Source organism: Prosopis cineraria, unplaced genomic scaffold (assembly GCF_029017545.1).
Source record: "Prosopis cineraria cultivar Desert tree isolate PC_DT_omini unplaced genomic scaffold, ASM2901754v1 PC13, whole genome shotgun sequence".
Lineage (NCBI taxonomy): Eukaryota > Viridiplantae > Streptophyta > Magnoliopsida > Fabales > Fabaceae > Prosopis > Prosopis cineraria.
In genome coordinates, this window is record NW_026555344.1 from 39091970 (window position 1) to 39162993 (window position 71024).

Genomic DNA, 71024 nt, shown 5'->3' on the forward strand with positions numbered 1-71024 from the left:
CAATCTTTATAATTTTTTATCAGATTATAATTCAGTCCTTAAATTTTAACTCGTGCAACTCATTTTCTGTAGTTTAACTATTTAAAATATTAGTTTCTATATTTTAAAAAAAATAAAATTAGATACATTAAATCTTTATTAAATTATAAGTTTTGAGTAATTTGAAATTAATCCCTAAATGTCAACATAATTTTATTTTTCAGAATTTTATTTGCAAGATATAATGACCAAATTTTTATTTATTAAAATTATAAGGATTGAATTACAACGAGTTAAAGTTCAAGGATTAAGTTGCAACCAAGTTAAAATTTTAAAAATTGATTTATAATAAATTAAAGTTTATGAAATAGGTTATAATTGAATCAAAACTATAAAAACTGAATTATTAATTTTTTTTCAAAAAGAAGAAGAGAGATATGAGAAATCTAACATTGACTAATTCGTTCCAGTGAAATTGAGCTAGAAGAGCAAAGCATATGTTGCATGTCCTAGGGATCAATACTCTTTTTTTTTTTTTTGGTTCTGTGGCAAAATTGTAGAAATTTTTATCATGTATGAAAATCTTAATCCTCCCAAATTTAATCGTTCTGTGACATATTGATTGCCGGTACCTATCACTCATTGCAAGATGCTGCAAAAACATGCCAGCAAGAATTGGTTTGAAGAAGAGGCAGAGTATTTTTTTTGTATTATAAAATTTTTGCATCTCTTCTTCTCTAAAATAGAGTACTGCTATACAAAATATTAGGTTCCTTCTCTTGAATCTGGTGATTTTAATTGTCTAGTTACCTTTGCTAGTGTTGCATGTCACTCAGTCATAATGAAAACATGGAAGGGTGAGAGATGAGAGTGGGAATGAGCCTATTGACAAAAACATTGGTGGAAGATCAAGCCAGACACAGTTATCCTCATTCCTCAGCTTTAAACAATAAACACAGAATCCATGTGATCTGTCCTATACGCACTCTCCCATGTGATCTGTCCTAAAACTATTAAAAAAAAACAGAGAGAAAGAAAGAAAGAAAAAAGACAAGTCTCTAAAATAAAATTTCAGTCCCTCAAATTTCCGTGCAGTGTGGGGAGAGAGAGGGCAGTTCATTAAAGAAGCAAAGCCATGCCACATCCATTGGAATTATACACATCAATACTTTTGTTTCCTTTTAAGTTTTAACGTTGCCAGTGCTGGCGGCCAAAATAACAACAATATTATTAAGGATTGGATCAAATAATACTAATTAATCTCTTACAACATAATGAATAAAAGTTTTGAACCCCTATTAAAAACAGTACTTACATTTAATGTTTGACTACATCTTAAATATAATGGTTTCTTATGAAAAGATACTTGTAAACAATAAAAAAAAATTAAATAACATTTTTGTCCTTCAACTATTGATGTAGGGGCATCTAATATTCTAAATTTTTTTTAGTATAATATTACATTTTAACTTTTAAAAATAATATAATGTTGTCTCTTTTGTTTATAGATGTCAATTTTGATTGTTAATTGATAAGAAAAATATAGAAAAGGAAATAAAAATGACAGAAAAAACCTAAAAAATCACAAAAAAGACCCTATACGGAAACTAATACCAATTAAGTTTGTCAATTTACATACGTAATAATTTTAGTTGCTTATTGATGTTGTTAAGTTGGCAGCAAAGTGATTTGATAATCATTTGATGGTTGCTCAAAGTCTTTGATTAAAATTACATTTTAGTCATTCACATGAATAAAAAATAACATTTGTTATAGTTTAAGAAAACTTAATTGATATTAATTTTTATATAATGTCATTTTTTCTTATTTTCTAGTCCACTGAAAGCTAAAGTTAAAATTTATTAATGATAAAAACAATATTATATTATTTCTAAAAGTTAAAAAAATATTAAAATAAAAAAAATTAAAATATCAGTGTACAAATAATTTCGGGGTAAAAAAGGTCTTTGCACCCAAAAAGAAAAAATAATAACATTACCATATGCTAGGGCTCGGGCCCACTATTCATGGATCCTTCTTTTGGTTTTTCTAGTTCCCGCTCTCTCCGGTTCTCATTTAATTAAATCCTTTCTGTCATCTCAGATCAGGTTAGTGGATTATGCTGACATTTTGAGATTTTTCAGTTTGCATGATTTTGTATTAATCAATTAATTTAGTCAAAAAGAATTTTTGGTACCCAAAGTCATAAATAAAGATGAACTCGTAACTTAAACTGGTATTTTAAAAACGTAAAGAGTTTATATTTATTAACAAATTACTATGCAAATATATAAATATATTAACATATAATACAAAACTAATATATGTCTAATTAAAAAGCTTAATATTTGTTCATAAAATTTTTTATAATTAGTTTACTTTTTTTATATTTTGGAATGATTTTGTATAAAAAAAATATTCAATAACGCATTGTTTTGTTTAAAAATATAGCGTAGAATAGAAGGGTCTTTAGATAATTTTTTAACATGCATTTAGATATTTAGTATGTAATAAAAAATAATTTATAATGTAATTTAAATTATAATTTTTTAATGATGATTAATAGTATTTAATATAATAATTTAAAATTTATATACATAATATATATATATATATATATATGTATAATTTTATGTGTGTTAGATGATGTGGCTGGGGAAGCCTTGGAGATAGGAATTCGGGATGGCCAGGCTTCTAAAATTTGACTTGATTTTGAGACTTGACCCTTGTTTAAAAGACTTAGAGCTAGGTTTGTAAGCTCTCTTTTAGAAAAAAAATTTAACATTTTAATTTAAATAAAGTATTTTAAAATTTAATATAAAACAAATGAAAATCTTACATAAAATTTAATAAAGATATAAAAGTATAAATTTAAGATGAAGATTAAAATCTTCACAAATATAAATCCAAATCCTCATCATCATCATCTAAAAATAGAGTACTAAATCCCTCAGATGTAAGTCTACTTGTTGAAGATAAAAGTGGATATTCAATGTCAATCATCTTTACAACTTTTTCTTTACTTACAATAAATATTAATTAAATTACATCATTATTAATTAAATATCTGTATTAGATCCCTCATATGTAGGGCATGAATCGTGAGGTAGAGATGAGGAATGAGGGCATGAGGTTGAGTGGTTGACTAGCTAAGGGTGTGAGGGAGAGATGAGCGAGGAGAAGCAACAAGCGATTGCTTAATTTGAGTTCTTCAATCTTTAAAAAGTTGAGGGAGCTTAAGCCTTAGCAAGATCCCTTTTTCAAATGCAGCATTCCACTTAAAAATTTAAAAAATTGATAATAAGATAACAAAGCTAGAAAGGCTGCTTAGGCTTGGGCCTTTTTTTACAAAGCTTATTAAGGCTGGGCCTTCAAGCTCAGTTACTTTAAAAAAATTAATTTTTAAAACACAAACCTTTATTTAAATAAAATTTCTAAGCCTATTATTGGGGTTGTTTAGTCTCATTTAGGTAAGAATACTCAAATCCACCATTCCCCTGATATTGCAAAATTAATCATAGGATTGAAATTATCATTGACCAAAATGCCCAGATCTAACCCCTCTCATGCACCATAGAATTTTTTCTTAGACATGTTTACCGTGGATGATTCCGGCGACGACTTCCTCTCACCATCGACAACTTCCTCCTTTGCTGGCATCGCAAAGCAAATAACAAAAGCACGAACAAAAGCAACAACGATGGGTGAGCAAGATTCATTTTCTTGTTTCAGATTAGGCAATGTGTAAGATTGATATGTTTTCAGACATGATGATGGGTGAGCAAGAACAGAAGCAACGACAATGAAAGGTTGCAATGGGATTGTCTTCTTCCTCCCTTAATTGTGCAGATGTATATGTTTTCAGATTTGATTTGGTGTTAGACTTGCATTTGAGAATGTTTTCTTACTCCTTTGTCACTCATCGCCTTCTCCTATAGCTTCCCCTCATCCACCGCCGGGAAGCTCCAGATCTGAAGTGCAGAGCTCCAAATCTGCCGTTTCCTCCCCTGAGTTGTGCGCTATTCATCTTGATGATTGTATATATTTTTAATAATAAAGGGCATTATGGTATTTTGATCATTTATGATGAATTAGAAAAAAATTAATATAAATATTCCCTCCAAATATTACTTCATACCAAACATATTTTTAAAGTCTTAATCCCAATTTCAGTCTCAATCTCAATCTCTCAAAATTCATATCTTTGTACCGAACTTTGAGTTTGTGTTTACTTCGTTTTTACTAGTGAGGTGAATTGTTTTTTTTTTTGGGCTGTAATCGTTAACTTGATTGCGATTTTGGCAACAATGCTCATACTTGCATTAGATATGGATCATATGTAGTGAAAAATCGTGTAGTGGATGGAAAGTAGAAGATCCTAATCATGATTTTTTATCTAATGACTAGTAAGAAATAGGCGTGTAAAAATATTCCTAATTTGCAAATACACAATCATATTTTTATCCAAATTTTTAATAAGTCTGTTAATAACTAATTTGAACAAAATAGATTTTAATCGAAGGGTCCAATTTAATATTAGTTTTTTTTATAAATTGACTATTTAAATGTATTCTAACAGTTTATAGTTAATATTAAAATTTTTTATAGTACTTATAATTCTTTATTTTGATAAATACAAAATACAAAATAAAGATAATATATCTAGCACTTTTCAAAAAATATTTTTTTTGAAAAATTACAAGGTCAAAATTTTAAATATGAATTAAAATTAAATCTAAACTATATAAAGTACACTTGGTTAGTCAATTTATAAAAAATAAAAAATAAACATTAAACTGTGTCATTCAAATAAAATTTATATTATCTAAGTTAGTGATTAACAAACTTATTAAAAATATAATATTTTTTATAAATTTTTATTTTAAATAAAATGTGACTGTATGTTTGGTTCAAATAAAATTTATATTATCTAAGTTAGTGATTAACAAACTTATTAAAAATATAATATTTTTTATAAATTTTTATTTTAAATAAAATGTGACTGTATGTTTGCAAATGAAAAATCTTTTTATGCACATATTTTTTTATTAGTTAGTAGGTAAAAATTCATGGTCGCAATTTTTTACTTTTCAGCTATTACACGATTTTCCACTGTACATGATTGGCATCCTACTTGCATCTAATTTATGATCAGGGAAAATGAATTCCTGCGTTAATTTAGGGAGCAATTGACTATATAAATAAACGATTCTGATTTCACTGAATTCTGATGCCATATGAGACAACCCCGATATTTTAAGATTTTTTTTGCCTGATGTCTGCATCAATCCGTTAATTTACATTTATCAATGTTTCTTTGGATCCATGTGATTTATTTTCCTTTGTCCTTTTGCTATTTAATTTCACAAATTTTCAATATTAATTTATAGAGTACTGATGAGCATATCCACGATCCATAGTTCCACACAATCCACAGGATCCGTCTTACTTCTACAAACATTTCAAATTTTCAATGCCATCGAATCAAATCCATAATTTAATTTTAGATTCCCTTAATTCATTTAGCTGTATTTTTTTTTACAGTTGACAACTGTTTTATTAAAATACTTCCATTAATTACTTTATATCTTCAATCACCGTCGCATGAGTCAGGAGATCAGAATAAAAGATCTGTGAGCCAGCCTTTTTTTTTTTTGGATAAAATAATGCGAGCCTGCTTTTTATCATCACAAAATTTTCAGTGACTTTTGTGGATATATCCGATGTTATAAAATTAAAATAAATAAATAATTTAATATTTATTATATTTTTTATTATAATTTATTTATTATATTTGTTAATAATTCACTGCTATATATTAATAATAAATATTTGTAAATTTCAAAAATTTTAATAATAAACTTTAGTATATCAATATGAACTGATTATACTTTTAAATTTTTAAACATTTAATTTATATTTTTTGGATACAAATATTTTTATGTTAGTAGGCTAATTTATGCAAATTTTTATTTAAGAATTAAGCATGAAATATGAGGCTGACTCTTAAGTGGATGCACAAAACTTACAAAAGACGGATTTTAAGGAAAAAAAATGAAGAACGATGACCGCTAAGAGACAAAATCAAACAAAGATTTTAACCTCCATACGAAAGTCTAAAGATGAATATAGCTGTAATTATAATTTTTATTGTTTAAGAGAGCTTGACTTGTTCCCTTACAAATTGCAATAATAATTTGGCACATCACCATCGTAATCTAGAGGGTACAAATTTATTTAGATCAAACTTTAAATATCATATTCTCTTAAAGAAATGCATATAATTAATTCTGATTCTGACATTTTTTGAGAGGATTTGAGTTGGCTCGTCAGGTTTGATCAAAATTTTCAACTTTATATACATATAGAGTTGCAAATGTCAATAATTGGGTTCAATTTAGTCAAACTTATTCGAATCAAGTTTGAAATATCCTACATTCTTAAAAAAGCAGGCCCCAGCCTTGATTTTTTTTGAGAGGGTTTGGATTGGCTCATCAGACTTGACTTGAATTATTGGCTCTAGTCATGGGCAAAATAAAAAAAGTAATCAATAATAATATTAAAATCAATAAATTATAAACAGTGCTACTAATTTTTATTATAGATTTGATATTATATACATCAATAACCAATATCAATAATTATATTAATATCAACAAAAAATACCGCCATTACCGGGTGCGAATATACTAATTATTTAGGGGCGTATCATATTATGAAATTCTCTGACACCATGGGCATCTTACTTCCACTTGTCTCTGTAAAGGCTAAAATGACATTTACAACCATGGAAGTAACATAATGTAATAAAGAGTATTGCATTTTTTATTAAAAATTTAAGCCGTTTAAATTAAATTTAAATCATGAAATCTAATTTAACGACTGAAAAGAAGGAAAGCCAATTCTTAATAAAAAAAACGTTGAATAATAAATAAGATCTCTTAGAATGTTTTTCTTTTCAATAAAAAGGATAAGAACAAAGCCCCGTAAGATTTAAATATATTTTAAAGTAATTTTATATTCAAGTTTTAATGACGCTTTTGTCCTTTCAAATTGACTTTCTTATCCTTGGATCCTTACTAAGATTTTCGAAAATGAAGGGCCTTTATCAACATTAACTTACTTTACAGGGCCCATGAACGTCATTTCCCCTATAATCCTCGGCCGCTTGCCTTTTCACCAGTGTCCACACTCGCATCCTCACGCCAAAAGCATTTGCTGGATTCTATACCTTGCTTGTGACGATACACAAGCTCTAGCACTCACAGGCGCAGAGAAACAAAGAGAAGAAGACCATGGTAAAGGATCGGAAAATCGGTGTCGCCCTCGACTTCTCCAGAAGCAGCAAGAACGCTCTTAAATGGGCTCTGGACAATTTGGCCGATAAGGGCGACACCTTTTACATCATCCACATCAATCCCAATTCCCTCGATGAGTCCCGTAACCAGCTTTGGGCTCAATCCGGTTCTCGTGAGTCATTTTCTTACGCTTTTTCTTAGATTTCCTTTTACTTTCTTTTCATCCCACCGATACTTCGATAGTTCAATTATCGGAGCCAACTCGCGTTCCATACGTATCTCATACCTGTATTTTTTATGTATACATTTTCCGTAGTTGTGCTTCTCAGATCTAATCTATGAATAGACTAGTGTTTTGTCTGACAAGTGTTTGGCGTTGAACTGTGCACTGACGTAAGATATTTGGACATTTCACCTTGTGCTCATCGTCTTGGATTGGATCTGATTTAATTTAACCTTTTCTTTTCTTCCAGCTCTTATTCCTTTGACTGAGTTCAGAGAGCCAGAGATTATGAAGAAGTATGGTGTTCAGACTGATATTGAGGTTCTTGATTTGCTTGACACTGGTGCTAGACAGAAAGAGGTATATTTTCCTCCCGTGTTTTCTTTCTCTTTTAAAGTTGATGGTGTTAAATATTTGACCCTGGAATTCTCTGGCTTATCTAATTTTCGGTACTAGTGAATGTAATCACGGAGCATTCTTTAGTTTTTCAGGAGCAAAATTGAAATATGCTTTACAGCTTCTTGCTTAAATTAAAACTTCAGGGTTTAAGATCCTGCAGATTAAATTGTGGTGCTTATTACTAATTAGTAAAGTTGAGTTATAGGTGAACATTGTGACAAAAATATACTGGGGTGATGCGAGGGAGAAACTTCTGGATGCCATTGAAGATCTGAAGTTGGATTCGCTGGTCATGGGAAGCAGGGGCCTTAGCACTCTCAGAAGGTTCGTGCTTTTCCAATTCTTTGATAGTTGTGTCTCAAACAAGTTAGCGATATTATTTCAGTCTTTCACGTCGTGATGTGTGTGAGGAAAATCCACTTACGTATGGGGGACATTGATTTTTTCCTCTGGATATATCCTAGCTGTTCATCCGTGTCATTGTAGAACAGTCAGAATCATCAATTTGATTTTGAAAATTTATTGATTGGGCCAACATTAATTATTTTTAGAAAATTATTGTAGAATAGTCAAAATATTTGTAAGCTGATGCAAAGGACTAGAGAAGACCAAAAATATAGTTTGCTTTCACCAGAATACCCTTTACAACTCACTAACAATCCCTCTGGTATTGCTGACTTTAGTGCACTGCTTATTTTCAATGGTTTTAACATTATTGCAACAACTAAGATTATTTCTTTAATATTAACAATGAGATATTAGTATATAAAAAATTATAGATAACTTTCTCAATCTATAAGAATAAATAGTAACCATTTGAAGAAATAACTGTCCGAGTATATTTGAGAGCTTTCAGAATTTTACCAACATCTTATTATAGTTATTAGAAAAAAGTTGTCGTAGTGAAGATAAAATGGTTAGAATGAAGTTATTATTTGAAAGATTAGTTAGCGTCTCATTTATCAAAAAATATTTGGGAAATAGTGGATCACGCCATATGGGTCATTCAGCATTTCACATAGCTAAAGATGTGAATGTGTTCTTGGTTCCTATCGGGCTGGGTTGATTTGATGATAATGATTTTTTGCCTACTTTATCGATGAAAATATCAACCAACCAGACAAACCTCTCAACTATTCTGTGGGAATTAAGAGGGCCTTCCGTGTTAATGTATTGTGATGTGGGTCTAATGATAGAGTTTTTGGGTTGGTTGATTCGTTATTAAAACAGGATTATATTGGGAAGTGTCAGCAACTTTGTGATGACTCATGCTCCTTGCCCGGTGACCATCGTGAAGGATTCAAGCAGTAGCAACTAGTCCTGATGATGAGATTATCTGGAACAGTTTGAAACCTATTAAATCATATTCTATCATGTTGGTTATGTTGAGATTATCTGTCTACCCTAGACTCTTTTTTAAAGAATAATGTAATTCGAGTGCTTCTTTCTTCAAGGATAAAAATCTGTCCATGTAATGTTTGAAGTGTTTTATGTTTAGTCGGTGTCTTGGCAGAAATCCTAGAAAGAGGCGTAAAGTAACAAGTGAATATGATGTCTGGTGTGGCCCTATTTTGCCTTTCAAAAGAGGGAAGTTTCAGACTTTGGGAAGGGGTTGCCGTGGCTATAATCAAAGAGAAGAGGGATAGAAGCACAAATTGATGCCTTTTGCTTTTTCCTTGTCTTTTTACGAATGATTCTGCCCAACAAAACCTTGCTCAGCTGAATTCGAGTTCTCCTTAATACTATTTCTGTATGAGAAAAAAGTTATAGCAAAAAGGAAAAATTATAATAGCAAAAATAATGATAAGAAAGGAATAAAAAAGAATCCGAGTGACTGACCTACACCTTCTCTTATTTTTCTAAAAATTACAATCTACATCTCTTTACTAAAAAAAAGTGAAGATATGAAAATTTTAATTTATATATAATATATAAATTTTAGCAAGTCATGTTATATAAAATCTATGGATGGGATGCCATATTTCTTAATATTTACGCATCTTGCAAAAATTACACTGGTTTTTTTAATTTGCAAACATATTTAATTTTCCTAATTTCATTGATTTGTAAGTATATTTTATTACATAGTGGAGTTTTGAAAAGTCAAGAGATTTTATTTTTTTTTGAATGACCAAGGAATTTTTTTTTTGTAAAAATAATTAATTCCCTCGATTTTATTGTTATAAAAAAAATTTGCTCACTACAGTTTATGAAAAGTAAAAAGGAAGAAGGTAAATTCATAAATGTTTCTGACAAGAACAGTGATATTTCATGATTTGATGGCGTTTGTATTTTGTATTCATTAGCATGATAAGCAAGGAGTGGTCATCACCATTTTGGGTGATCTATACCATTCATTCAATTTTAGAATGTTCTATGCTATTTATTTTAAGTTAATTTTTAAATATCTTTAATATTGTATTATTAAAATAAATTTTTTTAGAAATCATAAAAAATTTAATATTAAATATATACTTTCATAGTATATATAGATAGTTAATTTATAAAAACTATAAAAATTTTAATATTAAATTTGGATTGTCTTTGGTGCTCAACAGAGGATAAGCACCATGACCCTTATTACCCTTGATGAAATCTGAATTGTTCAGACTTAAATCTTTTCACTTTTATTTTCACTTTATTTTATATTTATTAAAATAATTTTTTTAATAAATCTATTCACCATCAACTTGGTTAGTACATATTTAATTTGAACTCTCTAATTTAATATTAATTTTTATAATTTTATAAATTGACTATCTATATGTACTTTGAACAGTGCAAATAAAATTTAAGTGATGTAATTTAATATTTAAAAATATTACAATTTTTATAAATTAATTGTGTAAATATATTTTGAACAGTATAGATTTAATATTAATTTTTTTATTTTAATAATATAACATTAAAAATTAATTTGAAATGAATGGCACATGATGAGGACAAATGCAACTTGATGGAAGGAATACAAAATGCATTATTTACATTAGCAAGAATCACTGTTGGGAATGGAATAATTTCTGATGCCATCCCACCAAATACACCACCTTAAGGATCCTATTCCCATCCATGTTGAGCAATGAGCATGAGCAATCACAATTCATGAACCCAGCAGGTGTTACTTTTAATAGGTGCCGTCCAAAATTATATCAAAGGAATCCAATAATTTAATGGTAGGCCAAGAAATATTTAACTAAACAAATTACAAAGTTAATAAAACTTCAATAACTTAGCAGTATGAGTTTTATAAAATCTTCTGCTGCAGCTGATGCTGATGATATCATTTTGATGTCTATAAATAATTGTAATATAATATTTACATTATCTAAATATTAAAATTTTAAAATTTACGGCTGTAAATGTAATTTTCCCAGTATTTAAATCTATTTTTCCAATACCGAGGGGAAAAAATTGATTCTCCTCAACATTTCATTTGCTTCAAGTTCTGATTAAATTCGGCATAGATTTTTTTTTTTTTGGGTATGTAAGTCAGCTTAGATTTTTTTTACCCTTGAGAGCCAACTGTTTTTTTTTTTTAATTAAAAGAGTAGGCACTAATGACCTAAAGTTACAGACAGGATAAAACCCTCAACTTCCTACTTATAGAAAAACTTGTATGTCATTAGGTTATGAGACCAACCCACGTTGTTGTAGGGCTTAAAGACGGAGTTCAACTCTCTGTCATTGGTTAAAAATTTTTTTAAAAAAATAACTTTTTCAGAAGTCAAAGCTTGTTTTGTTCAAGAATTTAACAAAAAAAAAAAAACTATAATTTAGCCCATGTCGTTGGACAAGTAATTGTGTGCTAGAGGAATAAATTATTCTGAGGTTTCACCCACAACTCTCATCAGAAGAATTATTTGTAGAAAAAGAAGACTATGTGTTGCACTCGGTTTGATGAAATTTTAGAGATAGAAAACGAGGGGGGAAAAAATCTTTCATGTGTTCTGTATTTATTATATTCATTGTATTGTGAAAAGATAAAAGTATATAAGATGTCATGACATTCGAAATTTTATACTGTAACATTTAGAAAAACAGAAGAAAAGAAATAAAGAAAAGATAAAAATAAATAAATTTTATATTCAATTTTTATTTCTTTTGTGTTATTTGCCCGATGTTTCACGTCAACGAGAAACATAAAAGTTAATCACACGTCCTTTATAAACTAGAAGGCTGTCCATTATTATTAATTATTCATTTTTCGAAGACCTCACAAGTATTTGAACATGGTTATTTCTTTTTTTCTTTTTTCAAATTGAAAATGGTCATTAAGAAATGCTATTGAACATCCCTTTTTCCCATGTCGACAAACACTGGATTTTTATCCGTTCTTTCACCAAATCCTTCTTTTCTTTTATCATGAAATTGGAAAAGAGAGCTTTTTATTATTTTGTCAAGAACCACAGTCAATGTATATATTTATTGTCGACAGGCTGAAATGCTTATATATAGCCAAGACCGAAGACAGAATAGATTTGAAACACCGATTGAGGGGCATCAAAATAGTATTAGTGAAATGGATGAAATTTTTATTATTGAATGAAACTCTCTAAGAGGCTAATACATGGAAAGGGTACATAATACAGCTTTATTATATTAAGGACATAAAACTCCAAGAGGCAGAGAACAGCATCATCAGTTCCAACGTTGCATCTTATTTAGAAGCAGCAATGGCAGCATAGCGAGCCTTGAAGAAAGCCAGGAGTCTTGCAGGAGGAGGAAGGTTGTCCCTTACCACAGGGTGGCTGCAAAACTCCTGACTCCATCGATGCAGCTTTGGAAACTTGTCATGGCTCAGCAGTTTCAGAGCAGTTGCTTCTTCCACTAATGGCAGCCAGAATGCTATGTAGGATGCTGCTATGTCCACTATTCCTATTGCGTCGCCACCAAAGAACTTGCCTTTCAGCTCCTTCTCCAGATATCCCAGACCTTCTCTTGCCTCTTCAATGGCCTTTTCCCTTTCCTTTTCCTTCACTGTCCATGCTGCTTCCTGTATCGCTGGCAGCACCTGCCCTCCCAATTAAGACCATCTTATCACATTCCAAAATTTATTTACGAGTTTTATGAGTGAATCTTACAATAATTATTTATGATTTGTTAAAATGGGTTAACTAGCGGCCCTGAGATATTAAAGTCCTATTAGGTTATATGGTCAATTTTTTTTTTAATTTGACTATTGACTTAATATTTGAGCATTGTCGTGTCTGATTAAATGTAGGTTTTTTAAAGATGTTTTTTTTTTTCCATATATTTTTGATGGGTTAGACACGCAATCTATTGAGCCCGGCTAGCAATTAAAGTGTGGACTATTAACCTCACTAAAACTTATAATGGGTGGGTCAAGGATTATTACATAGACTAGGCTCTCTCTCAAATCCTAACTTAATCTATACTTCCCCACCAAAAGCCTCATAACTCTCAAAGGATATTGAGAGGAAAATTTATATAGGTTGAAGCATGACTTGGTATTAGGTGCAATTTTATCTTATATCTTGTTCAGTTTCTTATCAAAGATTCGTAACTAATACGTTGACGTTAACTAGATCTTACATCATCATATGAAAGGATCTAGATCAGACATGGGATTTCTCTCTACAACAAGTCAGGTCCACTTACACCCGACACATCCCGACACAAAAAATAATTGACTTGATGCAAAATAAACAAAAGAGAAGGAAGAGAAGAGACCTTATCATCGATGAACCTTGACCAGAAGCGAGCGAGGGCTCTGTGATAAGGGTGGAGAGGGAGGATGGGGTGAGTTTTCCAAGTCTCATCGATGTACTCAAGGATGATGAGGGACTCGGCTATGGGGTTGTCATTGTGAACCAGAACTGGCACCTTCTTGTGGACAGGATTGTATTTGAGAAGCAGTTCGCTTTTGTTCCTGATGTCTTCTTCGAAGTGTTTGTACTCAACTCCTTTCAGCTTCAAAGCTATCTGAACCCTTCGAGCATATGGGCTTCCTCCTGACCCAAAAAACTTCACTTCTCCACATTCTTCTGCCATCTCACTTCTCACTGATACATATGTTGTCTTCTCGGCTCATAAAATGTCCTTTTATAGACCCAATCCTATCTCATATCAATTTCTTATTAAATTATATTATGGAGAGGTCAATGAAGAATGGCATGAAAAAATTAAACAAAATAGAAGAATTAAGTGATACGTATTAACTTTGCGTAGTGTAGGGGAGTGATGTAAGAGATCATACTTTTGCCTATTTGGTGTTTAAAATAAGTACTGGTCCAGTCCATTGTTAGCTTTGTTACCTCACTCATTGGAATCCAGTGCCATTGAATCAAACCATGAAATTAATTTAAAACATTTATTTTCAAGAAATGCTGGCAACTTTTGACTTGAAATATCACATTAAATTCAATCCTATTGAATAATTGATATTTTATTTTTCAACGGCTTACTACTCTTCATACTTCAGAAATATTTTAAATGTAATAAATTAATTTTATTTTTCTTTTCTAAGGGTAGGACAAAATTTCATGGCGAACTATTCAAACAAGAGACAATTTTCGATTGTATTTTTGGATGCCATTCTTCTTTATCTTCATTCTTAAAAATGAAAAATTGCATGGGCATCAATTACTTTTCCACATGTTGGTTAAACGTCAATTTTGGTAGAGAACTTGCACAAGTGATAGTCGCTATTGGCGATAAGGTAACCTCAACATTTAAGAAGAATATGATGTTCAAACTTCGTATACATTACTCAGAAAATGGTTTCTTTATTTTTTTTGACTGAAAATAAGTACTATAATATTAGAAAATTTGTGCAACGAACAAAACCCCCAAGGGGTTAACTCCTTTCACAATCCACCCTCCCATAATATTGGGAAGGTTGATGATGAAGGGAAACAAAAGAATTGATCCTAAGCTGACCTATAATAATCATGTCTTTAAAAAATGTACTATAATCATTACAAAGGAAATTAAAAGAGATAGTCCAATTTCGAAGAGCAAAACTTTGCACTTGGAGAAGGAGATCATGCCAAGGGCTTTCATAAGTTATACCCCTGCCTAAGCAATTAAAAGTATTATCACAGTGGCAATCAATCTCTATTGTTTTGACACCATCATTCCAGCATTTTCCTAGGCCCATAAGAATAGTTCATATAACAGAGTCCCCTAGAGCAGAATCCATCTTTATGCTGCAGCCAAATTCAGGAGATTGATCTTGCTTCCTTGTCACTGCTGCACACATATGTCTTCCTTGTAGCTCTACTTGTTTTAATCAAGTTATGATTAGGATACGGTTGAATTGGAATCACACCAGCACTGCCTCTTAAAGAGTTAGTTGCATATATAAGTTTTCTATCTTGGAGAATTCTAAAAATCATTGTTTCTGCATTAAATTGTTGGGTATGTCTATCATTAGCATTAAAAATGGCATTACATCGGGATGTCCAAATTTCCCAGCATGTGTAAGCAAAGAGGATTTTCCAAGAGATTTGTTTTGTCATTTGATTACCCAGATTACCATTGAGGTTTAGTTTCAGCCATTGATGTATGTTCCCACATGTGAATTTCATCTAGTGATTAAGTGTAACAAGTTGACTCCATCTAATATTTGCTTCTTTGCAGTCTTTGAACAAGTGAATCTCATCCTCTTCATTATCACAACCTTGTGGGCATGTGTTTATTGGTAGTAGACCTCTTCTGTGATGTAGGCTAGCAGTGCGAATAGCACTATGTGCCATCATCCATAAAAAGACTTTCATCTTTTCTGGTACTTGTAGCTGCCATATGGGTTTCCAGTTAAAAGTTAAGCATCTTGGTTGCCTGCATGTAAAAAATCATAAGCAGATCTAATTGTAAATCTCCAATCTCTCGAGTGTTTCCAACTAAAAAATTCTCTCTCACTCAAGCTAAACCTAGGTCTAGTGTGAGTCAGAATATTAACCACATGAATAGGAAGGATACTATTTAGCTTGTGCTTATTCCAATCACCCGACGAAAGGATATACTCAGTCACTTTCTCATTAAGATCAATCAGCCCTAATAAATTAGGAAAAACCTCAAGAATGCTGGAATTAAGATTAGACTAAACATCTATCCAGAAGTTAGTATTTCAAGTCAAGCTCCTTTTGGTGCCCAGGCCTTCCTTGAAAATTTTTCAAATTGAGCATATGCACCTCCAAGTTAGAGAGGCATTTCTTTTCTTCACTATATTAGGTAACAGCCCATCTCCACATTTGTATTTTTCTTTAATTACTTGTACCCACAGTTTTTGGTCTTGCGTAAATAAGTTGCCAACATAATTTCATGATGTAGGCCTGATTTTGTATCCTAAGGTCTTTTACACCCAATCTTCCAAATTCCTTTTCAGTAATTATCTTTTGCCAAGACAGCAGATGCAACTTTTTCACCTCATCTGTGTCTCCCAAAGGAAGCTCTTAACTATACTTTTCCACTTCATCTAGGATTTTCTTTGGAAGAAGCATCGTTGGTATATAATAGCTAGGCAAGGCAGAAATTACTATTTTAATGAGGGTAGTTCTACCTGCTATGGACAACAATTTTCCTTTCCATCCTTGCAATCTTGTCCTAGCTTTCTTTATAATAGGATCAAAAATTCCAACAGTAACACGTTTATAAAGTAAGGGAATGCCAAGGTACTTCCCTAAATCTCCAGTGAAAGCCACTCCTAAGTAAGAACTCAAATCAAGAGCTCGAGAAAAATGGACATTCTTAGAAGCACACATCCTTGTCTTGTTTGTATTCATTTTTTGGCTGGAAGCCTCACAAAAAGAGTTCATATAATTAATCATAACCTCCATTTGAGAGGTAGATGCTTCCCCAAAAAGGACAAGATCATCGGCAAAGAATAGGTGAGAAAAACCTTTGCCATTCTTGAAGAATTTGAAAGGTTTCTAATAGCCTCTCTGAACTTTATCTTCAATAATATGACTAAGCCTCTCCATACATAGAGTAAAGAGGTAAGGAGAAATTGGATCTCCTTGTCTAAGCCCCCTTGATGATTAAATCTCCTTGCAAGCTTCACCATTCCATAGTACTTGAAGCGATGCACTTTTAACACAAGCCATTATCAAATCAACCATGTTGTCATTAATCCCTAGCTTTTCGAGAGTGTTTTTAAGGAAAGGCCACTCAATTTTGTCATAGGCTTTCTCAAGATCAACTCTCATTGCAACATAACCATTCTTACCTTACTTGAGTTTCATAGAGTGAATAATTTCCTGAGCCATAATTATGTTGTCACTGCTTTGCTTGCTAGTGATAAAGTTGCATTGATGTTCTCCAACCACTTTGTTCATGATAGGCTTCAATCGGTTGGTAATGGTTTCCACATTTTCAACTTTGGGAATAAGGATTAAGTGAGCTTTGTTTAACTATCCCAGCCTAGTTGGCTCAAGAAAAGCTTCTTTTTACCAGTTTACAAACAGACTCCCCTACAATTGACCAATACTGTTGGTAAAAGAATGCTTGGATTCCATCAAGCCTAGGTGCTTTAAAACCTTCCATCTCAAAAATAGCTTTCTTAATTTCTTCATCATCCACTTTCCTGTTAATAGCTGGTACTTTCGAGTCTGCAATTGAGGAAAGTTTGAAACTGTATCAAAGATAAAGCTAGAGGAGTTTTTAAATAACTCACTATAGTAAGAGTAGGCAACATTCTTCAAAGCTTCCTTATCTGTAATCCAATTCTCATTCTTATCTTTCAAAGTTAGAATAGCATTTTTCTTTCTATTGATTATGGTACTTGCATGAAAGAACTTGCTATTTTATCTCCCTATTTGAGCCAATTGCACCTGAACTTTTGAAATCATATTAGCTCTTCCTATTGCAAAGTCTTATTGTATTGATCCCAAAGCTCTTTTTCCACCTGTCTAAGATATTATGAATCTCTTATGTATCTGGCCTTTTCAACCCCTTCTATTCTATGAAACAGTTTTCTCTTTTTCGCTAGAATATTTCCTACTCGAGCCTCATTCCAATCAGTAGCAGACTTTTGGAAATTTACAATTTTTTCATTCCAAGAAGATGCTTCCCAAGCATTCTGCATTATAAAATATTAAAAATATCTGATGTATAATTTATAAAATATTAAATTTGAATAAATTACAATACTTTTTTGGTTCTCCATGGCTAAACTAGGTTTTTTTTTTTAAATACAAGTCCAAAATGAAACAATTCTCCGGGGAGAGTTTTTTCAATCTATAAGTGCTTGTTTGGATCAGTGTCTTTTTTTTTGCTACGTTGAATCAGCATTACATCAGTTAGAAGTTTACAAAGTTGGTTTCATTAATTTTTTTTTAAAATTTAGATTGTTTTTGTAGTCAAAAGCGGTTTGAGACCTAGCTTTAGAATGAGAGGCAATTGTTTTCTTCTTTTATAGCCAACCACAGTATAACTCTTTTGTATCTAACCATAAACTGTGTTACAGTAAGTGACTTTCAAGAAAATTTTAATTTACAAACATTAGTTTCTTAAAATATTTGTGCAAAGGTTGTTCAGTCACACAAAATGTTTGAATATTCAGACCTCTCAACCTAGCTAAACTACACCTAGCTAGCGCTCCGAGGTTGTTTGAAGTGTTTCATTCATCAGTAAGTTCAGTGTTTGTTTCAACTATACGAGGAGCTTAAAATAAAGCAAAATAATCCCCAGCTGCAATGATTTGATTCGAGAATTCAAGCAAAGAGCAGATTAATCAGAAAATCCATTACATTTTATGGCTTAACGATTGAAATACCAGAGCCAAACATGGAGAACAGAACAGCTTTTCCTTTATTACACCAGACAATCATTTTCCGGAAAAATTCAGGTCGTCACAAATCATGAACCGTGAGTCTAGGCAGTGCGAGATTTGAAGAATGCAAAGAGTTCATCTCTGGGAGGTAGAGCTTGCTTCACGATCGGATGAGTGGAAAATTCTTGACTCCATTTGTATAGCTTCGGGAATTTCTCAGACGTGAGTAACTGTAAACCTGCAATTTCCTGTAATATGTCCACCCAATAACCGACAAAATTAGCGGCAATATCTACCAGTCCAACTTCGTCTCCTCCGAAGAATCTCTTGTCGCTGATTTCATTCTCCAGCATCTTCAGAGCCTCCATGGCTTCCTCCACAGCCTTGTCGCGCTCCTTCTCCTCGCACCAGAACGCTTTCCATAAAGCAGGCAAGCACTGTAACCCATCACATAAGAAATATTGAAATGCTCTGTTTCACCCATTGAGGGAAAAATAATAAAAAAAAAAAACGAACCTTGTCATCAATAAGCTTGGACCAGAATCGAGCAGAGGCTCTATCAGAAGGGTTTTGAGGGAGGAAGGGGTGGGATTTCCAGGTGTCATCGATGTACTCAACGATGACGAGAGACTCAGAGATGGGTTTAGCGTTGTGAATGAGGACAGGGACCTTCTTGTGAACAGGATTGCAAGTGAGAAGCTCTTGGCTCTTGTTGGAGAGATCTTGTTCGGAGAAATCGTATTGGATTCCTTTCAACTTGAGAGCCAGCTCCACTCTGTTGCTGAAGGGGCTGGGCCATTTCCCTAGCACCTTCACTTGTTCTTCCCTGGCAGCCATGGTCTGCCTGAATGGGATTCAGCTGTGTTGTTGCAGTTTGGGTTATTGTGTTTTAACTTAGAAATGATTTGGTCAACTATGGCGGATTGGATCCTTGGAGTTGGTGGGTAGGTAGTTAGCTTCCTCGCATCTTCGTGCTAAAGTAATTTTAAACTATGACTTCGTTTTTCTCAACGTTTAGTGTCTTCATCCTAAGCGTTGATTTTTCTTTTTTCAAGAATTGGGTGAGGGATTAATGGTTCTTCCAATTTTCAAAAGCCCAGCTCAAGAGCCGTTTGAGTCTGGATTTGATCTTTATGCCCTGAATTTTTCTTTTTGGATTGGTTTGGTTTTAAAGGCAGCACTTGAAATCATTTTAAAGGATTACTTTGATGATTATAGCGGCGATCACCGTTCCATTTATATGCTAAATATTTTAGTGATATTGTAATCAAATAAAAATCTGAAATTAAAAAAAGTTAATCGCGATAGACATGTATAATTGAAAAGATTATTGGATAACAGGGGGAAATTTTATTTTATCCTTTTGCATAATACCATTTTTTATTTATTTCTAGAACATGATTGGAAAGGTGTTTGGTGGTCGGTATATTAAAGGCTTGAGGAAAAATTAATTATTTAATTTTTATAATTTTAATTTAGTTATAACTCAATTTTTAAATTTTAATTTATTATAACTTAATTTTTAAAATATTAACTTAGTTGTAAATTAGTTTCTGAACTTTATCTCCTACAATTTAGTTCTTAAAGTTTAAATCTCTTAAATATTAATTCCTATCTCTTAAAAAAATTATAAAACTTAAAAATATTTTAAAATTTATTATTAATATTTTAAATAAAAAATTAATCATTTAATCCTAGTAATTTTAACTCAAGTGTAATTCAATCCCTTAACTTTAACTTATTATAACTCAATCTTTAAAGTTTTGACTTGGTTATGAATCAGTTTCTGAATTTTACGTCTTACAATTTAGTCTCTTAAGTTTCAACTTCTTAAATATTAGTCTTTATATTTTAAAAAATAAAATTATAAAGATTAAAAAAATATTTTAAATTATTAAATCCTTTTAAATATTAAAATATTTTTAATCTTTATAATTTTATTTTTTAAAATATAGGAACCAATATTTAAGAGATTGAAACTTCAGAAATTAAATTATAAGAGGAAAAGTTTAGGGATTGATTTATAATCAAGTCAAGACTTTAGAGATTGAGTTATAACGAGTCAAAATTTAAGAATTAAGTCATAATTAGGTCAAAACTACAAAAAATTAAATGATTAATTTTTTCTATTTTAAATTATTAAACACTTTTAAATATTATAAATATTAAAATTTCAAATATTTTTAATCTTTATAATTTTTTTAAATATAGGAACTAATATTTAAGAGGTTGAAACTTCAAGGACTAAATTATAAGAGGTAAAGTTTAATGATTGATTTATAGCTGAGTCAAAATTTTAGAAACTGAATTATAATAAGTTAAAATTGAGAGATTGAGTTACAATTTAATCAAAACTATAAAATTAAATGATTAATTTTTTTTTAAATTTTGATCTTGTTATTTCACATCCTATGTATTAATTTGTTTACTTTTATCCTAGCATACTAAATTTTTTATCTAAACTAATTTAGTCAACATTTGTGGGTATTTCTTTAGGGTCCCCCAAACAAATAACACTTTGATATCGGAAGCAAACAAAAATAATATTATTTGATAATGATCTAAATATTCTACTCTTTTTTTCCCCCCTTTTTGTTGGGAGGATAGGGGATTCAAATATTAAGCAATGCAAAGTATGGGCCTAATAAAGCAATGTAGGTCTATTGAAATTATGAGCTTGGGCCGCTCTGAGTGAGTCTACCTAACTTGAAATTATAATTTGTGTCTCACCCGATCAAAATAACCATTCAGCCCATTCTTCTTTCTCGACATGACATTTTTTTCTTAATTCGGTCATGAAAGGGATGGTAGAGAAATAATAACAGAAGCGATATAAAACAAGTATATTATGACTATAAAACACAGGCAATTAGAACGTAAATATTAATGTTGGCAAAAAAAGAGAGAGAGTAAATATTAATAATGACGTGGGTTGATCTGAACAAAGCCCAAATCAAAGCATTTGTGGGCCAAAGGGATGTTAATCTAGTTGGTCGATTGTTACTCCCCCCCCCCCCCCCCCCAAGCAAGGCAAAGAGCCAGTTATTTCTATCAAAACCGAGAATCAAATGGTTTGAGCCACTTAAACATCATTTCAGATTTTAATTTCTGAATATATGTATGAAGAACATTGTTTGAAATAAGACAACCCTATAAAGATACCTTGGGAAATAAAATAATAAAATATGACAAAACTATAGGTTATATGCAACAAAGTTGAGGTCAATCACTATAAATGTTTTTGAAGTATATGATGAAAGATTATTTTTTATTCTTTTTATGAACTTTTGCTGCCTACATATGAAAATTAATTTAGTTAAAAAACTTGAAAGTAGGAGAAAAGGAGAAATTTCTGTTTTTTTTTTTTGGCAACGATAAAATTGTGAACCAAAAGGTGGAAGATGGCATGTAAATTTGTGAGAGCTCGGAGACATAGCCGTGACATTCAAATTTCAAAATGGTAGAGTAGAAATCCCCATACACATCACATGTATACTATAAATATAATACATGCATGGTTTCACATTTAATAGAAGGTCAGCATTCAAAAGTTAAAGAGGGGTACTGTTTTAAATTTGAAAACAAGGAAAACAAAATAAGAAAGCTGACCCTTCAAAAGGAATAAAGAAAGAAAGTAACACTCCAATGTCTTTTGCCTTTAATGCAAACACGAGAATCCTGAGACCTTTTTTTCGAATTCAGACAATACTAACCCCAATTTCGATCAAACTCGTGCTGAGTTTTCAACTTACTTAGGCATCCAAGCAAGATACTGCACTTGTCATTCGAGTTTGTGTATTGTTTTGTGACCCTTAAGCACAACTTTTTTTTTTTTTTAAATTATCAGTTATATATATATATATATATATATTGCATGCAATTCCGGAGACGGTAGGATATTGGCCACTTTATGTCCCAACGGCAACGGCATCAAAAACAGCAAACTTCTTCAAAATTTGTATTTTTATACGTTTCCAATCATTCTGTGCCTTTTTTTAAGATAGCTGAAACTCCATCTAATCTAATTGTGTGATTGAAAATAGGAATATAGAAAATATTGGTGGAAATAAAAAAGAAGAGAGAGAGACTTTATAGTATCAAACTTTAACAGGGAGAGCCAACCCATTTCAAATTCGTCCTTCTTATTAAATATTATTTGCTGTGCTTTTCAACCTCAAAATCAACCTTCTAAGATTCACCCTTCGTAATTCCATTTTGAATATTTCACAAACCACAAAGCATACAGTTTATGCCAATCATGCTTCCTTTCTTTTCTTCAAAATAATTTTTTATTATTTTATCCTTCGTTACGTATGGATGCATAAATATTGCTGTCCTCTCAAGTCTTTAATAGTGATCACCAATAAACCTCATTTAGGTTTGAAGCTTAATTGATTAATTAGTCGTCCCCTCTCTGAAAATATGAAACCATAAAACAATAATAAATCTCATCGGATAGGCATGCTTATAAGTATTATATATATAATCCCCAACGCTTACGAATATACATATATCAAAGAAATTTGTTTATAACTTTATATTTTTATAGTGGTTATATTCAAGCATTATTTAAGTATAAAACTTTATGGAATCCGTCCTATGCATGACTCCCCATCACTTTTTTTTAATCAAAATTGTCAAATATACTAACATTAATTTGTATGCTTCTGATCGTTTTCCCTGCTTTGGACACAAACACATACCTGTATACTAAACTAATTATAAATATGATTGGGTTTAAATGAAACAAAATATTGTTGCAGAGCTTGCCAGTTATTTCTCTGTGTTCTTTTTATTTTTCCTCTTCTGGTTAAAACCGTCACAGTTGTTTATACTCTACGAGTTTCGAATTCCTTTTAGCATAAAGAGTTACTCTGTTTCAGGTCTGTCACGAGGTTAATGGATATGGCAAAAGATTTACAAGGACTTTTGTACAAGCTACACTCACACAATTCTAAAACTCATCAACAAATACAAAATTATATAGAAGTGCAATGGTCTACTGTTTCCTTTTTTTCAAATAAATCGGATTAACGGTGTCAACTTTTGGGTGGTGCTTAACTTAAGCTTGATATATAAGCAAGAAACCAGAGAGAGAGAGAGAGAGAGACCCACAGAAGCCGTGTTCCAGTCGCTCTCGCAGTTCATTAATTATGGACAGTACTTTAATCCAACGCCAATATCATCTGAAGCATTGTGTTCCCTTATCAAGGCTTCGAACATCCACTACCGCCTATCAAAACCCGTTTTCCAATTTGGGTTTCTGGGTCTCCAAAGTCTCCGGTGGTTTTTGCTTGAAGAGCGTTCACTATAACGACAACGATATGCCCGTCAAAGACTCTGCTTTCTGTGTTTCCTCACCTGACCATGAAGACGATGAAGAAGGTGAGGTTTCAAAAATGGGTGCTTTCATTCACAAGAAAGAAGCTCCCAATCAGAAAGAAGAAAAAGACAGAAGAAATAGAGGCAAGCTTGAAGCTTTTGCCAATCTGAGCGAAGATAATAGTCGCGAGAGCAGTTCTAACTCCGATATTTTTTCCTCGACGGGAAATGAGGAACAGAGTCGGAGTAGTTCGGAGGAGTCATCGTCGTCATCGTCGCCGCCTTCAGTGAAAAAGCCAGTCCAGAAAACTCCTGCTCCAGAACTTGCCATTTCCCGTGCCATTGATCATGGCGACAAAATGCGTTTGCATATAAACAAACAGGACTCGGAATTATCTGGTACATTTCAGTTCTTGTGTATTCTTTAGCAATCTTATTATTATTTGTGCAGCGTACATGCCTTTTCTGATAATTTTATTCTGATTGTGATTTTTAGAGATAGAGATGATGAAGGAAAGGTTTGCGAAACTGTTACTTGGCGAAGACATGTCTGGCTGCGGAAACGGAGTGGCTGCAGCGTTGGCCATATCAAATGCCATAACCAACCTTTGTGGTAACCACATGAAACAATTCCTATGTGTCTGTCTCGATTGATGTCCAAATCAATGAAAATGACTGCAATTTCTTTGTTCCAATAGGTTATTAATAGGATCCTCTCAAGTCACTTATGAAATGACAAATCAGAAGTTGATGTTATATTCGGATTATTACTTATTCCTCATTTCCTTTTCGAGTTTGCAGCCACACTGTTTGGGCAAATTCTGAGACTAGAGCCTCTACCTCAGAAGAAGAAAGCAATGTGGAGAAGGGAGATGGAATGGTTTCTTAGTGTCAGTGATCATATCGTTGAGTTGGCTCCTATTTGGCAGACTTCTCCAGATGGAAGTAAGGTGGAGGTACAGCTTCCCAAATCACAATCAATCTCTTTTTGAATTCCATTTGGGCTTGGCCCTAACTTTTAAAATTAATTGGACCTCAGATATGGCCTAGCAACATTTATATCCATGGTTCATCCATAATCATAGCAATAAATGACCATGTTTTCTGTTTTGTTTGTTGATGAAACAGGTCATGGGTAGCAGACCTCGCTCGGATCTTTATGTCAACCTTCCAGCTTTACGTAAACTAGATAACATGCTTCTTGTAAGCATATATCCATAACATTCACTTTCATTGTACATAATTGTGTAGAAATAAAGACATTTTTATTTAATGAAGGTGTTTTTGCAGGACATATTGGACAGTTTTGTGGATACAGAGTTCTGGTACGTGGACCAGGGGATTGTTGCTGCCTCAGATGGTGAGGATACGTCTTCTGCTTTAGGAAGAAGACTTCAGCGTCATGAGGAAAAATGGTGGCTTCCTGTTCCCCGAGTCCCTCCTTCTGGTCTCCGTGAACGTGTCAGAAAGAAGTTGCAGCACAAACGAGATTGCACCAACCAGATATTAAAGGCTGCCATAGCCATCAACACTATTACTTTGGCTGAAATGGATATTCCTGAGTCATACCTGGAATCTCTTCCAAAGGTATGTACTTATAACTTACAACATGGTTTTATATGCGTTGCAGAATTATAAGTCGTGGATGATCAAATTGCTGATCCAACGTTTTTATTTCAGACTGCACGAGCCAGCTTGGGGGACCTTATTTATGGGTACATAGCGTCGGATCAGTTTGCTCCGGAGAGTGTGGTAGATTGTCTTGATGTGTCCTCTGAACATCAAGCTATGGACATTGCTAACCGAGTGGAAGCTTCCATTAACATTTGGCATAAAAGGGCCAATTCAAAACCTGTGAACGGCACAGCCAGATACAGTACAAAGACATCTTGGGAGATGGTCAAGGATCTGATGGTGGATGGAGACAAATGGGAATTGTTCGCCGAGAGAGCAGAAAGCATTATTATATCCTTGAGACAGCGGTTCCCTGGTCTCCCTCAATCAAACCTAGATATCAGCAAAATTCAAGACAACAAGGTCAGCATTTTGTAAATTCCCTTTGTTCCAGATTCGTCTGATCTTGATGATCAATGAGTATGTATACATGGCCAAGAGTTAACTTCATTGTAACGCGAATGTTTTGAACTGGTGTGTTGTTTTTAGGATGTTGGGAAGGCGATTCTGGAGAGCTATTCAAGAGTATTGGAGAGTTTGGCGTTCAATATAGTAGCACGCATCGATGATGTGCTCTATGTTGATGACTTGACAAAACATTCTGGGGATCGTTTTCCAGTGCCCATGCCACGCACTCCGTCTAGGACGTGTTTAACAACACCAACTAAAACTCCTCCGAGAGCCAAGAGATCTTCAAAGGAAGAGAAAACCCCAATCATTAGTAGCACGAGCAAGAACAACTTTCTTCCCCAGCGTGGGGGAGGGGCCAAGAGAGTTTTGACAGATTATCTTACCATTGATACCAAAGGGCAGACTCACAGGAACTCAATCTGACCAAGCATACCAAGCTGTTTGGGGGTGGTGTCCGAGTTAATTTGCTGTTAGTTTAACAAATCTATGTTTCATTCCGGTCAAGAGGTGGTAGGCCGTTCAACAATATGTGAAGAAGTTACTTGGAGAGCCTGATTTCAAAATATGAGCTTTAGCTTAAGTGGAATATGTAGTTTGTAGAATAGAAAAATTTCATGACAGAGACACCTAACTGGCTTTTCCATCTTTCGGTTGCTTTTAACTTTGAATGTATATGAATACAAGGGAAGGGCATGCGATGTAAAGCGGATGGTATCTTGCTATCTTATCTTATTCTTAAGTTAAAATTTCCTGTGATAACGGCTACGACATGCACAAAAGGAGACAAAAAAGAATGGGGCATTCCGAGAATTGAACTCGGGACCTCTCGCACCCTAAGCGAGAATCATACCACTAGACCAAATGCCCTTTGGTGTGAGGGTCGTCTGCTGTCACAAATTAATTAGTTATTTAATATCCACTTCAACTAATGTAATCCTGACTCCTTTGTGCGCCATCCCTCTCCGCACTTGGAAGCCAACTACTACCGTCTCTCTAGAAAGCAACCCCTGGATCAAAAAATTCTCAGAAATTGTCTTTGGGTAACAGGATCAGTTTAATTACATATTATAATAACACCTTTGATTTAATTTCTTTTTGTCATAATTAATGTCATGAACTAACGACCATTTGGATAAATAATTCCAATAAATGCTTAAACTAGTTGATGGTGTGAAATCATGCTCAAGCATCTTACCAAACAAATGCCTTAAGACTAAAATAACCAATTCATCATTGATTACTGTTTCTAGCAAAACATGTTATGAGAGTATGATATTGATATGCCCCGTCTTTGTTAAATGAACCGGTTTCCGTGAACCGAAACCAACATTCACATTCATATTCACATGGTGAATTGAAATGGTTTGCACACTTTCGTTTTGTGTTTCAGGTATTTGAGAGTGAGGTGGCAGGATAACAAGCTCGTTTTATTTTGTCACCGCTTAGATTAGTGGGTGATTAATGGCACCACCTCCCAGGGTCAAGAATAAAATAAAATGCTTTGTAACAAATTATTTTCAGTATTTTAGAATCAGACTCAAAAAGATTATGTGCTTGTTTGTTTTAGCTTATTTCATGAAAAAATCACTTATTTTTTTTAAAAATTATTTTATAAATTTTTATAATATTTGTTCAAGTTTTTAAAAATAATCAGAATATATAAAAAAAATTTGATTATTTTAAGAATCTACTTTAAATAACTTCTAAAAATAATTCAATGTGGTAGATGAAAAAAAGTGATTTAAAAAAACAAGATACGTGAAGATATCATAAAATTTTATATAATATAACAATAAATTATTTTTATAAAACAAAAATCATGATATCATAAAATTTAAAAATAACTAATTAATAATCACTTTTTTATTATTGTAACCAAACATAAAATAATTTTTTATTTTTATAGAATCTCTACAAAATAAATTTCTCTTTATAAAATCTCTAAATTATCTAAAAATTATTTATTTTTTTATCTTAAACAAGCGGGCACTGTAACTCCTAATATAATTATTTTCGCTTGACAGTAGAGAAGGATCCAAGGACCAAGAAGGGGTGCTTCCTCCCCCCCCCCCCCCAACTTAAATGCTCCTTTGATAAAAATTATAAATTTTGCTTGTAACAGATTTTAAAAATGGATTTTAACCCCCACTCAATGTTTTATTTTCAATATTTAACCCCCCATTCATCAGCTTTTAGAACCATCCATGGCTGAGAGATTGATAATAAGATGGATTGAGTGCAAAGTGAATTTTAATTAAAACATTAACTTGTTGAGACAAGTATTGTCTCATTGATAATTTTAGAAGATCAAGATTCACCTATCAAAGAGAATTATTATAAATATAATTTTTAACTCCCATAATTATAATGACATTATTACAGCTACGTCATTTGAATGACAAAGAGAGAAAATGGCATGTCTTCCTATATTTTAAAAAATTCACCTACAATCTCCCTTAGATTTAGCGTTTTTTCTCAAGAAATATGTAACATCAGTTAAATAGGCATATATGTGTATATGTTCTTTTCGGGTGAACAAATGGAGAACTAAGTCTCTCAAGTAAAGGAAAACAAAAAAATACAAACTCAGAAAAAACTAACTAGCTACCCTGCGTGGTTGACAAGTATTAATTTCATCAAATTTTATCAGACACCATATAGTTTGATGATAAAGCAAAGAAGGTAAGGAAAAAGAAACAATGGCAAAAGGCAAAGAAGCAACATTGAGTTCATACTTAAATAATAATAACAGCAAAGTATAGTGGGGCAATAAGAAAATCTATCATTTCCCATAGTGCAATGTCCATTAATCCCAGATGGATGACTAGACCAACCACTTTCTAAGTCCAATCCGGGCTATAACATTCCCTTCAAAGCCAAAGCATTCTTCAGTTCTGAGACAGTGAAGAAGAATAACTAGAAGTTCACTTGTGAGAGAAGCATATTCAGAAAATCCAGAAATGGAGGCTCCATTGAAATTCCTGTGCATTCTTGGGATGCTAGTAGTGTTTGTGAGCATTGGAGGGTTTGAGAGAGTTGAGGGTGCAGGGGAATGTGGGAGGTCTACCACACCAGATAATGAGGCTCTCAAGCTTGCTCCTTGCGCTGCAGCATCTCAAGATGCAAGTGCTAGTGTCTCTCAAAGCTGCTGCGCTCAGGTCAAGAAAATTGGGCAGAACCCTGGCTGCCTCTGCGCTGTTCTGCTCTCCAACACCGCCAAAAGCGCTGGAGTCAAGCCGCAGATCGCCATCACCATCCCCAAGCGCTGCAACTTGGCTAACCGACCTGTTGGCTACAAGTGTGGACGTAAGTATTGGTTATGTATGTTCATGTGTCAAGTCCAAAATTCAACTTAATTAACTCATGCCCATCACTAAGTAGCTACTTTGCTAGTATCAGTTTGTGTCATCAATTCATTTCTAATATAAAAGTTGCTGATTTTTGCAGCCTACACACTTCCTTGAGAGAGACGCAGAGAACAAGGAGGACAAGGCTTAAAGAGAACAATAGCTGTTAGCTATAACTGACAATAATCGTGCTGTATTCTCTTGTAACTTTAATAAGAGCTAGCAGCTTTTCTGTGTCCATCCTTTCAAACACGACATTCTAGTTTTCAGTGTCTCTGGTGTTGTTTTCAATAGCCCAATCCTTGTAAGTTGGATTAATCCCTTCTCTGTGTTTCAAAAAAATAAATATGAGTATCTACTTCTTACCTTTAACTGATCCCAAGAAATTGACTCATCATCACAATTTTGAATTCCAATTATGCTAATTACACAAAAGATTACAACTTTTATGTGATTATCTAATCTCAACATGAATAGTATGCTTTGGACCAAACAAAGACGGACAAAAATAAAACGGATAGTAGGTTGAGATGCGCAAAATCTCTCTCAAACAACAAACCTCAATAACCAAATAACCTTTTTTTATTGGGAGGAAGGAGACACTGACAATTCGTAATGACATTGTAAGTAAGATGTGATGGAAAGAAACTAAGCCTACATGTGGGATTAACACCTTTGTCAAGAACAAACTGTATTTAACACTATACTCAAAAGAGAAACAAAATGGATCTTCTTTAAAGACCAGACACAGCAACAGCCAGAGGTCTCTCTCTGTCCCACAATTAATGTGTAAGTACAGACATATTTTGATCATGGAGGAAACAGGGATAAGGAATATTGAATGAACAAGTTCAGCAACAAACTGCTGGAAGTTTTGCCTGTTGGAAGACACCTTTCTTTCTTTGGCCTGACAGGACCACACCTGTTCACGATGGGTGCTTTTAACTTGACAATCCCTTTTCTTCTAGACTATGCAGTAAAAAGATGGTTCAAGAACTATTGTGGTATAGCAAAGTTTAACAAATATATAAAATGTTTCCGGAGAGGCTTATAATGATTTATCAAAGTTCAGAATTCTGCTGCTCCAATGTCTGACTCTTATATTCGGCAGTACTGAAAATCAATAGATCATCACTTCAAACTCAAGAACAAAGGGCAAAATACGTATATATCATACTTTGTGTACGGAACACAGGCTGAACATAATGCGAGATCTTTGTATTTGATCGCAGGCTGCTTGCATAATATAATCCTGTTATTCAAAATTAGCATTCTTTTCCTTTTATTAATTTATTTGACTACCTATATTCATATAACAATAAATAAGCAAGTATTTCAGCGCACATTTTGGTGGAACCTAATATTTGTTCAAATATATTCCTCACTTTTCTATCTTAGAAAAATGAACAATCATATCAGAAATAACCAAAACACATCGACCATGTGTTTAAGATTGGTATAAAACATGACTTAAAATTTGAAGTTCTATATATATAGACTTGATCTCTTCAGATATAAACCAATTAAGTTGCGTCTTGATTTACACGATTTATATTCTACATATACGGACTCATGAACAGTTAATGGTTACACCAATAATTCTTTAATCTAACCACTCCCTTGAAATAATTTCCAGAGGCATTCCATGCGAAAAGAAATAAATTCACGTACCATACGAGTTTAATTTTGCTTCTCTATACTAATACGATAAAATTACATGTACTGACTCCTGGCCTCCTTAACAGATGTAAGAACTAGATTGGCAAGGCTGAAATCTTTGTTCTTGATCCTGATAGACGGAACCCATATTCTTGTTTGCTGTTTCATGTGCAAAAAGAAACAACCTTGATGGACAGTGAGGTGGCAGGAAAAGAAGCTCTTTTTGTTAGCATACTGCGAGTAATGGCAACACCTGGAAGGCTCAAATCCAAAAAGAAACGCTCTAGCAAGGATTTCACCAACTTTGATTAGACAGTAGACAGAGCAACAACATTGCTTTCATACTTTAACACCATAATCCTAGTAGCAAAGTGAAGTGGTACAATAAGAAAACCCATCATTTGTCCTAGTGCAACCTCCATTAATCCCAGGTGGGTCCCTAGACCAACCACACTTGTGAAGTCGAATTTGGGCTATAAATACCCCATCACAGCCAAAACGTTCCTGCATCAAGAGATAGTGAAGAAGTAGGAGTTGTTCACTTCACTCACAGAGATCACATATTCAGGAAAATGGAGGCTCCTATGAAGTTCCTGTGCATTGTTGGGATGGTGGCATTGTTTGTAAGTGTTGGAGTGATAGAGAGAGTTGTGGGTGCAGGAGAATGTGGGGGGTCTACCACACCAGATAATGAGGCTCTCAATCTTGCTCCTTGTGCTACAGCAGCTCAAGATGAAAGTGCCAGGGTCCCTCGGAGTTGCTGTGCTCAGGTCAAGAAAATTGGGCAGAACCCTGGCTGCCTCTGCGCTGTTCTGCTCTCTGACACAGCCAAAAGCTCCGGAGTCAATCCACAGATTGCCCTTACCATTCCCAAGCGCTGCAACTTTGTTAATCGCCCAGTCGGTTACAAGTGTGGACGTAAGTACCTATCAGATCAATACATGATGATAAAACAGAATGCTTTGGAACTGTAGAATCACTGCATCATTATTATTCATTTTACTATTTTCATACTGCGCATGCATTTCAACACCCATGTGCATTGCACCAGGGTCCTCCTGTGGTTTTATTGTAAATTCAGTTTTGTATTTATGCAAGTAAACTAGGCCAAGTCAGACTGGACAACAGATCAAAATCCAAAATTCCATTATCCAAGTCATAGATAAATCCCATGGCAAAGTTTGTTTTCTTGTTGATTCATTTCTGATATAAAATTTCTGACTTTTGCAGCTTACACTCTGCCTTAAGGGACAAGACGAGAACGAGGAGGACTGGGCTTAAAGACAACATTAATAGCTGCTAGCAATTACTTTGACAATAACTATGTTTTATTGTCTTGTAGATTATAGTCAATAAGAGCTGGCATGTCATTTGTGTCCATCCTTTATAAATCATATAATTCTAGTTATATAATCTAATGATTTATGGCTACCTTTATTTTACTTGAACTGGCTCAAAAGGATTTGGTTAAATGGTAGAGACGAGGTCTGATGTGCGGCAAAACATGCTATCACATTCAGATCCTAGCCGTGGCAAGTTTAAGGTTAGACCCCATGTAATTTCAAGAAGTTCGTTCATAAAGTTTAAAAATCTAAGGAGGATTGCATGTCAATGACCTGATAAAGGTAACTTAGAAACCCGAGATTGTTTAGATGGCCACAAACTAACTCAAACACAAGCTAATCACAATACCCAAAAAAAAAAAAAATCCCCTTAATGAATACAATTAGAAGGAAAATTGGAATACTCAAGTTATATAGTAACCAGGATATGTTACACAATTACGAAGCCAGTACGTGGCAAGCAATATCATTGTCTTTTTTTCCCCCCTCCTTTGGCCATCAAGTAATATCATTGTCAAGAACCAAGAATATTTAACACTGTACTGAAGAAACGTATAAAAGGATCTTCCTTTTCACAAGCAGACACAACGACCGACTCAGGTCTGTGTCCCACAATGGAAGGGTAAGGATTGACATGAAACAGTCCATACTGTCATATTCTGATTGGGGGATGTTGGCAGACCCTGAAAACTTAGGATAAGGGAAACTGAATGGACAAGTTGGTTAACAAACTGTTGGATAGCTTTCCAGATGACAATCAATAAATATTCTGGCGGGCCACACCTACTGAATGGTCATCTTAACTTCGTGCACTGCGTGGCGGTCTCTGGTCTTTTATATTTTGCAGTGTAGAAGAAGCTTGAAAAGCTACAACTTCTAGTTTTCCATTGTTCTCTGGAATATTTGATTGGAACAAATAAATTTTATGACTTACCTGCAATTTTAATTTTGTTCAGCTGGTTTAGCCCTAGAATTAGCAAGCGCAAGAGTTACTCCTTAGGTGAAGGGGGAAAAAACGTTACACTAATGTCCTTTGATAAAGTAGATAAAGGAATCAACAACCAAAAAAAATATATATATATATTTTTGGAGGCCAAGTTTTAACGAAAGATAAATTGGTCTAATAGAATAGGGTCGAAATCGGTCATAATAGGCTTGGTTTAATTTCTTGTTTTTTTTTTTTTAAAGACGTAGCAGTAATTCCTTCACCGCCACATCAACCACCATCAGTGCTGAGCAACAATGACTCAAATCATCAAGAAAGGTTCAATATTTTGAGAAAAATAAAGAGATGGTTAATTAAAGAGATTTCTAGTAAAGTGTAGTTTTCCTCTCTGATTTTTTTTTTTCCTCTGCCAATTGCTGTAAAGTGTTGATTTTCAAGAAATACACGTTGTACCGCTTGCTGTGACAAAAAACTACTAAGCTTAAGAAAGGTAAACAGAATCAGAAGTTCATTAAACTTCTGAACAACACAAATGTACAATTGAGGTGGGTAAGACCTCTGCCATTTGTTCATCACATCTGAATTACAGGGTAAACAGAAACCAGCACAGAGAGGATTTCTTCACTAAAGAAAATAAACAAAAGACCCAAAATATCCATAACTATCACTTCTCAAGTACAATTACAAAGTAAATGGGAAATTAGTAAATAGAGTAACCCTTATAAAGTAAGTGATTGGGAAGTCTCAGCTGTATAAGATCAGCTGATGATACATGGAGTTCACAGAATACAGAAACCTTTAAAGCTTTACAATACCAAGTGCAAGGTTGGTTGCAGTAAAGCCGATAGTAATGTGAATTTTTTCATCACAGTGTGGCTCTGTCATTTGATATAAAGCCAGTAGCCATCAGCTGCATTCTTCCTACTCTATAACTCTCTGCATTCAACAAACATAGACTAACTGCTAATTCATCTATCTTCCTATTTACCTGCAAGTTATATAATTGACAAACAACAAACACTAATCAAATTCTGACCATGAATGCAGAAAATATAACCACAGATATGTTTCTAGTGAAAAGGGATAAGATCGTCCACTATCCCTCTAGAAATTCTGGCCAACACTTTAGGCTTCTTTCGAAGTGGACAGGATGTTAAAACTTACAGGAAGCAAAATGAGCAATCTTGTAAACAAAAAGGCATTTAAAAAATCATAGTATCTGGAGTGCCATCCCATTTAGCTCAGAAAGTCAAATTTACCTTGATGAACATATAATTTGGCAAGTATGATCTTAATAATAGAGAGATCCTGTAGAAACAAAGTTACAAGAAATGAGAACAATGATAAGCTTGCCACAAAGAGAGAGAGAGAGAGATAGACAGTAAAGAATATCCAAAAGACAGAACCACATATCTATTAGAAAAGTATATACCTTGCCACCAGTTGCCTCTTGAAGCGATTCCTGAATCATCCTCCCCTCCATCTTTCTTGTTCTGTGAAAAGCAAAACATATTAGGGATATCCAATAGCAGTAAATATACATATCAGCCAAGCATCAACCCAAAGAGTAGCTGTTTATTTGCAATAGCCTGGTTTGAGTTGAACTCTATACAGGACTGAGTTAAAATGGTATTACAGTTTTACTAACATGATAATCCTCCCACTCAAGACTCTTTCTCTCACACGGGTGAAATATTTACACAAACCACGGTATTTCAAATTGCTGTCATGGCATTCATGTCCATGTCAATCAATATCCATCCATGCTCAGACTTCAATATAGTTAGGCATCAGTGCATCACTTTCATTCACAAGGTTAACAACCTATAGGACATAGCACCATGAATAATTTTTACATTAATACGTCTCTAATCTAATCATGCTCTTGAAATCAAGGTAATCAAAGGGAAAAAATGCCCTCAAGTTGAGTAGAACGAGACACCAAAAAAAGAATGAACAAAAAAGGAAATAAATGCAGTAGCCGTTGCAAACCAAGCCATTAACGAAATTCACTAAATAACCAAAAGAAAAATAAAAAATACCTCACAGAAATTGGAAAACAACCTGAGAGCCATCAAATTAATACTTGAAACCATCAAACTTATGTCCATACTTAGCTTTATTTTCTCCTCTCTTGAGTTTTATAGTTTCCTACTTGACCTGGCCCCTGTTTTCATTTTTTTGGATTGGGCTTTTAAGTTGACCTTTCTCTTATTGCTTTCAAAACATAACGACACATAAGGCGCATGCTTGAAACAATGAAAAAGGCGCTAAACGTGATCCCATTTTCGAGCCTGATTCTCGCAACGATTAGAAGTTGGAACCACGGAAAAGGTGCCAAATGTGCTGGCCTTTTGGCACCTAATTGAATGAATTCCCTCTCGTAGCATGGCAGACACTAGCCATTAACGATGCTTTACCTAAGCGTTTTGTATGCTTTACCTAAGCAACTATGCATCAGTCTCTGAAATGATTTCAGGAAATATATTAAAAGGAAAATAAGAGAATACACTTGCCAAAGAGTTCAATCCTGCATTTTCTGTATTTTGAGGATGATAATATACGTCCTGGCCCCCGTAAAAGATGGAAGAACTAAGGTGGCAAGGCTGAACTCTTTGTTCTTGATAGATGGAACTCATTTCCTTATTTGCTCTGCACTGAGTTTCATTATCATTCATCCTTGAGATAACATCTGTGAAAGGAAAATAATAAGGAAAAACTCGCAAATTAATCTAAAGCGCGCACTTGCAAATAGAAGGAAGCTTTCCATAGAAATGTTAAACAAGATAAGGATATAAGCACTGGGGGCAAGGAAAAACAGAGGCAAAGGGAAATCGCCAGAACTACCATGTGATTTGATCAATAATAGCCAATATAAAAATCTATGAGAGGAAAGCTTGAATCAGAGTAAACCTACCACGAGTTCCGATTTCGGAGCTCAATGAGCCGCTTGGAGTTTTCCCGTTCAATTCAGAAAGCAGAGATTCTCCCCCTAATACCTGAATTAACAAAACCAAGTAAAATTTCAGAGAAGCCAATAGTCGTGAAGTGAATTTGAAAATGTTTCAACCTAAGCCAATAGACGTGAAGTGAATTTGATGATGTTTCAACCTAAGTTTCAGATTCAAAACATCCAAAACAAGCAAATTCCAATCATAAAATAACTACCCTCTACAAATGCTCATTAACCAAAAATAGAGCTAAAGCTCCAGAAATGAGATCACTACCTTTGAAGAAGGAGAAAATATGGACCCGAAAATCCCAGAAGATGGAGACGGGTAAGACTCCTTGGACCCGAAGAGTTCACAAGTGAGTGAAGAAGAAGACGAACCCAGTTGCTTCTTTTCTCCCATTCTCTTTCGTGAAACCTCTCAAATCAAATCCCTTAACTGAATCCTATACGCAAGAATGAGATTTATAAATCCCACAAGGAAACATCAAACACCGCCTGAGGAAGTATTAAAATGAGAAAAACCCAATTAAAAATTTTTCATGGGAAACCAACAAGAAAACGAAATGGAAAAGGGAGAGACACGTGATAGGGTCGCTCACGAGACAGAGAAAGTTCTCTTGAATTGCAACGAAACCGTCGTTCCCAGCCATTTATAAGGCAGAAAAGACGGTCCCTGAAGGTAAAAGTTTGAATTTTTTTATTTTTTTTAAATTTAATTCTCACAATTATAATTGTTAATGTCTGATATTTTCTTATCGAAAAAGTTTTCCTCTTCGCCGACGAGCCCTCTCGTCTGCGAGACACCGAGAGGATGACAAACGAATTTGCTCTGTGCCTCTCTTCAGTTTTCTGTTTCCGCTCTCTTCCTTCAACCTTTAACAGATTGGCGCCACATGGGTCCCATGAGCCTTCAGCTGCGACCCACAAGCAAGTCCCCACCTTTAACTTCCAAGAGGGCCTACGCCCTAGTGGATAAGGGAACCGGTTTCTTTTTTATTCTTTCTTATTATACAATTTCTTAACATATTTTTTAAACTTCAAGATTTTGAATTTTTTATAATAATAATATTGTAAACTAATATGAAGAAGAATAACACAAAAGAATGCAAATTAGACCTTTTCCATTCATATACAATGAGACTGATGATATAAAAAAAGTTTTTTTTTTTTTGCCAAAATGGTTGTATGCTTCATATCTCATAAATTACAATTATATTTGATTCACTTGGTTATACCTCTGTCACTACTTCGTTTGTTCGTTATTTTCTTTTAAATGGATATTTTATAATTATATTATATTACAGTAGATTTAAAATTAATGATTTAGAATTTTTTTATAATAATAATAATAATATGAACTAATCAAGATTGGATTTCTTTCCTACTTGGAGAGAGAATAACATAAGAGAGATGGTAATATGGTCCTTTTTCTTTTGGACGGAAGTAGTATGATTCACTTCTCATGATTATATCTCCCTCACTTTCACTTTTCAAATCCATGTGCGTTTTTTTTTTTAATCTTCTCATAATTAAATCGTGTGTGCATTGCTAAAGAGTTATTGTTACAGCATCACAAGTTAAAATTTAAATTCTTATCAAAATATATATTCACATTTAACATCCGACTTTGTTTTAAATAAAGTTATCTTCAATAAAAAAAATACTTATAAATAATAAAAAATAGTTGCATATAAATAATAAATAAGTCATTTAATGCTATAATTTTATAGTAAAAGAGTGAATGAATAATGAAATTGGAGGTGTACATGACATTTAATTAATAAGGTTTACCAAAACCTAAAAATAAAAATCATATATGTTCATGTGAAGTATTAAAGAGAAGTGTTAAATAAGTTTTAAGTTAGAAATAAGGAAGGATTAGTGTAAGTCTTGAATAAAAAATAATAATTTAATTAGAAGTTGAAATTTAGTGTGTAAATGTAAAAATTTAACTTATAAATAGACCAAGAAAATAGTTGATAATTTAATTTATAAGTTGATTATAATTTTCTTGAAAATAATAATAGAAGCAAAAGTAATAATGGAGAAGGGGAAGGGCGAGAAGAAAGTGGGTGGTGGGTGTTTCGGTTTGAATCTAAATTTGGAGTTGCCCTTTTTGGATTCTTCTTATGGTCACGCAGGGTCCAGGCAGTGGTGTCTTTCAACAGTGGTGAAAAAAAAAAGTAGTCAGAGGATCTCATCTTATTGGCGTCATTGACCTTATCTTTTCGTCTTGTAGGACCCATCCTTCTTTTCTTTTCGTTATAAATCAGGAAAAGAACTATAATTACAAGCTCCTTTACAAATGCAACGGCCAAAATAGGAGTCTCACTCCATTTGCTCACCCTATCAACAAAATAATACAATGTTGAGATAACTTCAACTGAACTAATAAGACCAAAATCTTTGCTCTTGATTTGTGTGTGTGTGTGTGTATTGACCCACATATATAATCGATCACAGGTGATTTAATTGATTTATATGCGTTGAGATTGGTCAACTAATTTCATTATGATGTACTACTTCATTTGGCCCTGCTTAAAAATTCTATTAGTTGGTTTTTAATTAAAAAAACCCTTATAAAAATTAATGAAACATTAATAATGCATCTTCAAAAATGCAATTATCTCTTCCACTCTTAGGTTAAATAATTTTCTTAGTTCGATTGAATTTTAGAATGTTGTAAAAATCTATAACATTTAACTAATTTCTTTGATCTCAGAAAGGTGTTCTTCCGTCCTTTTTTTTTTTTAAGAAAAAAAGAGTTTTGTTTGGATATTCATGAATACCATGAAAGCGGTTGATGTCCTAAAATTTTTTACCATTATATTTCAATTATACTCTCAGTTAAATGCCTTTCTTTTCTCTTTTTTGGTGAGAAAAATGTTCTTTTATTATTTCTAACTTTTTAATAGAACATATATTTCCCAGAACTCCAAACAGACTCATGTGAAAGGAGGACAATGTGCTTCTCAAATGGTCTCTTACAAAGAGGACTAGGCGGAGTATGTGTTTAGGCTATTGTCTTTGAATAGTAGAGATGCAGAAAAATAATACTTAACTTTCTGAAAATTAAAAGTAACTCAATTATCAAAGAACAAGGATTTTAATGCGAATGACAGGGCAAGACCGTCATTGTATTTTGGATAAGAACGCTAAATTTTTTTTGGCCGAAGATAAGAACGCTAATTGGGTTTATTAGTGATTGGCCACAGAATGATCTGAAAGGAACTATGACGATAAGTGCTATTCGACATCCCGGTTCAGATATTTATTCAATTATGGTAAGATAAGGACCAATATGATCACTTCTATATCTATCTGGTTTAAAATATAAAATATACATTTTTATCATTTTTCAATATAATTCCATGTTAAACAATGTATTGTGATTTGTTTGTGTGGTCGGCATCGTTTTATTATAAAGTTTGTAAACTAATTGTCAATCAGTGACGTGATAATTAAAGAGAGTGGATAAGCAAGGATTATATTACTATTACAGTATTACTAGTGATCGGGAGAGGGCAATGGGGGGACCACCACACAAGAATGCGGCGAGCGGAGTTGTCGAGGCACTGCAAGTGGTCTCAACTCAACAACTGTCCATGCCTTTTACTCAAAATAAGTGAGTTGGATCTGAAAATTTACTAGAACCTGCCAGGACATATTTCCATCGGTGTTTTAAAAATAGAACCAAATCGGTCAGTACAATTGATTGAATTAGGATTTGATTTCCGAATTGATTTGATTGATCTCTCAAAATCGATCACAAGAAAATCAGTCAATGACTGAAAAAATCGGACGAGTTTTCTTAAAAATCAGTCTAAATTAATTAAAAATTAAAAAAATTAATTTAAAAATTAATTAAAATAAAGAACAGTTAAGAATAATTAATATTGACTCCGTTAAAAAATATAAGATATTTTTTTAAAGGATAAATGTTAAAAAATATAAGACATTTTTAATCTTTTAATGTATAATTATTAATGTTTTCTTAAAAGTGCCCCTATTAAATAAATTACTTTATATTTATTTTAGGGTAAAATATCTTATTAAATAGGTATAAATATGAAAATATAAGATTAGTTTAAAAAAAGTAACTATTCTATTGAAAGGTGAGATTTAATTAAAAATACCTTATATTTTTAAAAGGATGGAGTATCAATCACGTATTCATCAACAATATATCAATTTACCAAGCATTTATTAATTTTTTTGAAAAATATAAATATTTGCATATATTTTTTATTTAATTATGATATATAAATTAAAAATATATTAATTTAATATTAATTGATTCAATCACAATTGAATCAATGAATCGTGAATCAATAACTAGTTCAGTTTAATAATCAATTTTATTTTTAAAATCTTAATTCCCATGTTTAAAAAATGAGAATATATATATATATATATATATATGGATTGTGTGCGAACGACTTGCCATGTATTTTGAACTCATGACTTCACTCATTATGGGAGCACCCTTAGTGTGTATCAGCACTCCTTAAATGATTTAAATAGTCTAAATTTAAGTACTTTTTATTTTTTAAAATAAAAAAAATATGAAACTTAATCATACAGTATTACAGTGAAGTAACTGGAAAAATTGATTCACTTAGTATGTGTTTGTAGGCGCAGAGAATTATGAAGCAACCAAGGTTAAGAAGGAAAAAACAAATCAAGTATACAGTATTATAGTGAAGTAACTGGAAAAATTGATTCAGCTTTCATTTGATCTATTAAAAATAATTTATGAAAAATATTAAATTAGAGAAATAAGAAAGACTGAGGTCCTATATTTAAGAAAAAAACAAATTGTTCAAGTAGAATTTATATTTATAATTGGATGGAGTATTTATTATTTATTATAAAATATGGATAGTGATATTTATGCCATGTAGGGGGGATGGGTACAGCTACAGAGTCAACTAGCTTTTAACTTCAGGAGTATAAAGAAATTAATAAGCTTTTTCCCGTTTAAAATCTTTATAATATTTCTTTCCAATCATATCATACACAATTTTTTTGCAAATAATCTAAATATATTTCATAATCAATGTGTAATATAAAATTTATAGAAAGATGTATTATCTGTACACGATGAATATTTTTTTTCATACAATACATGTAAGCGCACCTGTAGTTGTCCTCTAAAATTTATTGGCCTCGTATTAAAGTTGACTATATAATTTTTTTCCATCTCGTTCATACCAATTTAGAGTTAAATAAATCTTTTTTTTAATTGCATCAATGTATCAATTAATTTATTCAAATTAAAACTAGTGTGTGAACAATTTTGGAGCAAATCAAGTTAAGGTTTGAACTATCGCTGAAAGATGAGCTTACATTTAGTATTTGATTATGTTTTGAATAGGTTACATCTGTGAACAATTAAAAAAATAAATTGAAACTAGTGTGTGAAGAAACCAAATCAACAAAAAAGTTGAAGGTAATCCCAGTTTTAACTAAGTGGTGTTCATTATTTTAGATCACATTCATAAGATACACACATACATATACATGTGCACGCGCGCCATAAAATAAATATAGATGCGGTTAATAAAAGTAGAATATATAAAAAGTTCGTAATCTTTCTCATCTCTGTTTGGATTTCTTTTTCGTATTATAAATCTGAAGCAATCCTCTAAATTTACAGCCTTTTCACCTACCAGATTCTATTTTGTGTTAGTAAAAATTACAAAACACTAAAAAACTATTAACGAAATAACATCATAATATTCTGCTGGGAAAAGAAAAAATAATATCATAAAAAGAAGAAAAAAATAAATCATTTCCTAATTCCTACTCAACCATCAAGAAGACAAATTGTGATTGATATAGGAGAATAATTTAATAATCAAATATCATAATTAAGCCACGAATTATTTCTGACGTGCCGTATATAGTAAAATATCAAGCTCTCACTTGTTTAAGAACAAGCTCTGCTATTGCTTCTTATTCTGGGACTGCAATTAATTCTTACGATTATCATTGCGCGCGGTAAAATTTAGTCATCTTAATTGTTCAAGTTAATTATAGTTATTAACTGACAATCAGAATTATCATTGAATTAAATTTAAAGTAACTGATGGGAATATTAATTATAACAGAGTTGTTTTTAGTATTGGAGCAGTATTTCTAATTCTAAAACTAAAACACACAAAAAACACGGAAACTGAAAAAGGTGTTCACAAAATTCTAGCGTAGCACGTCAAGGCATTAGAAACTGGAAAAAACCAATTGGAATACAAACACGTATAATAATTGCATTTATCCATGACTCTCGCCTACTTTTAATAAAGTCTAGTTTCATAGTACTCAAAATGTCATCCATTGGATCTCCGAAAGGAATGTGCGCCAGTTTTTTTTTTCTTTTAAACTAAGGCCACAAAAAAATGTGGAAGAAAAAAATAAAATCAATTCATATCAAAATTCAAGAAGTATCTTCACGAAGGCGGTGAAACATGAGAACTTCTTGTGTCGTTGTTGTCATCAATAGCACAGCGTGGCAAGTGAGTCATTCAATACAATTATTTGTCTCTCACGTGGTTAAAAATAATCACCCAATCTATAATACATGATTGCCAGCTTTTCTAGTTTGAATGATCACCGCAAACATGAAACTAAAGAATGTCTATGATGATATATAAGAAGGTAAAGTCCATCAATAAGGTTTTTGTCTCCATGGTTAAAAGCAATGCACAGAGATGACCTGCATAATTAATAACTAAACTAATATTTGGTAGTGTTGTTTTTGTGATAGTTAAATATGGAAATCGAATGTTTGGTAAAGTAGCAATTCATGAAAAACTCACAGAGAATATAAGAGCACAACATTCCCAAATACTGGTCAAAGGATTCCATATGACTTCCAGAAAACAAGTTAATTTTGATTATCCTTCCAACTCATGATACGCCTCATTACTTCAAAACCCATCTAACCTCACTCCCTTCGTATACACGCGCGCGCGTAAGTAGGAATAAACATTTAATTATTTGTTATTTTCTTGATAGTATGGTTTTTTTTATTAAAAAGACAATGTATACAAGTTCTAGTGATAAATTATAATTAAATTATGGAAAAATTCTCATTGGAAAGATGTCATTTAGTTGTTTCTCAAGTTTATGTATTTAATGATCTTAAGCCCCTCATAAAAATAGAAGAATCAACGACCCACAAGGTACGTATATAGAAGGCATTATATTTCTCTGAAATTTGATTGCGACACCGCAATCTTGTAAGTTGTAATTACATATAAAGCTAACACAAGTTTTGAATATACAAGTGTCTTCTTGGAAGTTAATAGCCAGAACACACTAAGATCTCTATTACGTAATTCTAAGGGGACAAGTAAGGTAGACTATGTCTCCCCCCACACAAAATAAAAAAGGTAAATTAGACTAGAGGGTATATCTTCAAGTAGCTAGCTATTAAAAGTTATAAATATTTGGCGTTGCATAAATATTAGGTAAGAATTCATGGTTTAAATGGATTCCTTTTGTTTTTGTTTTTGGCCAAAAATTGGATTCCTTTTGTCCGAACTTAGAAGTTGTATGTGATATAATAGCACGTGGGAGAGTTACGTGAAAGAATTTTCACTGCCTTATGCGAGTCTTGGACTCTTGGTTCGTTTTTTGCTTTTCCCAGATTGGAAAATTGGAAAAGTAATACCCCCTATTCCAGAGGTTACGTTCCCGTTCCTGCTAGGGTTAAATAAAATCAGTAATCTAGGTTGAATTTAATTCAGATTAAATTTATTTAAATTAAATTTAAAATATCATACCTTTTTAAAATATATATATATATATATAATTAAAATCGTCTCTAACTTTTTTTGATTGAGTTTGGGTTTGTCAATTAGGTTTGACCGAACTTACCAACTCTATATATATAAAGTTAAAAATTTTAATGGTCAGCTTATTTGGGTCGCGTTTGATTCGAGCCAGTTTATTCAAATCAATCTTATAATATCATACTTTTTTAAAAAAATATATAGTTAAACCCAACTTTAATTTTTTTTTTGAATTTAATCAAAATTATCAGCTCTAATTAACAGCATATTTTTAATATTTTTAACTACTTTTATCTTACTATTTTCAAGGATTTGGACGATTGGGATAGAATCAAACCAAACCGCATGATCATGAGCAACTCAATTCGTGTAACAATTTTCTTTGTCCTAAAATTTATGAATGATTACGACTTCCCAGAATCAAACTCCAAAGTTTTGTTCGCAGATTCTAAACTCTTTTTAGCTATTGATGGTGATTATAACCAAAGTGAATTTAATCGTGCGTCTTCACAAGAACCTTCTTTTTGGTCTATCTATGCGAATAACATTACGTTATCCACCTTCAAGCTAAACCATTAGCTCTCCAAGTTTAACCATAAATTGAAGAGTTGAAGTCCTGCGTCAGAAGCTCAGATATATGATACGCGCACGCATTCCTTTAATTACTGTTCTAAAGCAACAATGTCAAAGGCCAAAAAAAAAACCCCATTAAATTCAAGGATCTGTTTGTCTTCTTTTTTTATTGTTTTTACTTTTGTAAAACAAAAAAAATTAATTTTTTTATAAATGTTTTTCATTTAGTTGTTTTTAAAACTGTTTTCATTTTTCACTTTTAAAAAAATAGAAACATTTAAGCTGTTTTTATTTTATTTTCATTTTGTTAAAATACACTACATTTAAGTATTAGAAAATTATAGTTATCTTGATTAATTTTTATTATTAATCATCATCATTAACTACTTATAATCATCACTATTAATTTTTTTTAATTCTAAAACTATTGTTTTAATTGACATAACTAAATGAATTTTTTATATTGTTTTAAAAAGTATTTTAAAAACTCTATTATAAAATAATTTTTGAAAATAAAAAACAAAAATAGAAACGCGGCCCTTTTGTTTTGTACTGTGTGCTTTGCACCGTTGGTGTTGATTCGAACCTCCAAAAACAGCAAAACGTGAGCGGCAGGATTCGAACCTGCGCGGGCAGAGCCCACATGATTTCTAGACATGCCCGATAACCACTCCGGCACGCCCACCGTGGTTGTTCTTCCTTAGATCTTAAATATATCTTAAAAATCTGGACCAGTTGATCAACATTCCATACTTCCAGATCGATCAAATGGAAATATTCTAAACATAGAAAATATATAAATATTAAATATTGTGAAAGGGAAATCTGGAATAATCGTTAGGTGATTTTTTTTTTTAACATTTTTTGGGCACAGAAACAAGGCCAGAGCTTAATTCAAAGAAAGGTTAGGAGGGGGTATTTTGATCGTTTTCCTTTAAACTGCAAGGTGGAGCCCATAATCCTTTTTCTGAGAATCCAGGACCGATAGCCATGAGCCAAATTAATCAATGGGCCCCAAAAGGGCCCATAGTAAGATTTCTCACACACTTTGGTGTTGATATGATATGTTATGTCCAGTTTTGCTTTTGGCTAACGAGTCATTCCATCTGAATTTAGGGCTTACTAGATTCTTTTCAGTGTACTCTTTTCTGCGTTTTCTGCTCTTCAGGACGAGATTTACGGGTTCAAATTTCTTATTAAGACAAAGTATGGACCCATGAGAGTAGCACAATTCTCTCAAACCTTAATGAAGATTTCCAAGGACATGCGGTTCTGGAAGTGTCGAGGTTTCTGGTAAGTGAGTCTTGTGCTTAGTATAAATAATCATAAAATTTTGTAGGACTGTGCCAATTCGATTCTAGCTGTTCTCTACCTGGATTGGCACTGATATTGAGAAATTTCTTCGTCTAGTTAGACTCAAATTCATAATTTTTAGACACAGTATGCTTTGAAAATATCAATCACAATACGTGACATATCACCATCTCCCTAGTCTTACAACGACTAAGAATCATAATACCAACACATTCTATCGTGCAGATTTAATCCTTAATTGGGATAAGTACAGAGCACACTTGTGTTTGTTTAGTGATAAGTGATTAAATCTTTCCTTTTACAATCTCTCTGTACATACAACACATACAAAACCATGAAAGAAAATTTGTCCGAGATCAGATCAGAGTACTTAAGTTGAGGATATTCTTAACTCTAGTTAAAAGAAAAGAAGACAATAAGACTTTCAGGCTAGTAGTTGCAAGGAAGTTCTGATATAACAGAAAACTGCCACCAAGAAAGTAGTTGCAAGGGCTCCAAGAATGACTACACCGGCGGCGATTGACCTATCAAACGACAGGTGATGTTGCCTTGACAAATGCAGCCTCACATCAGAACCTAAAACCTGCTCATTCGTTGGCTCGATCGAAGTCTTCTTGTGCCATGGAATATTAGTGCTTCCTTCGTTTCCCGCATGCTGCTTCTTCTCATCATTGTTGGGTGCTTCGCTCGGGCCCACACTTAGTTTCCTGATAATAGGCGCGTCTGCAGGTGCGTTTGATTCATAGCCCGACATCGCTACAGTACTCGAAAATTTGCTGACAAGAGTAACCAAGTAAAGAGAAGCAACTTAGCCATACTTTTCTGGCTTTAATATAATTTTGAGAAGAAACTATATGCAAAGGATATGAAGGATTTTAGTGGCTATTTATATGAGGGTACTGTGGCTGGATTGTTATTGTAAAGAGGGATCCTACAATTAGGGACGCTTGATGGAAACTTCCGATCAGTAGATTTATATTAATAACTCTTGGTTTTATATTGAGTTTCAAGTCACTTCAACTTGCTTTTAATATTGTAGTTGTTTGTGAAATAAGAGATCGACCTGCTTTTAATGAAGTTGTTTGAGAAACAAGAAAAACTAAAGGAGATACACGTGCAGGCATTAGAATTATATACTAGAAGCACAACTAAGCAGGAAACAAGATCCCAGCGATGCTAATATATTAAACAGGGTTGTGATGATGCATCTGGGTTCAGTTATAAATCTGGAATAGATTAAGCAAAGCAAGTTGGGATGTTGAGTCTGAGTTGGGGTGGGAAAAGGTAGGAACATACCACAGTAGAAGAACCTATAAACCTATCACTTTTAATGTTTTAGGTTAAAATGTAATATCCAGCTAAGTCAACTGTATTATATTAATGTTGAGGGGCAAAATAGACCCTTATTTGAGTTCATGGTTTCCATTGATCCTTCAACTAAGGTTAAAAAGTTAAAATGACTCTAAATCAGGGACAAACTCACGTTTGCCTTAGCCCAAGAAAAAACTACTTAAAGTGACCCTAAGTAATATTTGTATTGCCCCCTCACAAAAATTTCAACTGCCATCTCACTTAAAAAAAATTCATTTATTCCCTTTTAAAATTTTACTTATCCCATTTAGATTAAAGTATATATTTAGTCATTTAATTTTATATAATATCTTTTTATTCCTTTAATTATAACATTGTTAGTTTATCCCAACAAATTTTTACATTAAACTTTTAAATATTGATAAAACATTCTTAAATGCTGGTATATTAAGTTTAATTTTTTCAAGATAACAATGATTGACACAAAAAATAATCATTTGAAAATAATGATATTAGGATTAAAAGACAAAAAAGATACTTTATAAAATTAAAAAATTAAATCAAAACCTTATATAAAGTTAGAGGACTAAAAGTATAATTTAGTCAAAAATTCATTATCTTAAACTAATATATATATATATGAATGTATGTATGTATGTATGTATGTATGTATGTATGTATATGTATGCATGCACGCACGCATGTATGTATAGAGAGAGAGAGAGATCTTTAAATGGCAATAGTTTTAAAATGGAAAAGTAATAGTCTAGAGAAAAAAATTTACAAAAATTCTCAAACATGCAATCTCTTTGGAGGCAAAATGATAATAAGGAAATGAAGTGGTTTTTGTGTGTAAAATTCTCTACTATAAAAAAGTATATTCTCTTTATTAAAAAATATAATTAATGTATTTTTGTCAATAATGCTTCTAATGAATAAATCACTTTATATTTATTTTAAAGTAAAATATTATATTAAATAGAGGTAAATATAAAAAGATGATATTATTTTGAAGATAACTAACTATTTTATTGATGTAAAATTAGCTTAAAAATATCTTATGTTTTTGAAATGTGGGAGTATATATTTTTTTAATGAAAATTAAAAAAAGCATGATTCTAATATAGATGTATATATAATTTGCTTATATGAAGAGAGCCTTTTATGTTGTTATAATGTTATATTTATGTTTTGTTTTTAATGTTTAATTTCATTGACTTATATAATAAATATAATTATATATATTTAAAATTAATTTTTATGAAAAATATAAATTTTTATTTTAAGTATAAATTATGCCCCCATTAATTTATGTTTTTGGGATCGTCACTGCCCTAGGCGCTATATTATATTGTATGAATGCTTGAGTTGAAACACAAATGATGACATTTATCACACACAAAATGATGCATTATTTTATTTTATGGAAAAATTACATGTAAATTCTACAATTACCACCTGGTTTATTAATAACTGAAATGAGACCATTGACAAGTTATATCAATTGTTAATGAATATTATGATAATTAATTTTTTATGAGATTTCAATATAATTTTCCCTTATTTTATATCATATATAGGTATGGAATTAACATATGTTTAGTGGAACCTGAGTTTTATTTAGAGCATGTTTGAATTACTTTGTAACTTGAGTTAGGATGGATCAACTGAGGTTAGGATGAGAAAAGCTTTAAAAAACTTATTTAGATTATAAAAGAATTTCAACTTTAATTAGGGTTTGAACAAGCTTTTTCGCCAAGGTTAGGATTTCTAGTTTTTGCATTCACATTGATTTTTGCATTGATCCATTAACTTATATTTTTTCTCTCTTCTCTTTTATCTTGAATATTTAAAATTTTTTAGTTATTAGTTGTAATTTTGAGTTTAATTTTTTTAGTTATTAATTAGTTAAAAAATATATAAAAAAATAATTTTCATTAAACATTTCAACTGACTTTTAAATTAAATTATTTAAATAAATTTTAATTTATTTAACTAATTATTTTAAAAAAAATTTAAATATAAAATATGTTACATTCACTGACTATTTTTTCAACCACAATTTACTAATTTCAATTGAATTTTAATTTTAATTGTTAATTTTTTTAACTCAAATACACGCTTAATCATTAGAAAGCATGAAAGCGGAACATGGACAAGTAAAGTGCAATTAAACATGGCAGTGATTTCTAATCCTCGGAAGTCGGAACCAGAAGCCCAACTCGACCGGGGTTCGATTTTATCGATGTTTGTGTCATTTTCTGTCGGAACATCGGCTACGGCTCCTGATTGAAGTTGGCGACTGCTTAATATACGTAAGATGTAATTTATGCAACCAGCTCATTCATTATAGACTAGGGTTTAAGCTCTGAGTATAGAGCCATTCCCACGTGCATCACAGGCCAGCTACCCCGATTCAAATTTCTGATAACCAATACTTTATAAGGTAAATATATATATTTCTTTCAAACTATTCTCCAAAAAACGTCCAACACTTTAAATTGGAATAATTTTTTAAATGATTAAAACGAAATATTTTGTTTTTTGCCATTAAATTTTTTAACTGTCAATGTTAAAATAACAAATAATTTTTTATGCTGGGTGTCTTTCAATAAAAACTTTAAAAATAAAAATACACATTTACCTTAATTTATATACAACAAAAACTTTAAAAATAAAAATACACATTTACCTTAATTTATATAGCGTTGTATAGCAACTTCTAGCTAGCTAGACTATTTAATTTGAAATATGTGCCAATGCAAATAAGTGGCACATGCCTCTCAACTTGTTATGCGCTTGGTGCAATAACATAAAAAATGCCAGTGTTGTTTCTCTTGGTAAGATTTTATGTAGTTTGTATTCCTATGGTGAAAATGGGCCCAACTTATGTGTGTTTCTCGGTGAAAAAGCATCAAGGATCTTGCAGAGGGACAATTTCTCAAGTCGCTGTTTTAAAGACTCTAAAGATCTAGCTAGCTATGCTTTTCCAACCGTATTTTCTAGAGGTTCTGGAGAGCATGCATAGATAATATTTCCTCTTATCTATTTTATTAATTACTTTTTAAAAAGATAAAGTAATTTATTTTATAAATTATTGAATTGATAGTTATATTTTATTTTAAATAAAATTTTTAAATTATTCTTAAAAGATAAGAAAAAAGTAAAAAATAATATTATATAATTTATTTATTTTTTAAGGATTATGTTTATAATTTTATAATTTTTGTTTTTTATATTTTTATTATATTGATATTGATAAAATTGATCAAAATGATTTATAAATAGAATTGAAAGGAGGGTATTGTCTAACAAAAGTTGAGGATTCATGGATTTATCTGCAGAATTATATTGTTATAATCTCATATATTATATTCCTTGAATCGTTACCTAACACACTCAAGATTTTTATAATGAAATAGCCATTTACATCATTCCATATGGTGAGGGGCAGTTTTGAGGGCGTCACTTTTAAGACACTGACTTGGCCTGAGTTTTCTCCCAACAGCATTATGACTGATCCATATCCATCCAGCTATGGCCTCAGAATTGGTTGTTGTTCAAGAAATTAAATTAACACTGAAGTGCACTTTGTGGGGTTTTTCTTTTCATTTTTGTTTTCTGATAATAATAAAATGGTTCAGTCACCGTCGTTAGATATGTCCTCCAGATTCTGCCTACTTCATAAAGAAAATTACATCAAAGATAATTAAGCTTGATTAAGGGCAAATTATAAGCTTTTGGGATAAGACGAACTTTTGGGTTTTGACTTGATGGCAAATTAGTAGGGTTGGGATAGAGTGGGAAAATGGCGCATGTCAAGTAGAATATATTATCACATATAACAGTGAATGGGATCGTCCAATATAAATCAGAAACAAACACATCTGTTTCAGTGTATCCGTTCAAGTGGGCTGTGCCACTTTGAATTGTTTTCTCAAGTCAGCGGATAATCATGTTCGAATATTTGGGCTTTACCATCATCTCTGTGCGTGCGAGTGTCATTTCCTTTAAAGTGTTTTATTTTTTTTTCGCCCACTAATTTCCTTCAGAGGGTTCAATAATTGACAAAATTACCTTTTGACCCACATTGTTTATAACATGTGAATAAATCTTATATTGATTGGTATTATATTTTAAAATTTTAAAAAATTATAACTATTTTTATAGTTAAAACAAACGTCAAATTCTTGGAACAATTATAATTTCTTCAAATTAATTACATTTTGTAATGAACAAGTCATTGGATATTGAGTGATACTGTCCAGATGATGATTCAAGGTGTTGTATGTGAATCAGTACGCATATAACAAAGTGATAATATATCCCTAAATTAAGAAACTGCTTTTTCACAAAAAAGCTAGAGCTCACTCCATCGCTGATCTATGAATAAAATGAAAGCAAGAAAGGGAAAAAAAAAAAAAAAAAGCTCACTTAGCTTGTAGGTATGCATATCCAAACTATTTGCTTGCTTTCATCTTCACATGACTTTACTATTCTCACTCACAGCTCTTACACATGTATAAAAATTAAATATAAATATAGGGAATAGACTCCATTGACAATAAAAAAATATCTCCCCTAAGATATTTTTTTAGTTGCCTAAGGTATCCATTGCTGATATCTCCCCTAAGGTATGGAGAATAATGAATAAATTTTTTTTAACTAAATTACTATATACATAAGAGTTGTGGCTTGAACTTGCCCCAACCATTTGCTTAAGTGATGAAATTCTCAATCACTCAATGTAACAATTTTATCAATGACTTTTATCAATTCAAATACTCAATTTCATAAATAATGAAATAATCTAAGCTAGCAAGCATGCATGCATGATAAAAATTGATTAGAAAATCATTTAACAAAACCAACAATTTGGGTCTAGTAAAAAGGGTCAATTCCTCACAAGTTGATGGCCCACCTTTAGTGTCAACTATGTCTTGAATATAGTTGCTTAATTTTTTGCATTAATCACAAATATAGTTGCTTAATTTTTTGCATTAATCACAAACTAAAACTGACTATATAATAAATAGCTCAAGTTGTTTTAAAAGGACTCACCACATTTATTTTATGATTAGTTATCTAATCATAACATGGAAGGCTATTTAATATACCCAATACTTCTAATAAAAGAACGTATGCACAATAAAAAAAGAAAATCATTTACCGAAATTAAATTTTACAAAAATACATTTGCTTTGATCATATTAATAATATATTTAAGAAAATAATTTTTAAAATTCATACTACTTTTACACTTTTTTAAGGTTTCTTTATATATATGTTATTTCTTTGAACAAAAAAAATAAAATAAACAAATTAATAATTGTGCTGGTACATTAGCTAGAATCTTTGAGAGAGCATGAGACAAGAAAATCTTACCTCACAGCTGATAATTAAAATTTGTTTGGTTGAAGAAGACGAAAGGTAAGGGGAGGGAGAGAGAAGAGGGTGATCTCCCCAATTTGGAGAAGAAGTTTTGGAGAGAAAAATTTCTCCTCCCCTCCCCTCCCCTTGTCCCATCCAAACAAGGGGAGGGGAGGAAATTTTTTTAAAAATTTTCTCTTTTCTCCCCTTCAACCAAACACTATCTAAAAGTTAGTAATTTTTTTTAAAGTTAGTTTCCCCTCATATTTATATTAAACTAAAATCACTTACTGCCTATTATTTCAATTTTTTGAAAAAGCTGAAATTTACCTTTATATGACATTGAAATTTATTTTTAATAATAAATTATTCAGTTATTTAAATATATTTATGAAACCAAATATTGGTTCTCATTAGGAGCAACTGAATTCAAAAATGAAACTCATATTCGAATCACATAATTGATATGGTGTAACATATTCCCTCCGTTAAAAAATATAAAACATTTTTAATTGAATTTCTCCTTCTAATAAAGTAATTATCTACTTTTAAACTAATCCTATCTTTCTATATTTATTCCTAGTAAACACATTATAGTAAATATAAATTTATTATCAATAGAGGTACTTTTGAAAAAAAAGATAATGATTACATATCAAAAAGCTAAAAATGTCTTACATTTTTAAACATTTAATTTTTTTAAAAAAATATTTTATATTTTTTAACGAAAGGAATATATATTAATTATATAAGTAGCGCTAATTATAATTGAAAATTTAGTGTTGATATGAGCCATATTGAATGTGTCAAAAAATGTCTTTCTTTGATACCATTTATGCAACTAGACTGCTTTTACATAGACATTAGCCCATCAATTTTAATTTTTTGTTCAGAGAGGACAATAGGATGGCCGACTTCATGGCTAAGTTAGCTCATAATTTTACTTTTGATGTATGCTTTTTCGATGCCCCATCCTTTTAGTTAGTTTTTTGTTGGGTGGTTGGCTTCTTTTATTTTGTTTTTTTTTTGGCGCCTGCCTTTATATCTCTGTGTATGTCCTCATTCTGTTGAATGTTAGCTTTCCTTGATATTCAAAAAAAAAAAAAGTGTCGAAGCAGACTCCAACTTGAGGTATGTGAACCCACTCACACAAGAGCAAATTCATCAATGGTAAAGTTAGTGGCACGTACTAATTATAAGGACCAAAATAATGGATTTACTCTTTTTTTGGCGGCCAAATAAAGGAAATTTCTTTATAAAAAGCTCCATTTTAATGTGTGGTCATAATAATAGTTGGGATGAGATTGAATTTGGAAAGGGAACACAACATCAACATTTATTAATTTGGTCACGTTTTAAATATTTATGCAAAAACGAGACGTAATTTGGTGGACAAATCTTTTCAATCATGCTCCAAATTGAAGTTTCGCTTCATAATTTAAGCACGATTAGTATGAGCGGAAATATAATAAATGAGATATAAAATTAAAGGAGGATCTCATTGTACCCACCCGGGTTGAATGCCCAAAGTGATTAATTATTGGTCAGTATTTGTGATTTAGAAGTAATCATTGCAGATATATAATGCCATTGTGTCTTGGTTTTAAGCTGCCCCATTAATTGAATCACTACTTGGTGGTAATTCAAACTACTAATCAATAGCGTGCATAAGATCAACAGGTCAACAAGTAAAACCATCTAGCATGGGTGGAGATAGGGTGACTAGCGGAAGTCATAGTCTTCCTAACTTTTTGATTTTTTTTTAATAAAATATAAAAGTTATATATTTTTAACCTTTCTAAATTAGCACACTATAAAAATTTTAAGATACTAGATGAAATTTTAATTTCAATTTTATATGTAATCTTTAACATATATATAGTACAAGTGTTTTAGTAGTCTAAAGATATAGTTATAGTTATCATAAGATTTATTTATTTTTAACAAGATAATGCTATATCTCTTAAAATATTAATATCATTTAATTTTGCTTTTATTTTATAGTTGATAAAAAATAATGAGAATTATTAATAAAAAACTTTGTCTAGTATTGCAACAAAAATCCCAATATATTATGTGCTTGATGATATCTATCATAAAATCACAAGTTAAGAGGTTATGATTAAAATATTCTTACCAAAAAAATGAATTTAATTTTTTTAACAGTCAGACTATTGAAATTTATGATATAAATAATTTTTACTTTGATATAATTCGATTTCATCAATATAAAGATTTTGTATTAGTAGAGTTCCATTACCATGTTTATATATTTATTTACTATAGTTATCAATTAAAAGAATTAAATAGTAATTTTAGTAAGTAATAGATTTTTTTAGATTAAACATTATAACGTCTATTGTCCATGTTCATGATAGATTCAACAAAGTTTTACATTGGTTATTTTTTTTTCTAGATTGAACAAAAATTTAAATTTTAATGACGCGTTTAAATCATTTAATATTGGAAAGATGAAATTTTCATTAATTTAATGATCGTTTATATTGAAAAGAAGATTGCTAAAAGGTTTGTGGCAGACATGATAATTAATAATTTTTATATAATGAAAAATCAATGACCAAAACTTAAAAATTGGAGGTATATATTTATTTTTTATATGTTTGTAAAATTAAATATAAATATATATATTAAAATATTTATGTTACTCCCTCCGGACCAAAATATAGAGCATTTGTAATTAATTTACAATTCTTAAAAAATATTAGTTTTGGAACCTTAATTTCTTAAATTTTTTTACATCTTTTCAGTTATATTATCATTAAATACCTTATATAATTAAGTACTTTAATAATAATAATTAAATTTAATACATCATTTTTTTTCTCCAAAAAGAGTAACAAATGAAGTAAAGTATAGTTAAAAAAATAATTATAAAATATCCAACACTTTATATTTTAGACCAAGCAAGATTTTTAAAAAATGTCATATATTATGGTTTAGAGAAAATATGTCAGTAATATATATAGATTTAATTTTCGTTCTATTATTATATATATTTTGTCATCCCAACCTCTCCTAATAAAAATTTCTGACTTTGCCCCTTCATCTAGATTCTTTTATTATAGTGCAAGGCACATCTTAATTTACATGATTTTACGGGGTCTGGATCGTCTGCGCAGCATACCTTCAGTGGCCCTCCGCAGCTCTCTATTTCATTTTCTTTTCTTTTCTTTTTACTCTCCTCATCTCATTTCCATTTTAAATGAGATAAGGAATGTCAAATTAATGTAAACCCCTGCTGGATAGTACTGTATCATCAACGATAGCCTCTCATGTATTTTGAGAAATTGCATATTTCAAGACTCGATTTGAGATCACAAGAGAAGTTGATTTAATTTCATCAATTAATTTAACCAAATGACCTTAGTAAAATAAACAAATCATTTGACATGGTTAAATTTAACCTGCTCAATATATAATTGCAATAAAATAAATTAATAAATAAATTTAATTTATAAAAGAATTCAGTAACAATATGTAACTGTAAACTAGGCAGGTTAAATTTAAACAGTTTAAATTTATTTCTTTTTTATATGATAATTATTTTATAAAAAATTAAATTTTTTGATAAAAGAATAATGAAATATGAACCACTGATTTTATTATTCAAAGGTGGAGATGAGATGAAGAGAAAAAAAGGAGAAAGAGGATTATGAGAGGATCTGCTTCCGATTTGACGGCATAGAATATTTACTTGATTTTTGTGTTCTTCATTTTATGCCATTGCCTCTTTGAATTTCGAATATATGATCAGATTTTTCTTTTTTTCCCCTCGTTGAAAATGCTGTGTGTGTGTGTGTGTGTGTGTGTGTGTGTGTAACATAACATAACCTGATGTTTCATACATGAATACCTTTTGGTTCTGTCCATACATAGATTGGAGAAAAGATTTTGAGTGAAACGAAAATAAGTACCGCAGGTGATGTATTTATTATGATAGAAATGAGAAAGGTGTGGGGATAAATACATTCAAATGACCAGAATATCCATAAAAAGAAAATGAAAGATTTCTTATCACGTTTTGCCATGGATTAATTGAGAGGAAAGGTGAATAGATTCTTTGAAATAAGAAGTCCGTAAATTTCATGCAATGACTAACCCAGAAAAATTTGTTAGTGGGACAATATTCATTCCAAATATAAATATTAATATTTAAAAAAATATAATTCTAAATATTAATTAAATAAATATATCGATAAACTATATGAGAAGTTTAACAATTTGTTAATTTTACTCGCATCATAAATTTATTCTTATGATAAATAAAGGAGTGAACAGTATTTTTAAATATGTGTTTAATAATTTTAAAGAGAGTATGAGGAAATTTATTTTTTTGTGGGGAATGAGTGCAATTTTAACATGAAGGCAAACGAAATTTTTGCCAATTTACTGGGGGTAATTTGCCCGATTCTTTTTACGTATCCATTTCATGACATTTACTTTTTTAAAAAAAAGAGTGTGAAGATTATATGTTTTATGAAAAAATAATACAATGAAAGAAACTATCTTTTTTTTTTTAGAAAAATGAAAGAAAATATATAAAAAAAATGAAATAGATTTTTTGATGTCAACTTCTCTCAAGTGATTCCGTAATGCACACAAGACCTTCCTTCTTATCAAACCCTATGAAATCGCTCAAATTAAAGCTTTCCAATTGTTGCCATAAATATTTTCTTGCAGAAGAGTCGTGAATTATATAGATAGACATATACATATATACGTACATGCATATATAGATTGATAGATATAGTTCTGTTTTTTCAAGTTTAATTAATTTCTTCTTCTTAATTGTTGTTTAGATTGTGGCAAACTAGCGATTATTTTAATTTTAGATAGATAGACATATCACTCATGAGTCATGTTCATAGCCTAGTGGGTGGACCAAGATCCTGCAGTCATGTGAAAATACCACGTTATCCAATTATTTTAATTTTGGTTGCTATTTATTTTTAACCATAGCCAAATTCCTCAGTTAAATAAATGACACAACAGATAAGATAAATAAATTCGATTTGGCATTAATTTTTTTGTGAAGTTTTTCCTTATCATTCTGTCTAAATAAAATTGTCAAACCAGTTTTTTTTTTTTTTTATTCTACCCCTAACTTAACCTTTCGAGAAACATGCACACCCACAGCCATGCACGTATATAAACATGTTCATGCCATTAGAGTTGAACCTAAAGACCTCTTTTAAATAAGGTAGGTGACATTGTCATCAAGACAACTAGCAAACAACAAGATATTAATTACTAAAATTGACATGGTGATTAACTATGATTGAAGGTTAATCAAATTGGTAAAAATGTATAACTTATATTTTATTCGTTTAAAAATGTAAGACATTTTTAATTAAATATCATCCCTCAATAAAATAATTACTTACTTTCAAACTAACCCTCTCTTTTTATATTTATCCTTATTAAACATCCTACAATAAATATAAAGTCATTATTAATAGGAACACTTTAAAAAAAAATAATGATTGCACCTCAAAAAACTAAAAATACTTTCTATTTGTTAATAATTAATTTTTTTAAAAAATATTTTATATTTTTTAATGAAAAAAATATCTCATATTATAAGAGGTACTCCCTCCGGTCCCATTTATAAGTCCCATTTTAGAAGGTGTATTTGGTCCCATTTATAAGTCATGGTACGTCTTTTTAAGTAATATTTAAGAGGTATTTTCAAAATTACCCTTCATGAGAGAGAAAAAGTAACAGGACATTACTTTTTAGATTTGTTATATAGGGGCATGTTTAAAATTTTACTTACTTTTATTCCTTATACTTTTATTGTATTGGTATTGATGAGGTTGGTAGAAATAATTTATAAATAGGACCGGAGGGAGTATGGTTTAGATTTTCTGTTCTCTCTCTCCTTATGTGTTTCTTGAAACCTAAGTTAAATTTGTTGTAAAAATAAAAAAAAAATTGTTGTTGAAGGGGAAAAACAATAAATGGGGACTTAGCCTGTGAGGAGCCATGTATGTTTTGTTGCCGACTGACCATTGGCAGGGACTCGTCGGTGAGGATGTTTAAATCGTGGTGATTCAGTGATTGACTATTAGCAGTTGTACGTCTAACTTGGCACAAAAATTGTAGGCACTGACTGGTCTAGAAGCCTCGGTTGGGGACAAACTGAAAAGAATCAAAAAGACTAATTATATATGATTTGAAATTTTGACGTGGTTGATAAAAATTAAAATTTAAAAATTAAATTAAAAATTGAAATAAATGTAAAAGATTAAAAATTTTATTATTAATAAATAAATTAATTAATTTTTAAATGAATTGATTATATATATATGAATATGAAATTTTAATGACCTGATTAATATACAATATTATCAGACACAGTCATATTTTTATATTCTAAATGATAATTTTCACCTTTTGTAGCTTATAATTAATGCTCGTTCTGTTAAAAAATATAAGATATTTTTTGGAGAGTTGTATGTTAAAAAATATAAGATATTTTTAATTTTTTAAGATATAATCATTGTTTTTTTAAGTGCCATCATTGATAACGACTTTATATTTATTATATAAAAAAATAAAATTAATTAAAAAATAAATAATTATTTTATTAAAGAGTAAAATTTAATTAAAATTATTTTATATTTTTAAACGAAGTAACATCATTTATCATCTCTTTTATATTACATATTGAAATTGGCATACACACACATAACTAAACAGTGAACACCCCCTCCCTAGACGGCTGATGGCTTTTGCACATATTCTAACACTGCACTAACTTTAAGATGACCTAGAGTGTAATTATTTCAAGATAAATACATATACGTGTGTGTGGAATAAAATATTCATGCATATAATGCAGAATATATATATATATATATATTTTTTTTTTTCCAACTCATAATGCATAATTGATGGTAGTTTAGTATGGTGCATCGATTATGAGCACTGGGAATAATTTTCTATATATTATACTATATCATACAATGCAAACTAATTAATAAAAGCTAAAATTAATAATTATATTTTTTTGGTCGAATGGTAAGGTTTATATGATGATGATAATAATTATTAAATTAGTGGCATCCAACAGTAATTAATAAATAATATGTGGACGACAATTAACGTTTGTTAAACGCAATTGATAGGTAATCAAGTAATGAACCTGCAACAAGCTAAGAAAATAATTAATAAAGGGTGAGGTCAACTAATTTTGTATGGGATTTGAGTGGAATATAGCAAAAAGTCATTGTGGCCAAAGCACTTGCAATAGGTTTCATCAAGTAATATAAATATTGAGCAAATTTTTAAAAGTAAGGGTCAGCCAAATTGGAATTTTTAGGGGACAATCTTTGGTGGATTCTTGTTAACGGGCTCATTTGGAGTAAGAAGATTAAGAGCAATATGAAAGAGCCATCGATGGAAAGCATTTATGTCCCTTCACTCTCTCGTCCAATGCACCATGTGATTAATTTACACTTTTCTCATTTATGTTTACGGCTTACCCTATAGTTTGAATAAAAGGACAATGGCAAATAAATCTCATTACTATAGTTTGAATAAAAGGACAATGGCAAATAAATCTCATTAAAATAGATAAATAATAAAAAAAGTACTACCAAATAGGGTGGTTGCTTTGAAGTCTTTAAAAACTTATTTGACATAAATTTTCTTTGAGAAATTAAATTTTTTATCCCTTTCAAAATAATAGAAAGAAAGTTGTCATTTGCAACTCAATTTTAATCATTTTCCTACTTAAAATAGTCATTTCCATATATTTCTGAAGTAGTCAGTGATTTATAGACCATTATAGGTTAGTAACAACTTTAGATGGGAAAATGACTAATTCGATTATTAGGCCATTGACTAAAATTGAATTGTAAATGACAATTAAATTTTTACAATTTTTTTAATCAGTCAAGTGTAAAGGTTTGTAAGTCAATGACTACTTCAGATAAAAAAAAATAATTACTTTGATTAGGATATTGACTAAAAATGAATAGCAAATGACAACTAATTTTCTGTAACTTTTTTTTATCAATCAAGTGCAAGAGTCTTTAGGTCATCAATAACTACTTTAGATGAGAGAAAGTATGACTAAAAATAAATAGCAAATGACAACTAATTTTATATAACTTTTTTAACTAGTCAATTGCAATGGCATGTAGATTATTAGTGACCACTTCAGGTGGGAAAATAACTACTTTAGATGAGGAAATGACTAGAATTGAGTAGACTCATAAATGTAATTTTGCAAAAAAAAAATGTCAAATAAGTCCCAAGAGATTTCAAAGTAATTATGTTATTTTGTGGTATTCTTTTATCATTTAGCTATTTGGGTAAGATTTACTTGTCATTCAAGATTTAGGAGAGGATAACAGTTAAGTTTTAAAAGATAGAATTAATAACAATTAAGTTCTTAACAAAATTTTCCATCAATTTTTTTTAATCTTCTATTTCATTTACAGTCAATTCAAATACTTTTGTCTGGCACCCCAAAAAAAAAATCAAATAGTCGTCTGAATCATCAAAAGATATATATCATTATTTCAATTGAATCAATTCAACAATTCTTTCATGCACGTGGACAAACAAAGGAATGAAGGGTTTTGAATATTGGAATAGGCGTGATCATATGCCCTAATTAACTTTTATTAATTTATTATTTTTGTCTTACCATGGGTTGGCAATCACTCTTGAATCACCCTATTTCGTGGGAGTTAGGTGTCCAATTAAATAATACTATATTCCACTATCCATGGGCTCCGGAGGGACTCCCTATAAATCGCAATTGCTTAAACGAGTCATCATTTTTAATTTTAATATTCCTTCTTTTGATTAATTGAAAACTCAGAACATGATTGTATGGCATCTCCATCTATATACTACAGAAAAATTGTATTGTTAAAGTGCAAAAATATTTAAAAGCTTTTTCTTCAGCAACTCCGGATTTTTTTTTAATAATCCAACTCCTGATATTTTTAAATTAATAATAGTTTATGGATACCCATTAGTTTTATAAAAAAAAAATCAACTTTTTCTAACCTGTTAACTTCTTAGAATTTCAATATCAACATCAAACTCATTGACTTCTTTTTATAAAGCTGATCGATATTCATACATTATTATTGATTTAAAAGTATCAGAAGTTCTTGAAGAAAAAATTTTTAGATACCAAAAAGGCAAAGCCTAAGAAAATGAAAGGTTAAAAAAATCATTTGGGGGGGGGGGGGCATAAGGAATTCGAATCAGAGCCCGTTATTTCTTTTTTCGCTTGCATTTCTCGATCGGGAAAAAAATGGTTGAGGAATGCTTTGTTTACTGGGAAAATCAAAACACAGAAGAATCAAAACTTACTCATCATGCAATCAGTTGACTTATAAAGTACAAGTAGACTATGTTTGAATTTTAGAGACTTATCATGGGGAAGACCATTTTGTGCAATCTAGTTCTCACTTTAAGTTATGTGGGCAGCAAAATTGGGTCCATCAAGATTTCATTCCTTCTCTTTCTTTTTTGGAAGGTAATATATGTCGTCTGATTTTTGTGGATTTTTAAATATATATTTAGCAAAGAAATTCCTATATATGGAAGCTTATGAGGGTATTGCAAGAAGTCTAAGTCCTAATCTAATATATGTTGCTTATATTAATAGAATTAGGAAGGTGTGTTGTGGGTGAAAAAAGAGATAAAGGAAAGATGAACGCTTACAAAACATATCCCATCATTCTGATGATCTCTCATTTCCCTAGCTTGTTGGTCGTTGTTTTCTTTCTTTAGAAATAGGACCTTGAATTCTTATATAAAAATTAACCTGGACCCTAAATTCTTAAAATATACAAAATAAACTCTAAGCTTTTAAATTTATAATAAAATAAACATTGACTGTTAACTTTTTTTACATCGTTATTGTCCACGCGAGTTCTTTAACAGTTAGGATTAAATTTATAAGAAAATAAACTTTAAACAGTACCTACGTGGATAGTAACGGTGTTAAAAAGTTAATGGTTAAGATTTATTTTATATATTTTAAGAGTTTAAGATTCAAAGAGATTTTTAAGCAATAATTCAAGGTCCTAGTTACTCATTAACCAAAAAAAAAAAGAAATTAAGTAACATGAGGGAGTAAATTCCCCAAACACCTCAAAAGTGGGTCATGTAAAATTCTAAGGTCAAAATTAACATGGTTTTCAAAGTGAGCAAGCTTTTTTAAGAAGATTTTTGATTTTTTTTTTTTTGAGATTACGCTGATAAAAGGATGATTTTGGGTAAGCTCCATCGTTCCAATTCTTAAAGGCAATAATGTCTCTGCTATATGTGGTTCTGAATTTCGGGAATAAATTGACGGCAATAAACAAATTTGTGCAGGAGAATAATTTTCTAGAAACGTATGCTAGGAAGCAACACGTTGTTTCACACTTAATTTGCGTTTGGTAGCATGGGAATGCGTCGCTCTCTTTACAATCACTCGTTTCTTTCAAGTTGGGAAGCTACTGTGCACCCAGTCATACATCATTATCCCATTAATGTTACGAGGCACTTCAAATGTAAATATGCCTTCTTCTTCTCCTTTTTAATAACGTCCGTGCATATTTATATACTTGGTAAGATATACTGTATTTGATCATTAACGTCGTGACCGTTACTGTTGAGTGTGACGATATATGTTGATCCATATATAATTCAACTGAATAATTACATCAAGTAATTAAAGATTTAGTTTAATTTCGAACAAAAAGATTATAGGCTTACAGCACGTAACTATGTCCTATTTTATATAAACCTTCAATTAAAAAAGTTGTACATCCTTTGAATTTGGAGAGAATGATATTAAAGTCTCAAAACAATGAATATGTAATAGCTACATCCTCGACAAAATTTTTTGAAAAGTCAATTATAAATATTAATTTAAATAGTCATAAATTTAAAAGTTTTAACTATAAATAGGACATGTAAATTTTAAATATAAATCACAGTTTACAGTTAGGATTCTTATTTGTAACTGTTTAAATCAATAAATATTTGTTACTTATTTTTCATAAAATTTTGTTAGGAACTTAGTTTTCAGAAATTCCAAGTTTTGGGACTTTATTGTTATTCTTTCTTGAATATATTCATCACTTAATTTTTCCGTAAACAGTTGATAATAAGTGAAGAATTTGTATTGCTTCGTATTTATAAAAAAAATTAATTTTCTTTAGTAGTTTCCTTCACATGCACAAATTAAGGATGTAAAAGTTTGTTTTTACAATTTTCTAGTATGTATCCGCTACTACTAATTAGTTCAGATTCGAATATTTTTATTATGTCTAAAGAAGGGTAACTCGAGCGTGATTTTTCTCATCTACAAATTACAGTTTAAATTCTCAACTTTGCTTTAGAGGTGGGAAGTCCTTTTTCACTCATCACAACAACCATTTTATTGTTCGCGAAGTTAATGATGAATAAATACAAGAAAGAAGCTGAATCTAGTCAATTGTGCCATTATAAGAGGAGTAAAAAGCACAAGTAATTAATTGTCATTATAACTTCATCCCTCGCTGAACTTTTTGTTCATCTAATTAACTTACAGAAGTCAGTAAATAACGGTGAAGAATAATTCAGAAAGAAGTTGAATAGTAGGTTGCAGAAAATAAGAGTAATTGGCATGAATTTTATCCCTCACTCAAATAGCTTTTGTCCACTTAACTGGTTGAAATTCTTAGATATCTAAATATACAAAAACATGTATAATTAAAGAAATAGCAGACTGAGTGGCAGCTTTGTGTTTTAGTTGGTTGAAATATCAACAAAATGTGGGCCCACGCATCACGAAGAAGATAGGTCATGGATGCTATTCCTTTATGACAGTGATGTTAACAACATAATTAATGACCCCTTCCTTTGGTCCTTCGCAATCTCAGGAATTTCCCGTTTATCCTTATTCACTAGGAATAACCAGGCAGTTCGTCATATAAAAAGAACAAGAGAGGTAAAGTTCGGAAAACATCGTCTGCCCAGATAATTAACTCTATTATTTGTAATAATAATAAACAATATGGAAACTGATGATTTGTAAATCAAAAAGGCAAATCACCTTTCCTATATAAAGAGGCGTCAGATAGGGTTGTGTGTACAAAACCAAGCCACACAGATAGTAGTGCTTGAGCTAGCTAGCAGAAGCTAGGCTACTTTTTCAGCTTTTTCAGCTATCAACCTTCAGGGAAGATGGAGAAGAAGAAAGCAATAATAATGGAAGAAGTTGAAGGTGGGGGAGCCGAAGTTGATGAGATGAAATGGGTTTATGATTCTTCAGTGGATCATAAAGGAAGACTTCCTCTTCGAGCTTCCACTGGTTCTTGGAAAGCGTCACTCTTCATTATTGGTAAGAACATGCATGCCTATCAAACTTACGCTTTGTTACTTCTCCATATGCTAGCTAGCTAGCAAGCTTCTTTCATTTGGTTGTCAAGAAAAGTAGTACTGTAGTTAAGTTTCTGCTCTATCATTCAAATTCCACGACCTTTTTGATATTTTATTTCTTATGCACCATATATCATCTCTTTCATGTCAAGTCTTTTTCTAATCTTTGAACAAACTTTCGATTCAGTCCTTACTGTTTGGTCTGTGTTTTCCTCATTTCAAGTCGAACGATATATTTATAGAGAGCAAACCAGGTTTCTGCAACATCCTTTAGTACAAGTCTCTCCGGAAATTTTCACTTTGTATTATAGCTGGATTTTTTTCTGTTTCTTTCTAGTCTGTAAGTGAAGCCCGCATATGTTGTCGCCTATCTGAAGAGGTATATTCTTCTTTTGTTTGATAAAATGAAGAAGCGTATTCTAATTCTAATATACATACATACATGTAAATGTATATTGGCTCACCAAGTCGCCATCCATATATCCTATAAATAGTAGGACTTGTTACTTGGTATAAAGCAGAATTGGTGTAGTACACAACGAGTTTGTAGCCAAAAAACAAAAAGAAGAAGAAGTAGTAGTGGTAATATAATAACTAATAACACGACCCAGCTTTAGGAAGACGCTGTAGCTAAATGGACTGTGTAGTTCGCATAAGATATCTTGTTATTGACATGACACTCGCAAAAGCCAAAATGAGAATATATTTCAGTAAAAAATACAATTCCGTCTCGTTGTTTTGGGCGCGCAGAGTTTTGTAAACTTTCAGGGATTCCAATGGTTTTTTACTTTCACTTTATTCTCTTCATCTTATGTATACCCCTCCACCAAGTATAAAGAATCTGACAATATTAGGAATTATTTGAATTTTTTTTTATTTTTTTATTTTAGAAACTGATATTTTGTAAAACATGTTTTAAAAATAAAAAATAATAAAAATAAATTTTTTTTCTCATTCTCTCTTGTACTTCAAAACAATAATATCAAAATACTTGAAGGTTGTTTCCATCTTTCCATTCAGTAAAATAATATTTTATTTTTTTATTTTTTAAAATAATTTTTGAAAACACGTTATTACCAAAAAAATTTATTCTTTTATTTTGGAGAATAAAAAATTATTTTCAAAACATGTTGTCAAACATACCTTATTTTCTCTCTTATTCTACTTTCAAGCTTATGATGCTCCTGATACTAAAGAAGATAATTTAGACTAATCAATCCATCATATTTGGCCCACCGTATTTTATTTGAATCGAATATGTCAATATTTCATTTGTTTGTTGGTCAAAAAATTATTTTATTGGTTCGAAGCGATTTAACTAAAAAAAAACAAACTTTATATATAATTCAAGCCAATATCCATGTGACAAGCAGAAAACTAAAACACGCCTAAAATGATTGTTTCTTCAAGACCACAAATAGATTAACCTTTGTCTTTTTTATGAAAATTGTATGTATAATTAGGAAGTCAAAGTCCCTTGTGAAAGCCACTATTTTGGGTGTGCTCATTACTTGGTTGATAAAAGTAGATGATGAACAATGGAAAGATCCGTGGCGATCATAAAATAATTAATCTTCATATATATATAATTTCTGCTGTTGTAGGGTGCCATGTATAGGTTAAGTTATTAGCTAAAGTCAATCGCAACTACACGTGGCTGTGAATTTCCAAGCTAGCGTCTTGTTCAGGAGTTCCATGTCCACAGAAAGTGGTGGCTTCCGGTTCCACTTTATATTGAAACCTTAGTATAAAATATGTCACAAGAGATCACAACCACACAAACCTTGAAATATAAAGTTGATCTGTGGTTTTCCTTTTCAAGATGCCTACCTTGTAATGAGTTGTTATATATGAATTAAATATGTGTACTAGCTAGCTAGGCTTAAGGATTGGATACGTGAGGTCTACATTAGTCAGCCGCTTTATTGCCCCCTCATCAGTGGATATCAATCATATATCTTTTGCCCCAGATCACCGACTCTGAAGGATAAAACAAATTAAGTATCGCAATTCATTGTTTCATGGCAATATCATATACTCCCTCCCTTAAAAAATATTTATAAAATATTTTTAAAAAAATTAAATGTTAAAAAATATAAAATATTTTTAGTCTTTTAAAATATAATCATTATTTTTTTAAAAAATACCTTTATTGATAATAATTTTATATTTATTATAGGATATTTAATATGAGTAAATATAAAAAAATAGAATTAATTTAAAAGTATATATTACTTTATTGAAAGTTTAGATTCAATTAAAAATGTCTTATATTTTTTAATAGATGGAGTAAGTTTTATATATAGGAGATAAAACAAGTCCCTTGAGAATAGCGACTATCCATGTTGGCTTTATTTTTGGATGGAGAGATAGAATGAATGTCAAGTATGATTATATTTATAATTGAATGACTTAATTAAAAAGTGAAGTTTAAGAAAAATGAAATTAGACTTAAAAGTGCCCTCTAAATTTAAAGTAGGATTTTTTTTTTCTATGGCAAAATTAAAATATTGATAAACTAAAATGAGGGTTGATCGAGTCAAGCAAAGTGACTAATATTTTATGGCGTAATGAATTAAAATATAATTTTCAATTAAAAAAAAGATAATCATTTAATATCCGACAGTACGTGTTTGGAATAAGATTGTCTTAATTAAAAAAATTAAAAAAAATAATGATGAGCACTGCGTTAAGTTGCACTAGGAAGTACTCTCATAAGATTCTTTGGAATTTCATAGTGGCGTGCGTTCCCTTTCACTTCTGACATTTAGGGTTGAATATTATGTTGGGGGAATCCAGTTGAATGGACTAAACACAAAACACTTTTAAGTGATGTTCTTGAAGCACGAGTGATCCGCCAATGAGACATTTCAAATTAAAGGGCGGTTCTGAATACTACTTTTTATTTATTAAAAAAAGCAGCCGTACCTATATTTATTTAGAAAAATCTTCTAATTGTGTAATTCTGATTCTATTTATATTGATCAATTCCATGGAAAAGTTTTTTTTTTTTCGGGCTTCTCTATCACATAATAAAAATATATATATGCCCAGTAAATTTATGGGTCGACAATATTTCTAAAACAATTATTGTATGAAAAATAAAAGGTGCCTTCTATTACAAGACTCAGAAATATTTGTTATCACACATATGAATTGCATTTAGCTAGTATATACAAGCCAACCAAATATAGTCTTAATTAGTATGGAAACGTACATGATCAATGACTGAGTTGGCAAGTGAGTGACAAGATATATATATATATATATATATATATGTTGACATGGATGCAGCAATAGAGTTCAGCGAGAGGCTGAGCTACTTCGGGATAGCAACAAGCTTGGTGCTTTACCTGACGAAGGTGATCCATGAAGACTTAAAGACTGCGGCTAGGAACGTCAACTTTTGGTCTGGCGTCACCACTCTGATGCCACTTCTTGGAGGCTTCGTTGCTGATGCCTACTTGGGTCGCTATTCCACTGTCTTCGCTTCTTGCATCTTCTATCTCCTCGTACTTACTCTCCCTCTCTGTCTCCCTCCCTCTCTCTTTCACTTTTTCTTACATCATAACCTCTCTGATCACAAAACTTACTTGCATGTAGGGTCTGGCTCTGCTTTCCCTCTCATGGTTCTTGCCAGCCCTCAAGCCATGTGATTCTGATACGCCTATCGCTGCATGCACCAAACCGAGAAGGGTACACGAGGTGGCATTCTTCCTTGCCATCTATTTGATCTCCATAGGAACGGGAGGACACAAGCCTTCGTTGGAGAGCTTCGGAGCCGACCAGTTTGACGACGACCACTCGACGGAGAGAAGGCAGAAGATGTCCTTCTTCAACTGGTGGAGCTGTGGCCTTTGCTGTGGCCTCATTCTGGGAGTGACCTTCATTGTTTATGTACAAGACCATGTGAATTGGGGCGTTGCTGATCTTATCCTCACTGGGGTCATGGCCTTGTCCTTGCTTGTTTTCATAGCAGGAAGGCCTCTTTATCGCTATAGGAAGCCCACCGGGAGTCCCTTGACTCCATTGTTGCAGGTTCTTGTTGCTGCCATTTCCAAGAGAAAGCTTCCATATCCTTCCGACCCTGCTCTGTTGTATGAAGTCCCCAAATCTAGTAGAACCGGTGCAAGGATCTTGTGTCACACTCACAAACTCAAGTACGTGCAACACATTAAGCTACATTCTCTTGTTGACATGGTTATCTGATTGGTCAAATTCGAGCATTGCCATATTTAATTATAATATTTCTTTCAAAAGTATTTTGTGCATTCATATAGACTTGACCTCGTACTTAAACATTCATATTCGCTTTCACTATGTTCAACGTGATTAAATTATGCGCCTCAAACAAACCTTAATCTCGATCCTTGAAGAGCTAGAGGTTACACCCATGAGTGAAGCCCAAGCATGGTTCGTAAGTATTTTCATACTTTTGTCGTTGAACCCACAAAAGCTAACTTTACTAGACAGTGGAATCAGTAGGCCCAGGAAATATACTTAAAGTTAAGCCCATTAGGCCCAAAAGTAAAGCCGTTATGGCAGGCCTGTATAATATGTCCCCGGAACAAGTTTGACCCAAAACAAATCTAATTTCAACGAATTCCTCGAGTATTAATAATTAATCCGAATTACCTTTTGGTTAATTGGGTTAATTTTAAATGATGAATGCGTGGGTGCGACAGGTTTTTGGACAAGGCAGCAATTGTTGATCCGAAGGAAGGAGAATCAGCTGAGAAGCAGAGTCCATGGAAGCTGGCGACAGTAACCAAAGTGGAAGAAATGAAGCTGATCATCAACATGATCCCAATCTGGGTTTTCACTTTACCCTTCGGAATCTGCATCGCCCAAACCTCCACTTTCTTCATCAAACAAGGAGCTTCCATGAACAGAAAAATCAACGACTTCGAGATACCCCCAGCCTCGATCTTCACCCTTGGAGCTATAGGCATGATAGTCTCCATCACCGTCTACGACAAGATCCTCGTACCCATCCTGCGAAGACTCACAGGCAACGAACGAGGAATCAACATCCTCCAGAGAATCGGCTTCGGAATGATATTCTCCATCGCCACTATGATCGTGGCAGCCCTGGTGGAAAAAAAGAGGCTTCAAACCTTAGAAAAAGACCCGCTGAGAGGTCCACTTGCTATGAGCGTGTTCTGGTTAGCCCCTCAGTTTCTGATAATTGGTTTCGGCGATGGATTCACACTTGTGGGGCTGCAGGAGTATTTCTACGACCAAGTGCCTGATTCAATGAGAAGCCTAGGCATAGCACTTTATTTGAGCGTGATTGGGGCTGCGAATTTCTTGAGCAGTTTGCTGATAACTGTCGTGGATCATGCCACGGAGAAGAGCGGGGGGAAGAGTTGGATCGGGAAGGATTTGAACAGTAGCAGGTTGGATAGGTTTTACTGGCTACTCGCAGGGATGACGACAGTGAATTTGTTCGTGTTTGTGTTCTTCGCGAGAAGGTATTCGTACAAGAATGTACAGAAGGTGGTTGTGGTGGCTGATTGCTATGAAGGCAAGAGTGATGATAGCGTTGGTGGTGATGGGGAAGGGACTCTGCAGGTTTAATTAATTGAAAGCACCTACTTTAGAGCAAGAGGCATAGTATAGCTTTAATCTGTTTTGTAGGACTGTGGACCACTTACTTTCATATTTAAATTTAGTGCTAGATGGCAAAAAAATATGCGGTATATCAATCTAGTGTCTATATATTCTTAAGCTTTAATTGCTTACTCGCAGAAGTTTGCTAAGTAATTAAGTATGGGCTTTACATCTTTTAGTCTAAACAACTCTCTCTCTCTCTCTCTCTCTCTCTCTCTCTCTCTCTCTCTCTGTGGGAGCTTTTTGTTTTTCTTACAGATGTAGTTGTTAGTAAGGAGCGACGTTTTCTCGTGCTATTTGCCCATGAGAGCAGAGCCAGTATTAAAATATATGAAGATCTGTGTTATATAAATAAC

The 71024-nt window shown here is 31.8% G+C and overlaps 8 protein-coding genes and 2 non-coding genes across 15 annotated transcripts; 5 read left to right on the forward strand and 5 right to left on the reverse strand.

The window, feature by feature from the left end:
* Positions 1-7153: 7153 nt before the first annotated feature.
* LOC129291131 (universal stress protein PHOS32-like) lies at positions 7154-9644 on the forward strand. Its single transcript, XM_054928321.1, has 4 exons — positions 7154-7449; positions 7751-7860; positions 8105-8223; positions 9130-9644. Exons 1-4 carry the CDS (start codon positions 7275-7277, stop codon positions 9215-9217), a joined length of 492 nt encoding a protein of 163 aa, XP_054784296.1. The 5' UTR covers positions 7154-7274; the 3' UTR covers positions 9218-9644.
* Positions 9645-12410: 2766 nt separating this feature from the next.
* On the reverse strand, positions 12411-13933 carry LOC129291257 (probable glutathione S-transferase). Its single transcript, XM_054928529.1, has 2 exons — positions 13591-13933; positions 12411-12910 (listed from the first exon to the last, which is right to left on the reverse strand). The coding sequence occupies exons 1-2, from the start codon at positions 13909-13911 to the stop codon at positions 12557-12559; spliced, it is 675 nt and encodes a 224-aa protein (XP_054784504.1). The 5' UTR covers positions 13912-13933; the 3' UTR covers positions 12411-12556.
* A 4638-nt stretch (positions 13934-18571) lies between these two features.
* On the reverse strand, positions 18572-19577 carry LOC129291236 (probable glutathione S-transferase). The gene is made up of 2 exons (XM_054928499.1): positions 19148-19577; positions 18572-19068 (listed from the first exon to the last, which is right to left on the reverse strand). Exons 1-2 carry the CDS (start codon positions 19466-19468, stop codon positions 18733-18735), a joined length of 657 nt encoding a protein of 218 aa, XP_054784474.1. The 5' UTR covers positions 19469-19577; the 3' UTR covers positions 18572-18732.
* A 4133-nt stretch (positions 19578-23710) lies between these two features.
* Positions 23711-26807, forward strand: LOC129291208 (rop guanine nucleotide exchange factor 7-like). The gene is made up of 7 exons (XM_054928458.1): positions 23711-24352; positions 24450-24566; positions 24755-24909; positions 25082-25156; positions 25244-25540; positions 25634-25990; positions 26117-26807. Exons 1-7 carry the CDS (start codon positions 23785-23787, stop codon positions 26459-26461), a joined length of 1914 nt encoding a protein of 637 aa, XP_054784433.1. The 5' UTR covers positions 23711-23784; the 3' UTR covers positions 26462-26807.
* Positions 26808-26833: 26 nt separating this feature from the next.
* On the reverse strand, positions 26834-26905 carry TRNAP-AGG (transfer RNA proline (anticodon AGG)). Its single transcript has one exon. It is a non-coding gene; the product is annotated as a tRNA-Pro (tRNA).
* Positions 26906-28892: 1987 nt separating this feature from the next.
* Positions 28893-29757, forward strand: LOC129291212 (putative lipid-transfer protein DIR1). Its single transcript, XM_054928465.1, has 2 exons — positions 28893-29344; positions 29486-29757. Exons 1-2 carry the CDS (start codon positions 28999-29001, stop codon positions 29500-29502), a joined length of 363 nt encoding a protein of 120 aa, XP_054784440.1. The 5' UTR covers positions 28893-28998; the 3' UTR covers positions 29503-29757.
* Positions 29758-30846: 1089 nt separating this feature from the next.
* Positions 30847-37081, reverse strand: LOC129291209 (uncharacterized). Of its 6 annotated transcripts, XM_054928461.1 has the most exons (7): positions 36867-37081; positions 36561-36729; positions 36251-36332; positions 35844-36025; positions 34766-34826; positions 34593-34641; positions 33867-34321 (listed from the first exon to the last, which is right to left on the reverse strand). In XM_054928461.1, the coding sequence occupies exons 2-6, from the start codon at positions 36684-36686 to the stop codon at positions 34625-34627; spliced, it is 468 nt and encodes a 155-aa protein (XP_054784436.1). In that variant the 5' UTR covers positions 36687-36729; positions 36867-37081; the 3' UTR covers positions 33867-34321; positions 34593-34624. The 6 variants fall into 6 exon arrangements, 5 of the variants coding, with proteins under 5 accessions (XP_054784435.1, XP_054784438.1, XP_054784436.1 ...); XM_054928460.1 differs by lacking the exon at positions 33867-34321 and adding an exon at positions 30847-31970 and having other exon boundaries at positions 36561-37081; XM_054928463.1 differs by lacking the exon at positions 33867-34321 and adding an exon at positions 30847-31970 and having other exon boundaries at positions 35850-36025; positions 36561-37058.
* Positions 31617-32486, forward strand: LOC129291210 (non-specific lipid-transfer protein 3-like). The gene is made up of 2 exons (XM_054928464.1): positions 31617-31962; positions 32275-32486. The coding sequence occupies exons 1-2, from the start codon at positions 31617-31619 to the stop codon at positions 32289-32291; spliced, it is 363 nt and encodes a 120-aa protein (XP_054784439.1). The 3' UTR covers positions 32292-32486.
* An 8177-nt stretch (positions 37082-45258) lies between the features above and the next one.
* Positions 45259-45340, reverse strand: TRNAS-AGA (transfer RNA serine (anticodon AGA)). The gene has a single exon. It is a non-coding gene; the product is annotated as a tRNA-Ser (tRNA).
* Positions 45341-64745: 19405 nt separating this feature from the next.
* LOC129291191 (protein NRT1/ PTR FAMILY 5.6-like) lies at positions 64746-70846 on the forward strand. The gene is made up of 4 exons (XM_054928429.1): positions 64746-65017; positions 68350-68567; positions 68659-69215; positions 69741-70846. The coding sequence occupies exons 1-4, from the start codon at positions 64861-64863 to the stop codon at positions 70633-70635; spliced, it is 1827 nt and encodes a 608-aa protein (XP_054784404.1). The 5' UTR covers positions 64746-64860; the 3' UTR covers positions 70636-70846.
* Positions 70847-71024: the final 178 nt, after the last annotated feature.

Coding starts and splice junctions, on each gene's coding strand:
- LOC129291131 (XM_054928321.1), top strand. CDS start 7,275: ATGGTAAAGGATCGGAAAATCGGTGTCGCCCTCGACTTCTCCAGAAGC. Junction 7,861..8,104: donor CTGGTGCTAGACAGAAAGAG/GTATATTTTCCT, acceptor GTTGAGTTATAG/GTGAACATTGTGACAAAAAT. Junction 8,224..9,129: donor GGCCTTAGCACTCTCAGAAG/GTTCGTGCTTTT, acceptor TTATTAAAACAG/GATTATATTGGGAAGTGTCA.
- LOC129291257 (XM_054928529.1), bottom strand. CDS start 13,911: ATGGCAGAAGAATGTGGAGAAGTGAAGTTTTTTGGGTCAGGAGGAAGC. Junction 12,911..13,590: donor CAAGGTTCATCGATGATAAG/GTCTCTTCTCTT, acceptor TTGGGAGGGCAG/GTGCTGCCAGCGATACAGGA.
- LOC129291236 (XM_054928499.1), bottom strand. CDS start 19,468: ATGGCTGCCAGGGAAGAACAAGTGAAGGTGCTAGGGAAATGGCCCAGC. Junction 19,069..19,147: donor CCAAGCTTATTGATGACAAG/GTTCGTTTTTTT, acceptor GATGGGTTACAG/TGCTTGCCTGCTTTATGGAA.
- LOC129291208 (XM_054928458.1), top strand. CDS start 23,785: ATGGACAGTACTTTAATCCAACGCCAATATCATCTGAAGCATTGTGTT. Junction 24,567..24,754: donor TGCCATAACCAACCTTTGTG/GTAACCACATGA, acceptor TCGAGTTTGCAG/CCACACTGTTTGGGCAAATT. Junction 25,991..26,116: donor GCAAAATTCAAGACAACAAG/GTCAGCATTTTG, acceptor TGTTGTTTTTAG/GATGTTGGGAAGGCGATTCT.
- LOC129291212 (XM_054928465.1), top strand. CDS start 28,999: ATGGAGGCTCCATTGAAATTCCTGTGCATTCTTGGGATGCTAGTAGTG.
- LOC129291210 (XM_054928464.1), top strand. CDS start 31,617: ATGGAGGCTCCTATGAAGTTCCTGTGCATTGTTGGGATGGTGGCATTG.
- LOC129291209 (XM_054928460.1), bottom strand. CDS start 36,686: ATGGGAGAAAAGAAGCAACTGGGTTCGTCTTCTTCTTCACTCACTTGT. Junction 36,333..36,560: donor TATTTTCTCCTTCTTCAAAG/GTAGTGATCTCA, acceptor TTGTTAATTCAG/GTATTAGGGGGAGAATCTCT. Junction 36,026..36,250: donor CTCCGAAATCGGAACTCGTG/GTAGGTTTACTC, acceptor TTCCTTTCACAG/ATGTTATCTCAAGGATGAAT.
- LOC129291191 (XM_054928429.1), top strand. CDS start 64,861: ATGGAGAAGAAGAAAGCAATAATAATGGAAGAAGTTGAAGGTGGGGGA. Junction 65,018..68,349: donor AGCGTCACTCTTCATTATTG/GTAAGAACATGC, acceptor ACATGGATGCAG/CAATAGAGTTCAGCGAGAGG. Junction 69,216..69,740: donor TGTCACACTCACAAACTCAA/GTACGTGCAACA, acceptor TGGGTGCGACAG/GTTTTTGGACAAGGCAGCAA.